The sequence below is a fragment of the Marmota marmota genome, unplaced genomic scaffold (genome assembly GCF_001458135.2).
Source record: "Marmota marmota marmota unplaced genomic scaffold, marMar, whole genome shotgun sequence".
NCBI lineage: Eukaryota > Metazoa > Chordata > Mammalia > Rodentia > Sciuridae > Marmota > Marmota marmota.
Genome location: NW_026000173.1, coordinates 1,104,129 through 1,174,495, shown reverse-complemented (window position 1 = coordinate 1,174,495; position 70,367 = coordinate 1,104,129). Strand labels below are relative to the sequence as shown.

The 70,367-nt window shown below is 39.4% G+C and overlaps 5 protein-coding genes, 1 non-coding gene and 1 pseudogene across 6 annotated transcripts; 4 read left to right on the top strand and 3 right to left on the bottom strand.

The window, feature by feature from the left end:
- Positions 1–3,084: 3,084 nt before the first annotated feature.
- Positions 3,085–3,178, bottom strand: LOC125611949 (annotated as a pseudogene).
- A 7,834-nt stretch (positions 3,179–11,012) lies between these two features.
- Positions 11,013–17,346, bottom strand: Apobec1 (apolipoprotein B mRNA editing enzyme catalytic subunit 1). Its single transcript, XM_048787826.1, has 5 exons — positions 17,299–17,346; positions 15,058–15,085; positions 12,702–13,099; positions 11,727–11,845; positions 11,013–11,238 (listed from the first exon to the last, which is right to left on the bottom strand). Exons 1-5 carry the CDS (start codon positions 17,312–17,314, stop codon positions 11,089–11,091), a joined length of 711 nt encoding a protein of 236 aa, XP_048643783.1. The 5' UTR covers positions 17,315–17,346; the 3' UTR covers positions 11,013–11,088.
- An 8,783-nt stretch (positions 17,347–26,129) lies between these two features.
- LOC107159913 (protein FAM204A-like) lies at positions 26,130–28,063 on the top strand. The gene is made up of 2 exons (XM_048787843.1): positions 26,130–26,164; positions 26,607–28,063. Exon 2 carries the CDS (start codon positions 26,612–26,614, stop codon positions 27,311–27,313), a length of 702 nt encoding a protein of 233 aa, XP_048643800.1. The 5' UTR covers positions 26,130–26,164; positions 26,607–26,611; the 3' UTR covers positions 27,314–28,063.
- Positions 28,064–32,104: 4,041 nt separating this feature from the next.
- Gdf3 (growth differentiation factor 3) lies at positions 32,105–40,425 on the bottom strand. The gene is made up of 2 exons (XM_015506572.1): positions 40,158–40,425; positions 32,105–32,934 (listed from the first exon to the last, which is right to left on the bottom strand). The coding sequence occupies exons 1-2, from the start codon at positions 40,423–40,425 to the stop codon at positions 32,105–32,107; spliced, it is 1,098 nt and encodes a 365-aa protein (XP_015362058.1).
- A 317-nt stretch (positions 40,426–40,742) lies between these two features.
- Trnaa-agc lies at positions 40,743–40,814 on the top strand. Its single transcript has one exon. It is a non-coding gene; the product is annotated as a tRNA-Ala (tRNA).
- Positions 40,815–46,880: 6,066 nt separating this feature from the next.
- On the top strand, positions 46,881–47,163 carry LOC125611939 (pancreatic progenitor cell differentiation and proliferation factor-like). Its single transcript, XM_048787824.1, has one exon. It carries the CDS (start codon positions 46,903–46,905, stop codon positions 47,119–47,121), a length of 219 nt encoding a protein of 72 aa, XP_048643781.1. The 5' UTR covers positions 46,881–46,902; the 3' UTR covers positions 47,122–47,163.
- An 11,514-nt stretch (positions 47,164–58,677) lies between these two features.
- On the top strand, positions 58,678–63,660 carry Dppa3 (developmental pluripotency associated 3). The gene is made up of 4 exons (XM_048787823.1): positions 58,678–58,923; positions 61,278–61,513; positions 61,896–61,937; positions 63,035–63,660. The coding sequence occupies exons 1-4, from the start codon at positions 58,848–58,850 to the stop codon at positions 63,128–63,130; spliced, it is 450 nt and encodes a 149-aa protein (XP_048643780.1). The 5' UTR covers positions 58,678–58,847; the 3' UTR covers positions 63,131–63,660.
- Positions 63,661–70,367: the final 6,707 nt, after the last annotated feature.

The window sequence follows — 70,367 nt, the reverse complement described above, 5'->3', positions numbered from 1 at the left end:
ACTGCCAGAATTCCTATCTTCATCCCAGTGCCAGTGAAGACAAAGATAAAACCAAACTACAGCTTCTGCGATAGCTATCACAACAAACTGTATAAACTGATGCATCAATGAATAATGTAACTCAACAAGTGATACTCAATCAAGGAGTCGATTTACTTTGGGAGGAAATGGACATATTAATGGATTCCTCTGCTTTGAACTGCTTGCAGAACTTGCCTGGACTATGTATCACTTGTATGCATTGTGAGCTATCTGTTGGTGCACCGAATTGTGGTAGTGCCGGGATATCTTTGCTGATGATGTCATCAGTGGTACAATTTTTCCAAAAGGGGCCGTCAATTGGCTTGGTGTCGTGGCATTTTGTATCCTCCCCTTTCTGCTTGTAGCAGGTTGTTTATGGTGTTTGTGTAAAAACCACTATCCACAAGTGTGGCTAAATACTGGGCCAGTAGTCAATGACGGGTAAGATCCAATTGCAGTGGTACCAACGTAAGACAGGAGGCTGACGCCTTGAGGTCAGCTCATCCAATGATGGGTAAGGACCATATGTAGTATTGGACAACCTAAGACAGGCACGGTCCCTAAGCCACATGCTTGTTGTTTAATTAGACAAAAGGGGGGAGATGTTGAGAGCCACAGCCAGGTCAAGATGGTGCCTGGCATTTTGCCAGAAGGGGCGGTTCCTGCCTCTGGTGCCCGCTATTTTTGAGTTCTCTAGGAGTTCCTAGAGAGTTCGCGTGGGTTGGTTGAGTTCCAGTTGAGCTCCTGGGGAGTTCCTGGAGGGTTGCTTGGGTGGTGTTCACGTGAGTTCGAAAATAAAGTTCCTTCCTGTTGAATCTACAAGTAGCTCGACCTTCTGGTTATTTGTGCCCAGCCAGACTGCGGCAGCCATCAACACACCCAGTGTGAGTCATCAACATCCTTGCTTAGTCTGTTGCAATAAATTCGTCAGTTTTTGTGTTGCTATTGTTGTTGTTTGTTTTGTTTTCTTTTTTCTTTTTTGGTTCTGGGAATGCCACCAGGGGTGCTTTACCACTGATCCACATCCCCAGCCCTTTTTATTTTCATTTTTTTTTTTAAATTTAAGATAGGGTTTCACCAATTTGCTGAGATTGACCTTGAACTTGGGATGCTCCTGCCTCAGCCTCTGGAGTTGCTGAGATTCTAGACGCATAGATCTTGTTGCATTTTAATGAGATTCACTCTGAGATGATCATGCTGACAATGATTGTTTTTAAGGAGACTTCATAAAAAATGAATACTGAGTCTGTTAATTATTCATTCATTCTTCCAAATATTTATTGATCAATATGAATAGCTTTGTGATCAACATCATGAAAATATTTTTAAGAAGTCAGGCAAATAGTACACACCTGCAATCCCAGCTACTCAGGAGGCTGAAATTCAAGACCAACTTGGGCAACTTAACAAGATCCTGTGTCAAAATAAAAAGGATTGGGGACATAGAGTGCACCTGGGTTCAATCCCCAGTGCCGTAAATACATACATACATACATACATAGATTAATTAAAAAGGGCTGGGTGTAGCTCAGTGATTAAACACTTGCCTAATATTCTGGAGGCCCTGGATTCAATTCCCAGAACTGTAAAATAAAAAACAATTTTTTTCTTTCTTTTTTTTTTTTTAAAGAAAGAGTGAGAGAGAGGGAGAGAGAGAGAGAATTTTAATATTTATTATTTTTTAGTATTTGGCAGACACAACATCTTTGTCTGTATGTGGTGCTGAGGATCGAACCCAGGCCGCACGCATGCCAGGCAAGCGCGCTACCGCTTGAGCCACATCCCCAGCCCTTTTCTTTTTTTTTTTAAAACCACTAAAACCTTGCTTTCCAGAAACTCTGACAGCCAGGCATAGTGGCTCATGTCTATAATCCTGGAAGGCCAAAGCAGGAGGATTGTGAGTTCAAAGCCAGTCTCAACAACTTAGTAAGACCCTGTGTCAAAATAAAATATATATTTCAAAAAAAGGGAGGGGGCTTGGGATGTGGCTCAATGGTTAAGTGCCTCTGGGTTCAATCCCCTAAAACAACAACAAAACAAAAAACCCAAAGATATAGAGCAGACTCTTATTCTAATACTTAACATTTCCTGTTTCTTAAATTTACTTAATGGATAAAATTTTTATGATATGCAATTTTTTTTTATTTTGTTTATGCATGAACTTTAAGACGGGGCAAAGGCAAGGCTTTTTTAGCTAATGAGTAGGCCTAGATGGCAGCCTAGAATCTGCATTTCAGTATGGCATTACTGGTTTTTTTTTTATTTTTTCATCTCATAGTGGATAATCCATGCTTGTATGTGGGGATTGGGAGCTGCCTTAAAGTGATATACAAGAATTCATTAAAGATTGAAAAAATTCTTACCTTGAAGTAGAATATCTATAGGTTGTTTATGATTCTGCATAGAAATGCAACATAGGGCACAACTAGGAAACTGTACAAATATTTTCATATTCATGGTTTTGGGTAATCAGCAAAGTATAAGGTAATTTTACTCATTACTTTAAAGTTTGAGATTATTTTATACCCACTATAATTTCTCATATAGTTCTCATTTTATATCATCATTCTAGAAAGCACTGTGTAAGTCTTCAACTTAATCAGATTCTAGGAGAATGTATCTGTAATTAAGACAGGCATGGTGGTACACACCTGTAATCCCAGGTACTCAGGAGGCTGAGACAGAGGAGTACAAATCTGAAGTCAGACTTGGTAACTCAGTGACCCTATCTCAAAATTTAAAGAAAAGAAGGGAGAGCTAGGAATATAGCTCAGTGCAAAGCATCCCTGAGTTCAATCCCCAGCACTAAAAAAACATGTATGTGTATACATGCACATATATATATATATATGTACATAGATATACATATATCTGTAATTAATCTGCCAGAAAATATGGTTGGTGCGCCAACCTTGCCTTCAGAAATCCCACAGCATAATTTACTTCTTTACCAAGAAAATAACATACTGCAGAAGCTATAGATTTTCCTAGAAACTTGTTCTTTGTACTATTATAAGCCAAGGAACATTTTTAGGCCTTCCATCAACATTTATTTATTTATTTAAAAATATGGAACACTTCATGAATTTGCACATCGTCCTTGTGCAAAGGCCATGCTAATCTCTATATCATTCCAATTTTAGTATATGTGCTGCACCATTTCATAAGTTCTATTATAAAATGAATGCATCAAGCACCAAGAGACAAACCAAGCTAGAAATATTGACTGGTTTGCTTCTGTGCGTCCCTCCTAGATACTGCAACTCAAATTGGGAAACTGCCTCTTAAGTAGATTTCTTTAAGGTGATAGAAGTAATAAACCTAGAAGTAATAAACCTTTTGAATTATCTTCTCCAACAACCTTTTCTATTCAGATACACCCCTTCTGGCTCTTCTAGCTCACAAACCAATATCCAGTCCCAATAAAGACGTAGGAAGTACTGGGGAACTACTAGCCTTCCTCTGACTCCTTGGCTGTCGCGGATATTTGATGCAACGGGAAGGGCATGTGAAACAAAGACAGGCTCCACACTTGACCTCCACAGTTGAAAATACGAGAGTCGTACTAAGTTCCATCCCATATGGTATCCAAGTTGAGGGGTGGGGTCTGCTTTATCCCTGGCTCTGTAAACCATAACAACTTATTAACACATGCATCTATATTCTCACCCACCAAGACAATCACTAAATATTGCCAATACTTACAAAATCCAGGAAGAGAAAGAATGTATTCCTTATTGACTTCATAAAAACAGAATCCTGGCAGGATAAGATGGCATAATTTAAGGGGGAACTTGAGTGGAGTTTAATAAAAGAATGGTTTGCAAATGCGAAGCCGGGCTTAAGGGAGCCAAAATGTAAATATCTAGTGAAGTGTCCTGGGGCTAGCAGCACACCATCTCTGGAAGGTGTGATTACCAGGACCCGGAGAGGTTAGCCATAGAGAGAGAAAATTTGTCTGAAGTCATGCCACTGGGGAGATGGGCACAAAGCCTGGCTAGCTTGATACATACATAGCAAGCTGTTCTAATCTTTGGACCATGAAATCTGCACAGCACAAATAACCACCTTTGAGTATTAATCAAACAAAATCTGTCCCCAGGGTTTTAAAGCTGTCATGGTCCATGAAGTTTGGTTTCTTTTTCCGCCCAATTTAAATCCTGTAGGGGCTTCATGTACCCTTTGTCATACATGAGATCTGAGTAAGAAATTATGCCAAGAGGGATAAAGGACATTGAAATCAGTGAACTACAGAAGTTAGCAAAGACTTAACAAAGATCTGAGTCTTAAGAACACAAAATCAATCAACAATACAAATAATAAAATTAAAAGGAGCTTGTGGTGATCATTTATTTATGATACAAACTCCCACCTTTCCTAACTAAGAAGGTTTCAGTGACTATTTATTCCTAATGAAATGTTCTCACGTTTGTCTCACACAAGGATGAGATTTCAAACGTATATACTGCAACATAGATATGACAGTAACCTACCTAACAGTGAAAACTGAAGTTCAGAATTCCATCCTGTGTCCCAGGACTGATGTCTAAATGTCCTATTATTGTAATGTATTCAAGGTACATTTTTTTTTTAGTACAATATCTGGTGCACTCATTCAGACTTCTCTGGACATTGGTAATTCTCAGTTATAAACAGTTATTCCAGGGGCTGAGTATATAGCTCAGTTGTAGATGCTTGCCTACCATGTGGGAGGCCCTGGGTTCCATCTCCAGCACCACATACACATACACACACTGTTATTACAGATGATCCAGTGTATGAAAGGTTGTATTATACCTCTGAGAATTCATGAACCTCAATTTAAGAAGCTGCTTTAGCCAGTCTCAGAAGATACTCGTTCTTAGCAAATGTAGAGATCACTGAAGCAAGGTGGTTATCATTAACACTAGACATAAGAATAGCACCCTTCTAATTATACTGTGTAAACATTATGTACTTTTTGTGGGCAGATCAAACTCTATCAACCAAGTCTTCACATGCACACACCTGTATATTCACTTGCCCTGAATTCTGGGGACAAGAAGGTAGATATTTGAGAAGTGACTCCAGTAAGTGACTCCAGTTTATTGGTTACTCTGACTCTAGCTCCTGTTGTATTTGTTTACTCTTTAGTAATTAGGTAAAGGTACAGGATTGTCCAAACTCACAGAGATCATTATGTCCCAGAAATTTCAAGTTTACTTTATATTTAAAGTATATATATATATATATATATATAGATAGATAGATAGATAGATAGATAGATATAGATATAGATATAGATATAGATAGATAGATAGATATATTTTTTTGTACAAGGGATTGAACCGAGAGGTGTTTTACCTCTGAGGAACATCCCCAGTGACCCTCGCCCTTTTTTTTTTTTTTTTAATTTTGTGACAGGGTTTTGCTAAGTTGCTAAGGCTCTCATTAAGTTTGTGAGGCTAGCCTCAGATTTGTAATCCTCCTGCCTCAGCTTCCTGAGTCACTGGGATTATAGGCATGTGCCACCACATCTGGCAGAAATATCTTTTATGTTGGAAGATAAGATGTTTAAAAACACTAGATTAGGCCCTGTATGATGGCGCATTGTAATCCCAGTAACTTGGGAGGCTGATGCAGGAAAATTGCCAGCCTCAGCAACTTAGTGAGGCCTTAAGCAACTCAGAGAGACCCTGTCTCAAAATTCTAAAAAAGGGGCTGGGGATGTGGTTCAGTGGTAAAACACCTATGGGTTCAATCCTCAGTACCAAGTGAATAAATAAATAAATAGGGGCTGGGGATGTGGCTCAAGCAGTAGCACGCTCGCCTGGCATGTGTGTGGCCCGGGTTCGATCCTCAGCACCACATATAAACAAAGATGTTGTGTCCGCCGAAAACTAAAAATAAATAAATAAATATTAAAATTTAAATAAATAAATAGGGCTGGGGGTAGGGGTGTAGTACTGCAAAACAAACAAACAAACTAGATCAGAAAATAAGCTATGATTAGAATATTGACTCCAGGTGTAATAACAGGTCATATTGTTTTACATTAACTGGCAGAACAGGAATCCACATCTTGTTCCCTCTCACAGATATTTTTGAATTGTAAATCAGGAGGAAAACTGATCTGATATATAAAGAAAGTTGCAAGAAATGCTCTTTTTGTCACAAAAAAAAATTACTTCCTCTTTAGTGAGGCAAAGAACTTAAACTGGGAGGCAGAATGATTTAAAATTTAGCAGCAGCTATGTGACCTTGGTTAAATCATTTGTGCTCAGTTATAGAGCACTTCCCTAACATGTAGCTGGGATTACAGGTATGAGCCACCATGCCCAACTCAAACACATTTCGGGAGGTCTTTTTTTGTCAATGGGCTGGAATTGTATATTCACATTTTGTCTAACTCACATTTTCTGATTCTATATTTTATGTACCCCATTGTTATATACTGTTTATGGTTTTACTTACCAGTTAGAAAAGTACATTTAATTTTTTAAAGCTTAAAAATTAAATTCTGTGAAATTAAATCAAAGCAAATAAAGCAGAGGATCTAGAAGATATCAAAGAAGCTATAAGAGGTAAATTGGGTCACTGTGGAGTTAGATTTTTATTGTCACGGTAGGTAAGAAATTGCATATTTTGACCAGGTGTGATAGTGCAAAACCTGTAATCCCAGCAGCTCAGGAGCCTGAAACAACAAGAGGACCGCAAATTGAAGGCCAACCTCAGCAATTTACAGAAGCCCTAAGCAACTTGGTGAGACCCTGTCACAAAATAAAAAATAAAACAAGGGCGGAAGATATGGCTCAGTGGTAAAGCGCCTCTGGGTTCAATCCCTGGCAAAATTTTAAAAAAAGAAAAAGAAATTACATAGTTTGGGCAGGAGGTATAGGTCAGTAGTAGAATACTTACACTTGCCTAGCATACACAAGACCTGGGTTTGATCCCTAACACTGGGGAGGAGAGAGAGAAAAAAACAATCTTACATCTCTTACTGCAGAGCAGTGGTAATCCTAGTTTCCCCATTATCTAAGGTGACTGTGTATTCTACTGTATTCAGTGGAATGTGGCTTTTTCCTCTGGGTACTGGAATGACCTCAAAGCTTCCCTGGTCCAGTTGGTGCCAAATCACAACTACAGGGTGCATGATTAGAAAGAGAATGTTGATCTATCAAAAAAACAACCTTGGAGCTGGGGTGTAGCCCAGCAGTAGAGTTCTTGCCTAGTATGCATGAAGCCCTAGGTTCAATCCCCAGCTTCACAAAAAAGGAAAAAAAGAAATAAGCAAACTATATTTCAGTCATAAAATTGTTGATCTGTTTCCCATAAATCATGGATTCCCATAAAACATGGATAATCAGTATTATTTCCTGGTTCAGCCTTGTTCAGTTTAGCCTGATTTCTGATTTTGGTTCATGAATTTGAACCAAAGTAGGAATACACAGAAATAACTCCCCTGTGCTTGCCGTGGTGGTGGCTGAAGGGTTGATTGTGAACTTAGCATGTGTGGGGTCCTGAGTTTGATTGGCAGTAATTAAAAAAAAAAAAAATCTGCAGAGAACCTCTTAAAGGGTTCCCCCCCCACCTTTTCTTTTCCTTTTTGTGTTACTGGAGACTAAACTCAGGGTCTCAAAAATGCTAAGTGAGAGCTATACTGCTGAGCTACATCCCTAGCCACCCACCATGAATCATTCAGGGAGCCAGATAACACAATTTTTTCGGGAGGGTGGGTATTAGGGATTGAACCCATGGGTGCTTTACCACTGAGCTACATCCCCAAACTTTTTAATTTTTTATTTTAAGTTTGCTAAATTGCTTAGGGCCTCACTAAGTTGCTGAAGCTGTCCTGGAACTTGTGATCCTCTCCTCCTTGCCTGATCTTCTTGAGTTTCTGGGATTATAGGAGTGTGCCACCATACCCAGGCATAGAACACAGTTTAGCCATTATGGGCCTTTAAAGTATTTTTAAATATCCATGTGAGTACTTGATGAGCATATCAAATAAATATTCACCAATATTTACCTTGTACTTACATCAGTGAATGACCAGTTGAACTAATACTGTAATTATGAAATGTCAGAGTCATCTTGGATGCCTCCTTCTCCTTTACTCCCACGTTCAGTATATCACCCTCTTAATTTTATATCCTAATAACTCTCGTGATTCCATTCATTTTTCTCTATACCCATTGCCAGGCCTGATGTCATTTGTTGCTTGTCCTACAGTGAAGGGAAGGCAAGATATGAGTAGAGGGAGAGTACTAGGCATCCAGTTTGTGATTTCAGTAACTGTGCAATGAAGTCATTTTACAAAATGAAGAATATCAACTTTTAATATTTTATTTTATTATTCTATTTATTTATTGTGGTACTAGGGATCAAGCCCAGGACCTCACTCATGCTAGGCAAGCACTCTAACACTGAGCTACATCCCAACCTCTTCTCATTTTATTCTGAGACAGTCTCACTAAGTTGCCAAGGCTGGACTCAAATTTTTGGTTCTTTTGCCTCACCCTCCTGAGTTGCTGAGATTACAGGAATGTGCCACCGAACCAGGCAAGAATATCAACATTTTTGTTTTGTTTTGTTTTTTTCTATTGGTGCTGAGGGTTTAGCCCAGGAGTGCTTTGCCACTGAGCTAGATCCCCAACCTTTTTTGTCTTTTTTAAATTTTGAGACAAGATCTTGCTAAATTGCCAAGGCTGGACTCGAACTTACAATTCTCCTGCTTCTGCCTCCCCAGTAACTGAAAAGAATACCAATTTTTTATAAATTGAGTAGTTTATGTTTGGATTCAGCTTGAAATGATTGAGCCATCTTGACAGGTAATCTCCTATCCCACTGGTTAGTGTTTAAGGGACAAAATTGTGAACGTGGGCTGGGGTTGTGGCTCAAGCGGTAGCGCACTCGCCTGGCATGCGTGCGGCCCACGTTCGATCCTCAGCACCACATACAAAACAGAGATGTTGTGTCCGCCGATAACTAAAAAATAAATATTAAAAAAAAAATTAAAGACATTTTCAAATTAAAACCTTTAAAAAAAAAACTGTGAACGTTTTTAGATTTTCTTATACACAGACAGTGCCTCTTGTATTCTTTCAGTTTTCTCTCTCTTCTCTCTCTCTCTCTCTCTCTCTCTCTCTCTCTCTCTCCCCCCCCCCCCCAGATGGTGTCTTGTTTCATTGCCTGGGTTGGCTTTGAACTCCTAGACTCAAGAGATCTTCCCACCATAGCCTCCCAAGTAGCAGGAACTATCTATTGTTGTTTGAATAGTTCTAAACAATTCTTTTTCTTTTGCAGTGTTGAAAATTGAACCCAGGGCCTCACACATATTAGGCAAGAGTTCTACCACTTATCTATGTCTCTATTCCTCTAAAAAAAAATTTTTTTTTTAACTTGATACAGGATCTCACTAAGTTGCCAAGGCTAGCCTCAAATTTGTGATCTTGCCATAGCCTCCCAAGTAGTTTGGATTACAGGTGTGTGCCACCATGTCAAGCTTAAATAATTCAATTTTTCATCATTTATTAAGTGATTGCTGTACACAGGTGGTCTTATAGTAGTTACTAATGTGCTAAGAATATAAAGGCCAAAACAGCAAGTCTACTGGACTTAGTATAAAGCTGAGCTGTGAGATGGAATACTGGGTTGGGGGGAGTAGTGGATGTGAGGCCAGGCATGGTGGCACATGTCTGTAATCCCTGCGATTTTGGAGGTTGAGGCAAGAGGGTCTCAGGTTTGACACCAGCCTCAGCATTTAGTGAGACCCTGTCTCAAAATAAAAAAAATTAAAAGTCTGGGGCTGTAGCCTTATAGAGCACCCCTGGGTTCAATCCCTAGAATAAGGGAAGGTTGGGGGCAGGGAAAATAATACAGACATCATGGTGGTGAATGCCTGTAATCCCAGCAATTTGGGAGGCTGAGATAAAATGATTATAAATTTGAGTCCAGTCTTAACAACTTAGTGAGACCTTGTCTCAAAATAAAAATAAAAAGGGCCACGGATGTGTCTCAGTGGTAAAGTGCCCCTGGGTTAAATCCCTAGTATTAAAAAAAAAATTGTAGATATGAAAAAACTTTCATTTAAAAGCACCAGAGATAAAGAATGAGTATGTTTCAGCAGGAGGAAAGTTAAAAAGATTGAAAACATTTGTACCTTCTTCAGAGATTAGTTAAGGGTCAACCCAGATTATCCTTCTAGAAATGTTATGACCACCATTATAGAATTATTTGATATATTATCTATTTCAATTTTTAGATCCTTCTAATATTGTTTCATAACTTTATTTCTCCCATAGTTCCTGTATTGCTTATCATTCACATTTTGTGTGTGTTTACACATGTGTCATGCTGGGGATTGAACCCAGGGTCTCATACTTGCTAGGCAAGCTCTCTGAGCTACATCCCCAGTCTGGCCTCCCTCAAGATGGGGGTATAGCTCAATGGTAGAATGCTTGTTCAAGGCCCTAGGTTCAGTCCTCAGCACCAGAAGCGAAAACAAACTTAGCTCTTGGCTTCCTCAAAACCAAACGAATTAGATTTTTAAAATATAATGGTTTGAGGGGCTGGCGATGTAGCTCAGTTGGTAGAATACTTGCTTTGCATGTGCAATGCCTTGGGTTTAATCCCCAACACTGTCAAAAAAAAAAAAAAAAGGTTTGAGGCTGGGGATGTAGCTCAGAAGTAGAACTTTTTATTTAGCATGCACAAGGTCCTGGATTTGATCCTCAACACTACTGAAAGATAAATAAATAAAAATTGAAAAATAATGATTTACATTGATTTTTTTTAAGAGAGAGAGAGAGAGAGAGAGAATCTTTTTTTTTTTTTTTTTTTTTTTTTTAAGAGAGAGAGAGAGAGAGAGAATTTTTTAATATTTATTTTTTAGTTTTCAGTGGACACAACATCTTTATTTTATTTTTATGTGGTGCTGAGGATCAAACCCAGCGCCCCACGCATGCCAGGCGAATTTGTTACCGCTTGAGCCACAGCGCCCCACGCATGCCAGGCGAATTTGTTACCGCTTGAGCCACATCCCCAGCCCCGCTTGTTCTTAAAATAGTACATACAGGAATAACTTATTCATCTCCAAGTCACAGAAGGCTGTATCAGCCCTGTAGATAAAAGGATATGGGGTGGAATCGTCTGGTAATGGCAATTTTGAAGAGTAAGGCTGAAAAATGTAAGCTGCTTTTGACATCTTCTGGAAATCTTTAAGCAAGGTGGAAGACTCTGGAATAAAAAGGATTATATTTTATCCTTATGATAAACATTTTAATTAATACTATTATTACCATGTATATTTTAAAAAGTCAATTGGAAGATCATTGAACTACTTTCAAGAATCCAAATGAGACACTCACATTTCTGCAATAGAATGACATACACCCTATGGGAAAGAAAACAATCTGAAACCCTGTGGAGCCAGCATGTGAGGGAATGACAACAATAACAATGATGATTAAATGGAATTAACGTGGAGCGCACATGCATCTTAGACTATTCCCTTCTCCCTCCTTATTTCTCACAAAGGGATTATCTTAGTCTCATATTTTCTAAAGATGAGTCAACTAGTTTAATAACTAAATCTCAGTATAAATGGCAAAACGGTGGTGAGAAGAGTTTGTGTCAAAATTCTCAGGAAAGAAGTTGGACAAAAGATGCTTCTTTTGGTATCAGAATCTTTGGATGATGGAAAGTAATGGGTTAAAGCAACTCACTAGAATGATGCAGTGGAGTTCCAGTGCATAGAGCATCATCAAGAGAGGCTGATATTTGGGCCAGTGAGTTTCTTCCTTAGGTGGGTAGTTGACAAAATTCCTCCAGCAGTAACAATACTCTAAGGAGATACAAATCATGGTTCATTTAACAAACACAATGGCAAATTAGTTAAAGAGCTCCAATTTAAAAAAAAGAAAAACCATATATTATAACCAGGTGTTGGTGGCACATGCCTGTAATCCTAGTGACTCAGGAGGCTGAAGCAGGAGGATCACACGTTAGAGACCAACCTCAGCAATTTAGTGAGATCCTGAGCAACTTAGTGAAACCCTGTCTCAAAATTAAAAACAAAAGGATTTGGAAATGTGACTCAGTGGCTAAGCACCCCTGGGTTCAATTCCTGGTACAAAAAGAAAAAAAGTATACTATAGCTGTGGTATATAGCTCAGTGGTAAAGCACATGCTTAGCATGTATGAGGCCCTGGGTTCAGTCCACAGCACCAAAAAAAAAAAAAAGGAAGAAGAAAAAGAAGTGGGGAAGAAAAGCACACTATCTGTTAAGGCTCTGGTCTAATTGTTGCTGGCGATGGACTCTACTAAAAAGAACAATTCATTGCAGGGTGTGATGGGGCCGATCTATAATCCCAGCAACTCAGGAGCTGAGAGGCAGGAGGATTGCAAATTCGAGGCCAGCCTTAGCAATTTAAGTGAGATCCTTAGCAATTTAGTGAGACCCTATCTCAAAATAAAAAATAAAAATGACTAGGGATGTGTAGTAGAATACCCCTGAGTTCAATCTCTATTACTACCAAAACGGTGGTAGCAAGAGTAGAAAAAGTTAGACCTGGTTCTTTCTCATATTATTTTGGACTCTCACTCCTGAGACTTGCAGCCTAGAATAATCAACTTGGCCTCCAAAGAGATCTATCACCACAGTCTTTATAAACACTTATGATTCTGTTTACTGTTGTTACCTGAGACTGTCATAATCTGGACAGTTACACCACTGTTAATGAGGTCCCTAAGTCCTTGCCGATTTTGCTGATCCATGTGCTGAAAAAGCCGTGCTGTATAAATAACCAGAGTCATATTAGGATGTTGACTCAAAAATTCTCTGATAGCCTTGGAACATTCCCAACAAGGACTCCAGGACAAGAACCAGGTGATGGAACAGCTGATGGATGGGCAAAAATGTCTTTCCGCAGTAAATTTTTCTATAAAATTCACTTCAACATGATTGGTGGTGTTTTTGCTGGAGTTTCTCCAGATCTTGTGGCTCGTGCCCCACTTGATTTCATAGAACATACAGGTCTCTTTGCGAAGTTCTCCAGGGTCAAAGAAGACTTCAAATTCCCAGGGTTCAATTCTCCTCCTGAAATATAAAAAGTGGCCCTAGATTGCTTTTTCTAGGTCCCATGAAATCCTAGAAATCATTTCATGCTTCCCTCTTCTATTAAGCAGATCTGAACCATGACATCTCTGAAAGTTTTCTATTCCAGGTTTCAGAGTTATCTGTAGAAGTTCATTTGAATTATCAGAGTTTCTCTCACAAACATAGTAAAAGGATTTCTTTTTTTCCTAGTCATAGTATTCGATGACTACTCTCTAATGCTATTGTTTCATTTTATTTTATTTTGTTTAGATATACATGCAAGTAAAGTGAATTTTGACATATTATACATACACAGAGTATAATTTATTCTAATTAGGATCCATTCTGTGATTGAACATAATGTGGAATTTCATGGGTGGTGCATTCATAATGAACATAGGAAAGTTATATCTGATTCATTCTACTGCCTTTCAATACCATTGTTTTAGTCTTGAATTTAGGCATAAGTGTGTTCTGGTTTCTCTTTTGAAGATTTTTTACTATATAGTAATCTCTATTTTTCCTTTTTTTTTTCTTTTTCTTTTTCCTTTCTTTTTTTATTCTCCTGCCTCGGCCTTTTGAGTAGTTGGGCTTATAGGTGTGCTCCACTAGGTCCAGTTTATATGCTAATCTTTCTATTTCACACTTAGAGGTGTCCTGTCTCAGTACTTATCTTCACTGTTTCTCTGTGGACTCTAACCAGATTTTGGCAAGTGTTGAAGTCTGGAAGAATCTTCTTGCCAACAAATTCTGCAGTGAAGTCTGAGAAAAGAGCAGTTTAGCCTCAAGAGTCTTCCACTTTAGAATTCTGTATGCCAATTCATTGTAAGAAAGAAACAAAAAAATGCTCTCAATGATCTTTAGATTTTAACACTCTCCATGTCTGAAAGCTGTTACTCAGGAAAAATTCAGGATTGTGCTGAGGGCTCCTCTATGCCACGATTAAGTTACAGGTTTATTACATCCTCATTGTTCCCACTCATCCCTGAAATGCCGTATTGAGTTATTTCATAGATCAGCCCTTCCCTTTCAACCATCGTGAGATGGTATATCCTTGATGATTCCCTGTAGAAGTCTGGAAAATGATCAAATAGAAAGATGAAATCAAAGTAACAAACAGTTCCCCCAACATTGCACTGAGGGCTATAAAAACATACGATTTAATGAGAAAGTTGAATAGTAAGACAACAGAGAAGCAAGCTGGAAAGTAATTTCTTTGAATGAAACCGAAGGACATAGGAACAAAGATATAAAAAGAAAAAGCAATACTCAAAGAAAATTAAGTTGGAAAAGTCACAAAGAAAGGAAGAATTGGAACATGGTAAAAGAAGAATGTTACCTATGATGTAAAGAATAAAATGATGTCATTTGCTGATAAATGAATGGAACTGGAGAACATCATATTAAGTGAAATAAGCCAAACTCAGAAAGGATCAAATGTTTTCTCTCATATGGGAGAAAGGGGCAGGGATGGATTAAAAAAAAAAAGAGGGATCTCACAAAAATAGAAGGGAGGCCAATAGAGTAGAAGAAGGGAATTGAAAGACAGGGAGGAGAGGAGGGCATGGGAAAGTACTATGGAAAGAAATCTACCAAATTTGCTATGTCTATGTATGAATGTATCACAATGAATTCTATTTGTATATATAATAATAATGCACTAATTGAAATAATAATAGTGATAATAGAAGGGAGTTCAGTAGAAAAAAACAAATAGATCAGGAGGTGGGAGTTGGGGAGGGAAAGGGAAGGTACTAGGGAATGAGACTGATCAAATTATATTATGTGCATGTACAAATATGGCATAAGGTGTCCCACTATCGTGTATAATAATAATGCACCAATAAAATTTTTAAAAGAAGAAAGGAACAATAAAAAGTCTGTAGTTCTGCAAATATTGAATTGTCATTTATTCTTGATTGAATTGAATTGCACTGTGAGTGCAATATTATTCTTACCTCAGAGTAGCATCACCAGTTGAAGGACCTGTTGATCAAGAGATGATTATATCAAATAACACCCAAATACAAATTGAGCTATTAAGAAAAAGTGCTCTATTCTTCTAAACCTGCAAATGATACCTGTAAATGAATTTAGAAGATTCTTTTGTGGATTCATTGCACTGAACTAGTTCATTACACCAAAGAAAAGCAAGATTTTTAAGGTCTCTGCTGAAATCTACTTGACAGATGCCCAATTCAAACCAGATAATCCAGCTTGGGATTGTAGCTCAGTGTAGAGCACTTACATAGCATTTGAGAGGCCTTGGGTTGGATTCCCAGCAACAAAGGAAAAGAAACAAAACAAAATATACGGAGCCCAGCTCAGTGGCATACACTTGTAATTCTAGATACTCAGGGGCTGAAGCAGGAAAATCACAAATTAAAGGCCAGTCTGGGTAATTTATGAGATCCTGTCTCAAAATAAAAAGGGGTGGGGCTATAGCACAGTGGTAGAGCACCCTAGGTTTTCAATCTCCAGTAAGACACACGCGCGCACACACACACGTACACGCACACACATATACAGGAACAAAGATATCTGGTAGGGAAATGCAAATTAAAACTACCCAGATATATTTTCCTACCAGAATATTTAAATATACATATAGGAAAGTCAAGACAAGGTATCCAGATTTTTAAAAAATTATTATTATTTTTATTACTATTTTGTATATGTCGTTCTGGAGAATGAAACCAGGAGTGCTCTACCACTGAACCATATCCTCGGATCTTTTAATTTTTAATTTTGAGATAGGGTCTCACTAAATTGCTTGGGTGGCCTCAAGCTTGTGATCTTCCTGCCTCATTTCTCATTGCTTAGATTATAGGCATGCCAAATGCCCAGAAGCAAACATTTCAGTTAAATAAGGTGTTTGGTTTCCCCCTACTTTGTCCCCTCCATATGTTACTTAAAATATAATTTTAATAGAGGCAGAAAAAAATACATTCTTACTTAGGCTGGGGTTGTACTCAGTGGTAGAGCGCTTGCCTCTCTGTGAGAGGTACTGGGTTTAATTCTCAGCACCACATATAAATAAATAAATTAAGTAAAGGTCCATCAACAACTAAAATAAATAAATAAATACATTGTTACTTAAACTCCAAACTGATGTCTCAGACTCCCTGCCCTACCACACAGTACACTATTGCATTAGTCTTCTAATTGATCTCCTTACTCCAGTCTTTTCTGCTTCCAACCTGAAATCCACCAGGTACTAAGTAAATGTTTCTAAAGCACTATTTTAGTCATATCTCTATGAAATTCAGAAATTCTCTGAAGATTTTTTAACAAAAAGATAAACCTCCATTTTTTTAAACCTGGCATTCAAATTATAATAACACTTCAATATGCTTTCTAGTCTTACTGCAGATTATTTCCATCAATTCTCTTCTAGCTTAACCAGTTTCTTCATTATATTCTAAACAAAGATCGTTGTAAAGTCTCTTAAAATCATTTTTTTTTCAATATGATTCAAACAACAAGGAACTCCTCTTTCTTGCAATCCAAATTCTACCCTCTTAATATCCAGCTCCAATCCACTTCATCTGACATCATCTTTTTATACATCTGAGGTGTCTTTCCTTATGAATTTTTCTAACTCAAGTAACTGCTCATTAACTTCAATTAATCATTGTCAATTCATTTGTCAATTAGCACATTGGCCTTGTGCTATTGCTTCTGTTCTATTAATTCGAAAGTTATAATTTTACTTATTTTTTTGTGTGTATATGGTACTGGGGATTACAAAAAGGGCCTTGCACATTCTAGACAAGCACTCTATCACTGAGCTACCCAGGCCCCTTAATTTTTTTTTTTAATGATGAAACCAGCACTTAGTAAATGTCACTTAGTGTCATTTAATCATAATCATTTGGAGTCATAAATAATTCATTATAATAGTAATATATCTTGTTTAAGGGTAATATTTACATATTAATCAATAACAGGAAAGTTGAAAAATGCCCAAAGACGCATGCACAAGCAGGTCACATACACATATAATTTTACACTGCTCAAGAAGATAGACCCAGGCTGGGAAAAGGGGTGTGTATCTACAATCCCAGCTGCTTGGGAAGCTGAGGCAGGAGAATTACTTGAACCCAGGAGTCCTGGACAGTCTGGGCAACATAGTGAGACTCTGACTCAAAAAGAAATAAAAGAATATGGTCTTTGCCAGATCCCTGAATCCATTTTACCTTTCTCAGAAGTCATGCTGCTCTGTCTCTGGACTCCTTCCTCTAGAGCTTGTCTTGTGCTCACTGCTTCTGCCAGTAATATACCTGAACTTTGTTTCTTCAGGTGTGCCCACTGCCACAGACTTAGAGAATGACTCATTTCTGAGTTTCAGGGAGTCATTGGGCATCTAGACTAGACAACCTGGCAGCAGAGGGAAGTTAGTATGGGGATTTGCACCTTTGTTGATAAGAAAGCCTATGATGCAAATAACGTTAACCCTGCAGAGTAGATCATTGGGAGCACTAAATTTTAAAGTTCCTTTCTGATGACATCTGCATTTAGAAAGTATTCTCTTTCCTTTGAATTAAAGTAAGATCGACACATCATTCTTTAATGCAGTGAAGAGAGAAAATAGAAAGGTGAGAGAATTAAACTGTTTTTTATAACCTGAAAGTTTTCAGTATTATCTGGTGAGAACATTATGTATTATTTCCTCTCATTTTGCCCTTTGCCCCAAATCCCTGTTGGAAAGGAAAGGGTACAGTAAGATGCAAAATCAAAAGGACCTTGGCCTCTGAGTCAGATAATCAGTGTATAGCTAGCTCTGTGGCACTCTGGCCCCCACCTTGAAGCTAATTCATTCCTGCTTTGTTATTCCTCTTGAACAAAAATATATATAGTATGCTTCCTTATTTCTGCTGTGTTCTGTTGCCTGCACCTGGGTCAAGTTCAAATGACTACATTTCTGGATCTCAGCATTCACTCCCAGAACTGAGGTCTCAAGAATTAAGTCTCCCTCTTACTGAGCCTCAGAACCTTGAATCTCAAGGACCCATGAATCTTAAAACTATACCTTAAACAAAAGATTTAGTGTGGAGGGTGGTGAGTTGTTCATGTCTGTAATACTAGCTAGTCAGGAAGCTGAGTCAGGAGATCCTAAATTCAAGAACTATCTGGGCAATTTAGTGAGATCCTGTCTCAAAATAAAATAAAAAGGGCTGGGGATGAAGTCAGTCCAGTGGCAGAACACTTGCTTAACATTCATGAGGCCCATGGGTTGAACCCCTAGATTTTAAAAAAAAGGTTTAATTTTGAAAGACAAGCAGGAGGGGCCTGGGGTTGTGGCTCAGTGGCAGAGCGCTCGCCTAGCATGCATGAGGCACTGTGTTCGATCCTCAGCATCACATAAATATAAAGGTATTGTGTCCATCTAAAACCTAAGAATAAATATTAAAAAAAAAAAAAAAGACAAGCAGGAGCTTTCACAAGATAAAGCAGTTATTTCCACAGTGGCAGATGAGCATTTGAAGAAAGGCCAGAAACTCCATATCATAAATAAAGGTCCTTCAGAGGCCAAATTTTACCACGTTAGGCAAATGTAGAATAATGGTAGTCTTAAGGTAAGGTAATATCCACCCCCAATAAAGATGTCTATGTCCCAATCCTTGGAATCTATAAGAATGTTATTTTCCCTTACAAAAAAAATTCTTTGCAAATGGACACTTAAGGGTCTTAGAGAGATTATTCTGATCCAGGTGGGGTGAGCAGAAACAGAGAAGGAATTATGAAGACAGTAGCAGAGATCTGAGTGATTGATTGCTGCCTTGAAGGGGCCCATGATACAAGGAATTAGGCAGCCTCTTGGAGCTGAAAAAGGCAAGGAAATGGATTCTCCCTTAGAATCTCCAGAAGGAACACTGGCCTATGACCCCTGATTTTAGCCCAGGGAGATCCATGTGAGTTTGGAGATATATGTAATTATTCCACAATCAAGATATTTAAAATTCCTATTGCCCGCCCCCCAAATTATCTGTGTCTATTGCAGTCAACCCTCCTACTCCTAGGCCCAGGGAATCGCTGATCTTTCTGTCACTGTAAATTCGTCTTGACTAATCTAGAATTTCATACAAATGGAATCATACAATGTATACACTGATCTTTTTTTTTCAGTACTGAGGAGTGTTCACGCATAGGCACTCTATCACTGAACTATATTCCCAGCCCTTTTTATCTCTTATTTTGAGACAGAGTCTCACTAAATTCCAGGCGTAAACTTGCAATCCGCCTACCTCAGCCTCCCACATGTCCAGCCATATGTTTGCTTTTGTCTTTGCTTCTTTTGCTCAGCTTGTCTATAAATTTGATCCAGGTGATTAAGTATATCAGTGGTTCATTTTCTTTTAGTGCTAAGTAGTATTCCATTTTATTGTGCATGCTATAGTTTGTTTATTCATTTCACCTACTGATAGTCTTTGGGTTATTTCCAACTTCTAGATTTTCATGAACAAAGCTGCTGTGAACATCTGTGTACAACTCTTTGTGTCAATGTATATTACTTTTTCTTTCTCTTGGGTAAATATGTAGAAGTGGAACTGCTGGATCAAATAACTATGTATACATTTAGCTTTTTTTTTTGAGAGAGAGAGAGAATTTTAATATTTATTTTCTAGTTTTCGGCAGACACAACATCTTTGTTTGTATGTGATGCTGAGGATGAAACCCGTGCTGCATGCATGCCAGGCGAGCATGCTACCACTTGAGCCACATCCCCAGCCCTACATTTAGCTTTTAAGAAAATGCCAAATTGTTATACCAGTTTATATTCCAACCAGGAGTACATGAAAATTCCTCATTGACACTTAGCGATCTAATTATGATTTTACTTTACATTTTCCTGGTGTACTCATGTTGAGCATCTTTTTATGTGTTTATTACTTATTTTTACATCTTCTTTTTTTAAAGTTGGTTAAACTGCTCTGGCCATTTTCTAATGTTTTTAAATTTTGTGGGTTGGGGTACTGAAGACTGAACCCAGGGACACTTTACCACTGAATGGCACCCCCAGTCCTTTTTATATTTCATTTTGAGACAGGGTCTCACTAAGTTGCTTTGGGCACTACTAAGTTGCTGAGGCTGACCTGTTGCTGAGGCTGACCTCAAACTTGAGATCCTCCTTCCTCTCAGCCTCCAAGTCACTGGGATTACAGGTATGCATCATCACTTGTCACTCCAGGCTCTAATTTTTTTTGTGTGTGTGTCTCCTGAATATCACAGTTCTTTAGATACTGGGGATTTCAATCTTGCTGTATCTGTGTATATATTTCCTTCAGTCTTTTATTTCCTAACTTTTTTTTTTTTTTTTTGTATTTTATTTAGAGTCAGAGTCTAACTGAGTTGCAAAGTACCTCACCGAGTTGCTGAGGCTGGCTTTGAATTTGTGATCCTCCTGACTCTGCCTCCCGAGTCGCTGGGATTACAGGCATGCCGCCACCGTGTCTGGTTTAATGTTGTTTTTTGATAAGCAGAAATTTAATGAACTTTTAGTGAAGCTCAATTTATCAATTTGACTTTTTTTTAAATATATATCACTAGTGCTTTACTTCGTTTTTTGTTTTGGTACTGGGGATCGAATCAAGGGGTGTTTTACCACTGAGCTACAACCCCAGTCCTTTTTATTTTTTAAAAATATTTTTTAGTTGTCAACCCTTTATTTTATTTATTTATATGCAGTGCTGAGATCAAACCCAGTGCTTCCCATATGCTAAGCAGGCGCTCTACCATGAGCCAGGACACCAGCCCCCTTTTTGTTTTTTTATTTTGCAACAAAGTCTCACCAAGTTGCCCCAGGCTGGCCTTGAATTTAAGATCCTCTGCCAAGCCTCCTGAGTCACTTCCTGGAATTACAGGTGTGTACCACTGCACCAGTCTATTTGGTTTTTGAGTTGGAGGTCACGCTGTGTTGCCCAGGCTGGTCCTGAACTTCTGGGTTCAAACAGTTCTCCTACCTGGCTACTTTTTCCATTTTTTAAAATTTTACTTTATTTATTTATTATTATTTGGTACTGAGGATTAAACCCAGGGGTTCTTTACCACTGAGCCACATACCCAGCCCTTTTATTTTTCCTTTTGAGACAGGTTCTCACTAAATTGCTTAAGGACTCACTAAATTGGTGAGGCTAGCCTTGAACTTGTGGTCCTTGTGCCTCAGCCTCCCAAGTCACTGGGATTATAGGCATGTGTCCCCACACCTGGAAAATTTTATTTTATTTTTGTAGTCTTGGGGATGTCAGAGACTCATGCATGTTAGACAAACATTCTACCACTCCAAGCCCCATGGTTGGTGTTTTTGTTTATGAAATAACTGTCAACTCAAAGATAATGAGGATATTTCCCTCCTTTACACAGAAACTCACACATTTGTGGTTAATTAAGTTCACTTTTTCTTTTCTTTTTTGTGGTATTGGGAATTGAACCCAGGGTCTATGCATGCTAGGCAAGTGCTCTACCACTGAGCCACATCATTTTTTTTTTTTTTGGTGGTGATGCTGGGGATTGAATCCAGGGCCTTGTGCATGTTAGGCAAACTCTCTACCAACTGAGCTGTATCCCCAACCCATGACTATGTTTTTAATTGTGGTAGAAATATATAACACAACATTTACCATCTTAACCATTTTGAGTATACTATTTAGTAGTGTTAATATTCATATTGTTGAATAACTGATCTCCAAAACTTTTTCCTACTGGCAAATTGAAACTCAACATGTGTTTAAAAAAAAAATTACCCATTTCCTCATCCCCCCATCAGCATTCTACTTTCTGCTTCTATGAATTCAACTACACTGAATACCTTAACTAAGTAGAATCATGCAAAATTTGTCTCTCTGTGACTGTTATTTCACCTAGTATGATTTCCTCAAGATTCACTTACATTATAGCATTATATTGTATTTCCTTCAGATTTTTCTTTTCTTTTTCTTTTTTCTTTTTTTTTTTTTTTTCCTTCAGAGGTTTGAACCTAGGGTCTCCTACATGTTAGGAAAATGTTCTACCACTAAGCTACACCACCAGCATAAGGATTTCTTTTCCCTTTTATGTCTGAATAATATTCCATTGTATGTACTCTATATAACAAAACAACAAATAGATAAATTGAACTTCATCAAAATTTAAAACAATTGTAAGACAAAGACAGCATCAAGTAAGTGAAAAAAGAGTTGGGCACACCTGTAATCCCAGCAATTCCAGAGGCTGAAGCAGGAGAACCTCAAGTTCAAGGCAAGCCTCATCAACTTAGCAAGACCTTGTGTCAAAATGAAAAATAAAAAGAACTGGGATGTAGCTCAGTGGTAAAACATCCCTCAGTTCAATTCTCAATACCAAAAAATAAAACAGATAAGTAAATAAAAACTAAAATAGGCAAAGTATTTGAATAGATATATCCCCAAAGACTATATATATATATATATATATATATATATATATATATATATAAATAGAGCATAAGTACACAGAAAGAGCTCAATGTTATTAACTGTTAAAAAAATAATTTTTAGGGCTGGGGATGTGGCTCAAGCGGTGGCGTGCTCGCCTGGCATGCGCGGGGTGCTGGGTTCAACTCTCAGCCCCACATAAAAATAAAATAAAGATGTTGTGTCCACTGAAAACTGAAAAAGAAATATTAAAAAAAATTTCTCTCTCTCTCTCTCTTTAAAAGAATAAAAAATACTAATTTAAAAAAATTTTTCAGTTTTCTTGGTACCTTGGTATTGAACCCATGGTGATTTACCACTGACATATATCCTCAGTATTTTTTTTTTTTTTAAGATAGGGTCTCTTTAAATTGCTGAGGGCCTTACTAAATTGTAGAGACTGGTCTTGATATTGCCATTCTCCTAAATCAACCTCCAGTGTTTCTGTGATTACAGGCATGAGGTACTGTGTCCAGTAGGACTATATTGCCTGGCATGGTGGCACATACCTGTAATCCCAGCAGCTCTAGAAGCTAAGGGAGGAGGAATGCAAGTTTGAGGCCAGCTTCTGCAATTTGGCAAGGTCCTAAGCAATTTAGCAAGACTCTGTCTCAAAATAAAAATTTAAAAGGGCTGGAGATTTGGCTCAGTGATTAAGTGCTCAAATTCAATCCCAACTACCAAAAACAGAAAAAGGGGCCTGGGGTTGTTGCTCACAGGTAAGTGCTTGCTTAGCATTTGCAAGGTCATGGGTTAAATCCCAGCACCACACAAACTGACAATAACCAGCATTGTTGTGGATATTGAAAAACTGAAACCTTAAATTATGCACTGTGGTGCATGCTAGTACTCCATCAGGAGGCTGAGTCAGGAGAATTGCAAATTCAGAATTGCAATCAGTGAAACCCCATCTCAAAATAAAATGAAAAGAGCTGAGGATGTAGCTCAAAGTTAGAATATTCCTGGGATTGATCCCTAGTACCAAAAAAAAAAAAAAAAAAAAAAATTGAAATCCTCATGTTGCTGTTAAAATTGTAAAATGGTTCAACTGCTAGGAAAAAAAGTTTGTTTTTCAAAAAGTTAAGTTAAAGGACTCATACAGCTGGACGTGGTAGCGCACACCTGAAATCCTAATGGTTCAGGCAGCTGAGGCAGGAGAATTGTGAGTTTAAAGCCAGTCTCAGCAAAAGCAAGGTGCTAAGCAACTCAGTGAGATCCTGTCTCTAAATAAAATACAAAATAGGGCTGGGGATATGCCTCAGTGGTTGGGTGCCCCTGAGTTCAATCCCCAGTAACAAAAAAAACTTGGAATGGAACCACCTTTTGACCCAGCTATCCCACTCCTTGGTCTATACCCAGAGGACTTAAAAACAGCATGCTACAGTGACACAGCCACATCAATGTTTATAGCAGCATGATTCACAATAGCTAAACTATGGAACCAACCTAGATGCCCTTCAATAGATGAATGGATAAAGCAACTGTGGTATATATAAACAATAGAATATTACTCAGAAATAAAATTATGGCATTTTCAGGTAAATGGATGGAGTTGGAGAATATCATGCCAAACAAAGTAAGCTAATCCCCCAAAAAACAAAGGTTGAATGTTTTCTCTGATAAGTGGATGCTAATCTATAATGGCAGGGTGTGGGGCATGGGATGAGTGGGGGAACTTTGGATTGGGAAAAAGGTCAGGGAGGGAGTGAGGCATGGTGATAGGAAAGAGGGTGGAATGAGATGGACATCATTACTCTAGGTACCTACCTGTATGATTGCACAAATGTGTTATCCTACTTCATGTACAACCAGAGAAGTGAAAAATTGTGCTCTATTTGTATACTATAAATCGAAAAGCATTCTGCTGTCATGTGAAACTGATTAGAACAAATGAATTTTAAAAATTTCAAAAAAAGCACCCATACAGAATGAAACTACCATTTGACCCAGCTATCCCATTCCTTGGTCTATACCCAAAGGACTTAAAAAAAGGGACACAGCCACATCAATGTTTACTGCAGCACAATTTACAATATCTGAACTGTGGAACCAACCTAGATGCCCTTCAGTAGATGAATGAATAAAGAAAATGTGGTATATATACACACAATGGAATATTACTCAGCATTAAAAGAGAATAAAATCATGGCATTTGCAGGTTAAGTGAATGGAGTTAGAGAATATAATGCTAACTGAAGTTAGCCAATCCCCAAAGAACAAATGCCAAATATTTTCTCTGATTCAAGGATGCTGTTCATAATGGGTTGTGAAGGTGGAACATGGAAGGATTAAATGAACTCTAGTTAGGGAAAAGGGGTGGAAGGAAAAGGGAGCGGGCATGGGGCTAGAAAAGACTGTGGAATGAGATGGACATCATTACCCTGAGTACATGTATGAAGACACAAATGGTGTAACTCTTCTTTTTGTACAGAGATGAAAATTGTGTTGTATATGTGTAATGTGAATTGTAATGCATTCTGCTGTCATATATAACAAATAGAATAAAAAATAAATTTTAAAAAAAGTGCCCATACAATCTGGCAATTCTAAGAAAGCTGAAAACATATTCACTGTACATGAATGTTCATAACATGACCATTGATAAGAGCCCAAATGTTAGAAAGAGCCCAAATGTCCATCATTGGATAAGTGGATAAATATATGGTAGTATGCCCATACAATGGAATATTAATCTGCTATAAAAAAACAAAGGAATGAAAGATTGGGCACAATGGCTCATGCTTATAATCTCAGTTACTTAGGAGGCTGAGGCAAGAGCTCAAGGCAAGTCTGGGCAATTTATCAGGACCTTCTCCCAAAATTAAAAAATAAGATGAGCTGGATATACTCAGTGGTAGTTTTCCATGAAGCAACTGAAAAATTCTATGCAAAATAGTGTATGCATTATTTCCTGATGAACAGTCAATATGTTTTATCAGATCCTCAGAATATCAATAGATCCTTGGATTCCTGAGATATAATGAACCACTTATGTTTTAATAGATTTGTTCTTCCCTATTTGTTTTATGTTTTGCTTTGTGGTGCTGAGACAGAACCCAAGGCTTCACACATGCTAGTTAAGTGCTCTACAACTGAGCTACACCTCCTCTGTTTTGTTTTTTGAGATGAGTTTTTCTCCCTGTGCTGCCTAAACTGTCCTGAAATTCCTGTACTCTAGCACTCCTGCCTGAGTATCTGGGCCTACAGACTGAGGCCAGCATATCCAGCTTGCTCTTCCCTGTTTTGATCAGCAGAGGGCAGAAAAGCAATACAATTAGCAGAGTCAGCCCGCACTACATAAATCTCTAAAACTCCTCAGGTCTTCAATTTCTACCATCTATTTCCTTTCTACCTTTGCCTTTTCACAAGCCTAAAATTCTTTAACTGGGAGCTCCCATCTTTCTCTATCAAAATTCCTACCACCACTGAGTATAATATTAAAACAGCACTTCTTTTAGTACAGTGGCACATGCTTGTATACCAGCTACTTGGGAAGATGAGGCAGTAGGACCACAAGTTTGAAGCCAGTCTTGAACTTAATGAGACCTTCAGCAACTTAGTGAGATCCTGTATCAAAATAAAATAAAGGGGGGGGGGGTCTTAAGATGGACGCCGGGCAGCCGCTTCCTGACCGGTGAGTAGGGCTCATCGCTGGGCTGGTTCCTGGCTGTCTCGGGCTCTGCAGCGACGGGTCCGAGAGGGCCGCGGGAGGGCAGCGGAGGAGCCAGGCTCTGCGGCCCGACGGTTCCTTGCCCGGGGCACCTGGAACAGGCCCACGGGAGCCCTGGCGGGGTCATTGCGGCGCCTTCCTCAGCCTGTTAGTGCGTTTCTCGATCCCAGACGGGCCAAAGTGAGAAGGAGTGAGGGGGCTTTCGGAGGAGGAGGCAGGCTCCTATTTACACTGCAGTGTCCCGGAAAACAGCGCCAGGTAGTGCGAACGCCGGCAGGCTGGACTTGGGCGCCGGAGCCCGCGGCGGTCAGTTCCATGCCCGGACGGGGTTCTGCCGGCTTGGGGACCTGGCCGTGACACCGCCGTCCGTGAGCCCGCGGAGCTCCGTGCTGTCTCCAACCCTAAGAAAAGATGTGGAGTGGACTGCTGCCTCCTGGCCTAAATGAAAGTGATGTTGAGTCAAATTCTGAAGATGAAGCCACACTGGAGAAGTCTGAACTCGACTTACAGGAAAATAAAGAGGATGGGACTAATAGAGACACAGAAATCTCAAGTTTCCCAGCAGATGGACCAAAAACAGAAACAGAGGCCAATATAGATGCATATGAAGAATGCCCTTCTGGAATTCCCTTAAATTTGTGGAATAAATTTCAAGAATTGCATAAAAACCATTCTGAACAGAAAATCTCAACCTCAAGATTCAGAGGGAAAAAGAGAAAACGCTCCAGAAAAGATAAATTGAAGAATGAAAAAGAATCTCATAGTGAACAGCCTTTAAATGAAACCCAATGGAAGGAGCTTACTCAGTACTTTGGAGCCAATGATAGATTTGAACCCCCTGTTAAAAAGAAAAAAGTTGAAAAGTCAGGTCTTGAAAAGAGGATAGACCAGGCTGTGGAGGAATGGGATGTTGAGAAGGCTGAAGAACTCAGGAACCAGCTTGCTACTCGAGAGCTTGGTGTAAAAATTGCCAAAGCAATTGCCTGTCACAAGTTTGTAAAAGCCAAAAAGGAGGCTGAAAACTCTCAGGCTGCTCGAAAAAAGAAGAAACTTGCGTGGGGATTTGAAGCAAAGAAGAGATGGGAAACCAAAAGCAACATGGGATATATGTAATTTGTCAGAGTTCTTCAAGACACTTGCAGAAATTTACTGAAAAGATTTTCCTACTTAGGTTAAATATATCAGGAAATTGATAGAAGTAGAAAAAATAAGCATAAAACTATGGAGTTGATTATCAACTCTTTTCAGCCTTTTCATAAGGAGTTCTTTCTATTGAAGTGGATGAAATGAAGCATTTTATTATTTATGTAAGGAATCTAAGCATACATACAAGAAAAGAAATGGGATTTTATTTATTTATTTGTATAGACCTACAGTATAAAATCAATTTTGCTTTTCATGTGTTTGGTATAGCATAGCCTGTGAGGTCCTTGTACTTGCCTATCTGTTCTTGGCATAACTACACTTTTTTCTAGAATTGTGTTTTTAAGATTGGCTTTTGTTTATAATGGATTAATTATAAGTGCAAGTAAGTCTCAATTGATGCTGTCTTTACAAATGACTTTAATTACCCTGATGTCATCAAAACAACTTTTTTATTCTTTATTGGAGGCACTAGAGTTGATATTTCAAAGTCACATATTAAAAGCAATTGATATATTTTGCATACCTTCTGATTATTTTTGCAAACCTTCAATTGGAAGGTGTGCAAATACTTTAGAATGTAGTATTTGGAGGATGGTTTAAATTCAGCACGGCCTAGAAATGTTTTCCTAAATATCTCGTGACCTTGTCATTCTTTAAATTGTGAGATGATTCTTGGAATAGAAAGTGGTAAAATTATATTAAGCAGACAATTATAACAAGATAACATAACTTTGAATTGTCTAAAAAATAAATAAATAAATAAATAAATAAATAAATAAAATAAAGGGCTCAAAATAAAAATTTTAAATAATGTCTCAGTAGTAAAATGTTCCTGGGTTCAATCCCCTGTTCGCCCCATATATAAGATGTTTTCATTTCTCATTTGCATTTGGTTTATGCCTATGGTAGTTACCATATTCTCCCTTCTACATTAGCGATTCATTTATTTAGTATTGTTGGAACCAAGTCTTTAACACATGGCTCTCAAAATACAAACTATAGCACAAGTTAAATAAATTTGTACGCTTTTCTATTGTTAATCTGTCTCTGGTTATAAGTGCCCCAGCCATGAACCTAGCAATGGGTCAGCAAAGAAATCTCTTAAAAATCTCTTCCCACAGGGCATGGTGACACACACCTGAAATCCCAGCAACTCAGAAGGCTAAGGCAGGAGGATCACAAGTTCAAAGCTAGCTCAGCAACTTAAAGAAGCCCTAAGCAACTTAATAAGACCCTATTTCAAAATAATAAAAAAGGGCTAGAGATGTGGCTCAGTGATTAAGCACCTCTGGGTTCAATCCTAGGACCAAGTGGGGGAAAAAATCTCTTTTCCCCTACAAAAGCATTCAGTAAACATCAAACTGAATAGAAATGAATTAAATTGATGGTAGTATTTCAAACTAAACTGATTTGTGTATTAGTAGAAAAGCCTGCCATTGAGATGAGCTGGGCACAGTGTCATATGCCTGTACTTGGGAGGCTGAGGCAGGAGGATTGCAAGTTCAAAGTCAGCGTCAGCAATTTAGTGAAGCCCTAAGCAACTTATCAAGATTCTGTCTCAAAATAAAAAATTAAAGATCAGGATGTGGCCCAGGGGTTAAGCACCCCTGGGTTCAATCCCCAGCATAGAAATAAACAAAAAAAATTATTTATGTTTTGGAATAAGTAGTTCTACTTGCCACAACCAAAGCACAGGATATAACTTGACCTACAGGACACATATTCTGCCTATTAGTAGACTGTCCTGACAGACATTTAAGACATTAAGTCTCCTGTAGCCTGGCTATTCAGGAGGATGAAACAGTTGAGAGTTTGAGGTCAGCCTGGGCAACTTATCTAGACCCTGTCACTAAATAAAATTTTACCAGCGGCTCAGGAAGCTGAGACAGGAGAATCGCAAATTCAAAGCCAGCTTTAGCAATAGCGAGGCGCTAAGCAGCTCAGTGAGACCCTGTCTCTAAATAAAATACAAAATAGGACTGGGGATGTGGCTCAATGGCCAAGTGCTCCTGAGTTCAATCCCCAGTACCCCCCAAAAAATTTTGTTTTAAAAGGCTAGGATGTAGCTCAATGATAGCATACCACTGGGTTCAATCCCTGTAATATACACACACACAAACACAGAAAGAGAGAGAAACAGCATAATATAGGTACCAAAGTCATGAAGCTGGTTATGTATATATTCTTCTGAATAACTGCAAGAAGGTCTCAGGAGATGACTTAATTAATTCAGAAGAACAAATCGCCAACCACAGAATTACTGCAAGAAGGGAAAAGCCACTATCCTTTTAATATTTTGTCTTGTTTCTTTTGTAGTACTGTAAATAAAACCCAGGGACTTGTACATGCTAAGTATGCACTTTACCACTGAGCTACATCCACAACCCTTTTTACTTTGAGAGAGGATATTGCTAAATTGCCCAGGCTGGCCTTGAAGTTACAATCCTCCTGCCTCAGCTTCCTGAGTAGCTGGGATTAGAGGAGTGTACCACCATGCCCAGCTAATGCAAAGATATTAAACACATCAGTCCCTAAATCAAAACCTATTTATTAGACTAAGTAAATCTCATAGTAATAATTGAGTTGAAGTAAATTTACTAATGCATCCTCAGGAATCAGCTGAGGTTTTGGCATATACTTGTAATTTCAGAAATTAGCCTGGGGCTGGGGGTACAGCTCAATGATAGAGTGCCTGCATGAGGCTCTGGGTTTAATCTTCAATACTAAAAAATAAATAAATAAATAAATAAACACACACACACACACATTTATATAAACAATTGATTCATTACTTTTTCCATTTTAGTTGTTCCAGTAGGTAAAGTGAGTGAATTCATGCTTCCTGATATGAGCCAAAGCATTTTACCATGTCTAGATTTACATTTGAAATCTATGTAAATTTTGCTTTTTCCCCCAACTATGTGCAGTTTTGTTTTATTATTTATTTATCATTTATTATTACATTAATTGTTACAAGAGTTAATTTATGCCTTTGACTTAGTGATTCCATATCTGAAAAATTTCTAAGGAGGTGGGGACAAAGGATGGGCAATGACATGAACAATTAGCACTATTCCATCATGGAAATTTCGAATGACATAATACCCAATAATAATGTTCTTAAGTAAATTGTGGATGCCTAAATAATTATATATAGCACATGCTTAAATTATGTAGATGTTGACAATTAGAAAAAATCTGATATAATTGTCAGAAAAGAAACAAAATCATTTATACAGTGTGATCTGAGTTATAGGGTCATATATAAGATCTATTAAAAAATCACTAGGGGCTGGGGTTGTGGCTTAGCAGTAGAGGACTCACCTAGCATGTGGGAGGCCCTGGATTCAATCCCCAGCACCACATAAAAATAAATAGAATAAAGGTATTGTGTTCAAATACAATTAAACTAAATATTTTTTTTAAAAAAATCATGTGGTGTTGCACGCCCGTAATCCCAGTGGCTCAGGAAGCTGAGGCAGGAGGATCCTGAGTTCAAAGCCAGCCTCAGCAATGGCAAGGCACTAAGCAACTCAGTGAGACCCTGTCTCTAAATAAAATACAAAATAGGGCTGGAGATGTGGCTCAGTGGTTGAATGCCCTGAGTTCAATCCCCAGTATCAAAAAAAAAAAAAACCATGCATAAGGCACTGTGTTCAATCCTCAGCACCATACACATATAAACTCCCCATGTCCAAAAAAAATCACTGGTCATGGTGTCACATGCCTGTAATCTCAGCAATTTGCAGGGCCAAGACAGGAGGATTACAAATTCAAGGCCAGCCTCAGCAACTTGGCAAAGCCCTAAGCAACTTAGCAAGACCTTATCTCAAAAAAAAAATTAAAAGGGCTGGGGATGTGGCTCAGTAATAAAGTGTCCCTGTGTCAATCCCCATTATCCACATACCCCCATCCCCCGCCAAAAAAAATAAGAGCAGAGAGCGTAGCTCACTTGTAGAGTAATTGCCTAGCATTTGCAAGGTTCTGATTTCAATTCCAGCACCCCCCCACACACACACACAAATTGACAATAATGAACATTGGTAAGAATATGAAAAAATTTAAACCCTCAGTCAGGTGCAGTGGTGTATGCCTATAGTCCCAGCTACTTAGGAGGCTGAGGCAAGAGAATCACAAGTTCAAGGCCAACCTCAGCAATTTAGCAAGACTCTGTTTCAAAATTAAATAAATAAAAAGAACTGGGCATGTAACTCAGTGGTAGAGCACTTGCCTGGCATGTGTAAGGCCCAGGATTCTATCCGAAGCATAGAAGGAAGGAAAAGCAGAGGAAATGTAGATATCAGAATTTTCTACATCATATTTTCTCAAAGTAATTTAAAAATTTTTATTGACTTAAAATAATGGTACATATTTATGGAATACAGTGTTTAAGGCTTATGTCCTTGAGAAAATTTGTTGTGGCTTCTCTAAAATCTAGAAAACATAAATAACAGTGCATATTTCAAGCAACAATGAAATAACATTTCTTGAGTAACACATAATAATCCCTGCCTGTATAAAAGGCCATCAGTAAATTCATTTCCTTCTATCCAGAGTATAATATACTGTCACATGCATAATAATTAGGGTAGAGCAGAAATTGACTAAGATCATTAAGACTCTATTACATGTGTGTGTAATTCTATGCATCATTAATTACAATTGATTGACATTTCAGATCCAGAAGGTCATAATCTAGATAGGGTAAATTTTCTAATAAAATTACCTAAGAATACTTCTATTCCTACTTCTGTAATCCTATCCACACCCACATTCATCAACTACCATGTCTTCATAATGTCGAAGAATGACATTGTCATTATTGTCTTGGTAGAGCATGGAAATGGGAGATAGCTTGGTGGGGATACAGACAGCCTGGGGGATCTCTGGGTCAACTGCATGCATCAGTGCTTGCATGAAAGCATAATTGGAACTATTTAAATAGGTGGTCAGAGCGAGGGGACAATCTCCATGGCAGTAATTTGCCATGAACCCTTTGGGGGCAATGATCCATTTGTGCCAACCTAGGTCCTGGAAGTTGATGAAGAGCTGGTGAGGTCGGCAGAGATTCTTGTGAGAAGCCTTAGGGACAGGAATGGCTGCCCTCCTGTTTCGCGAAGCAGAGTGGCACTGCTCAGGATTGAGGGTTACCACCAGCAGGGAAGCACGAAAGGAAGGTCTCAGTCTGGCACAGGTGGCCTCCAGCTGGAAGTTCACTGCAAAGTCTCTGTCTCCTCTGACCACAATCTCCAGGAATAAGCCCAGGTTATTCTGGGGTTTGTTATTCCAATCCTTAACCACATCCAGTAGATTGAAGTGAAGGGCACCTTGAGGCCATGGTACAGACTGCAGGGCAAACATTTTACCTGGCTTGGGGATAGATTGCCCCCACATCTGAGGCTCTTGAATGACCCACAGAGCCAACTCCAGTTCTGGTTCCAGGTTATAGTAAGAATTAGGCCCCAAGTCCAGGCCTAGCTGAGCCATTGTTAACTGCTCCTTTTCTTTGATGGCAGACAGGTTAAAGTAGAGGAGCTTCTGTAGGCAAGAGTCATCCTGGGAGAGTTTGTTTGAGTAAATAAAGAAACCTAGATGGGAAAAGCGACATGTGAAAGTCACCACAGTATTTTCTAACCTCACATCCTCTAAAATGCTATAAATGTCACACTGTCCACATATACAGTTTAGGTGCAAGGAACTGTGAGTTCTTTTCAAGCCTTACCATTTGGGAGGATTTGTCCTCACTCCCACTCCTCATTCTTATATTTTCTTGTTTGGTTTTTGCTTTTTTTGTGTGTAGGGGGGCGGTCCTAGGGATTAAACCCAGGGTACTTAACTTCTGAGCCACAACCCCAGCCTTTTTTTTTTTTTTTAAAGAGAGAGAAAGAGAGAATTTTTTAATATTTATTTTTCAATTTTCAGTGGACACAACATCTTTATTTTATTTTTATGTGGTGCTGAGGATCGAACCCAGTGCCCTGCGCATGCCAGGCGAGCGCGTTACCGCTTGAGCCACATCCCCAGCTCCAGCCTTTTTTTATATTTTATTTTGAGACAGGGTCTTGCTAAGTTGTTTAGGGCCTTGTTAAATTGCTGAGGCTGGCTTTGAAATCATGATCCTCATGCCTCAGCCTCCCAAGTGGCTGGGATTTCATTCTTATCTTTGTATCTCCCAAGGGGTCCTGGAAGGAAATTAGGAGCCCACAAATGGATTGGAAAAAATAATTTTATCTTTGTTTTCATTAAATTTTAAATGGAATTTAGCATTTTATTCCATTATGAATATAGGCAGTAAGTCCCAATAATATTACCAGGGTTGTTGGGGCTCAGAACATGACATTTTGGCATGCTGAGTACTCTAAATTGAAGGTGACTGGAAAGGCCTCAGAAGCAAGGTCTCTCTGCCTTCTGTTCTCCTGAGTTGGACACCACTTTCTCCCCCTAAGCAACTGGGTGGTGGAGCATAGAAGCTTAAATTCCTCTCCCTCAAAGTAAGCCATAAAACCTAGAAGAGCCCCTCTCTTCCTTGTCCTTTGTAAACCCTCATTCCCCAGGGGTCCTGCCCTTCACCCAAGAGAAGAGCTGCACAGAATCCAAGGATCTGAAGAGACAGGACTCGCTGGGTTTCAACGCTCACCCCAAGACCATTTATTTGGTCAAAATGTGTTGTCCAATCACATTTCTACATGGCTTTCCACTATTTACCAAAACTAAGCATAAAATGGTTTTCCATGGGTCTTTGCTTTGGTTTCGTTTGTTTCAGTGTTTGAAGGTGGAACCCAGGGCCTTGAGCATGCTAGGGTAAGTGGTCTGGTCAGTGAGCTATGCTCTCAGTAGACAGTTTTCCATGGGTCTTAGGTCTTCATTTCTGAATGCTTCAATGTCACACAAAACTAAATAAATCTGTTACACTTTTCTTGTTAACTTTTTATTGTAGAAATGTCACTGTGGCCCTAACAATGGGTAAGGAAAGTAATCGAACCTTTCTATGATCTATGATACTATCATCAATAAAAACAATAAGTGAGTGGGTGCAGTGACATACCCCTGTAATCCCAGCTACTCCAGATGCCTAGGCAGGAGGATCCCAAGGTCAAGGCCAGCCCCAGCAACTTAGCAAGATACTAAGCACCTTAGCAAGACCCTGTCTCAAAAAATAAAAAGGGANTGTATTTTAAGATATGTTAGATTCCAGAGGCTCAGGAGGCTGAGGCAAGACTATTGAAAATTCAAAGCCAGCCTCTGCAACTTAGCAAGGCCCTAAGCAACTTAAGAAGACCCTGTCTCAAAATAAAAATAAAGGACTAAGGATGTGGCTCAGATGTTAAATGCCCCTTGGTTCAATCCCTGGTAAAAAAAAAAAAAAAAAAAAGGAAGAAAAGAAAACAAGCAAACAAACAAACAAAAGACAGGTATGTATTTATGTATTTATTTATTAATTACTGGGAATTGAACTCAGGGGCACTCAATCACTGAGCCACATCCCCAGCCCTATTTTGTATTTTATTTAGAGACAGGGTCTCATTGAGTTGCTTAGTGCCTCACTGTTGCTGAGGCTGGCTTTGAACTTGCGATGATCCTGCCTCAGGCTCTCAAGCCACTGGGGTTACAGGCATGTGCCACCATGCCTGGCCAACAGTTGAATATTTTTAAATAGCTAATAGAAAGGATGTTGAATGTTCCCAATGCAGAGAAATTATGTATGTCTGAGGGTATGAATATGCCAGTTACCCTGATCTGATATTATACATTATATACATGTATTGAGATGTCACACTACTCCATAAATATGTACAATTACTATGTGTCAACTTAAAGACACACACACACACACACACACACACACACACAATTTTGCAGTGCTGGGGATCAAACCCAGGGCTTTGCACAAGCACTCTACCACTGGGCTACAGTCTCAGCCCTAAAAAAAAAAAAAAAAATTAGAAAAGAGAGAGACAGAAAACAGATATTGAATGAGAGAAAGAGAGACAAAGCAAGATAAAACTTGGGCATGGTGGCCAAGTAATCCCAGAGACTGGAGAGGCTGAAGCAGAAGGATTGGAAATTCCAAGCCAGTTTTGGTAACTAAGTGAGACCCTATCTCAAAATAAAAAATAAAAAGGGCTGCAAATGTAACTCCATAGTAGAGCACCCCAGTTTTCAATCCCCAGTAGAAGTCGGGAGGAGCAGGATAAAAGAATAAAACAAAATAAGCAACAAACATAAAAAGCATTTAAAATTACCCAGTTTTTCTAAATAAGGAGGGTGAACAGCTAAGATGTTTATGAATATTTGGTAAGGGTGGAAGAGAAATGATATCTAAATCCTCGTTCTTTTGATGGGAAGTCAATAGTGAAATGTCTAAGCCTGAAAAAAATAAAAAAGTAACAAGAAGAGCAAAAAAGAAAATTACCCAGTTTGTGGGGCATGGTGGCTCACACACCTGTAATCCTAGAGGCTGGCAGGGTTGGGGGAGCTGAAGCAGGAGGACAACAAGAATGCAAAGCTAGCCTTAGCAAATCAGTGAGGCCCTAACCAACTTAAGGAGAACCTGTCTCAAAAAAAAAAAAAAAAAAGGGCTGGGAATGTGACTCAGTAGTTAAGCATCCCTGGGTTCAATCCCTGGTCTAAATAATAAAATACATTTTAAAAATTATCCAGTTTCCCTTTTTCTTGGTACATGGGATTGAACCCAGGTGTGCTTATCCACTGAGCTATATCCTTAGCCTTTTTATTTTGAGTCAGGATCTTGCTGAGTTGCTTAGGGCCTGGCTAAATTGTTGAGGCTGGCTTTGAACTCACTATCCTCCTGCCTCAGCTCCTGAGCTGCTGGGATTACATGAGTGTACCAACACAACCAGCCACTATATTACATTTCTGAAGCATGAAAGAAAACCCAAAAGCAAAAAAGGAAAAGATGGACAGATTTTTGACAATATGAAGTGAAAATGTTCAAAAGACCATTAATGGGCCTGGGATATAGTCTGTGGTTTGCCTAACATGCACACTCCCAAGGTTCAATCCCCCGCACACACAACACACACACACACACACACTTTAAGGAGATGTCCATCTGGTGTAACATGGATGGGTAAGTTGTCACATATTAAAGAATAATGCATTCTATATTTCCATTTATATCAAGTTCAAAAGCTGTCAAAACTATCATGTAGCCAGGTACAGTGACACACACGCCTGTATTCCCAGTGCCTAGGGAGGCTGAGGCAGGAGGATTGCGAGTTCAAAGCCAGAATCAGCAAAAGCAAGGTGCTAAGCAACTCAGTGAGACCCTGTCCCTAAATAAAATACAAAATAGGACTGGGGGTGTGATTCAGTGGTTGAGTGCCCCTGAGTTCAATCTCTGGTACAAAACAAAAAAAAAGAAAACTACCATGGACTGTTAGATGGTTAGATGTTACAATACTAAGAATAATGAATCAGAAAAGAGCATGAAGGATCTTCTAGTGTGCTGGTAATGTTTTATTTCTTGATATGGGTACTGTTTGTTCCTTGAAAATTCATTGAGCTGTTCTCTATGATTTATGCATTTTTCTGAATACATATCAGACTTCAGTAAGTTTCTACTATCTTGGTTTCTTTTTCTTTCTTTCTTTCTTTTTGTGGTGCTAGGGATAGAATCCAAAGTTCATGTATGCAAGACAACCTCTACCACTGAGCTACACCCCAAACAAGAAGCTTCTGTTTTTAAAAAGACTTCTATTAAATTTTGGGAAGTAACAATTCTCATACACTTACAGGAGGGTAAGAATTTTGGAGAACACTTGCTATCAAAAACACTTGCTATCAAAAGTTTAAATGTACCTACTTCTAAGAATTTATCCTGGGGCTGGGGATGTGGCTCAAGCGGTAGCGCGCTGGCCTGGCATACATGCGGCCCGGGTTCGATCCTCAGCACCACATACAAAGATGTTGTGTCCGCCGATAACTAAAAAATAAATATTAAAAATTCTCTCTCTCTCTCTCTCTCTCTCTCCCTCCCTCTCTCACTCTCTCTCTTAAAAAAAAAAAAAGAATTTATCCTGAGTTAACAGCAGAAAAAGTGCATACAAAAAAGAAAAGAAAGAAAAGGTGCATAGGCACAAAAAAAAGTGTATGGCTATCAAAGGACATCAGTTACATATATTATTGTGTATTTATACAATGAAATATCATTTAATTTTTTTTTTTTTAGTACCAGGGATTTAATCCATAGGTGCTTGGCTACTGACCACATCCCCACCCCTTTCTATCTTTATTTTGAGACAGATTCTCCCTAAATTGTTTAGGGCCTTGTTAAATTGTTGAGGCTGGCTTTGAACTTGCGATCCTGCTGTCTCAGCCTCTGGAATGGCAGGGATTACAGGTGTGTGCTACCATGTCCAGCTCATGTAACTCTTAAAATGTAAATAAGTTATCCACTTCTTCTCACATATAATAGGTGTTCATGATACTGAAGGAATGTATAGTATAACGCCATTTAAACAAAAATAGTAGATGGGCATGGATTACACACCTGTAATCCCAGCTACTCAAGAGGCTGAGACAGGAAGATTTTGAATTTGAGGACAGCCTGGACAATTAGTGAGACTCTATCTCAAAGTAAACAATTTTTAAAAGGGCTGGAGATGTAGCTCAGTGGTTGGAGCACCCTATGGTGTGTATATACATACATACATTATATATATATATATATATATATATAAAGTTTATAATCTCTATTATATTAGCAAAGAAGAAAAATCTGAAAGAATATATAATAACTATTAATGGTGGTTCTCTCTAGCAGAAGACATAGAAAGGGACAATTATTAGAGTATGTCTTTTTCAGTACTGGGGATTAAACCCAGAACCTCCTACATGCTAGGCAAGCACTTTACCACTGAGCGTGAGAGTATGTCTTTTTCATTTATCATTTGATAGAAATAGAATCCTCCCATTATCACAGTTATTTCCATGGGCAGGAAGGGTAATATTCTCTAAACCATATTCTCACCTCTGTTCTCTACTCTCTCCATAGAAAACCTTTCAGTGGGTTCTTCACACTCCTCCTACCTCTAAATCCTCCTCCAGGAATTTTCTCTAACCCTCCACCCCTGAGGTGAAGCATCTCACATTATACTGTACCTAGCACCACACATAGAAGTCATCTCTTTGACTTATATAAATTCTTTAAAAGGGCAGACTTTATTGTTAATTGCTATATTCACAAATTCATACACAGTTCCTGGCTCACAGCAGGTATCCAGTAAATACTTTCCCAGGCAAATAAATATTCAAATATTCTCTCAGGTTGCAGTAAAACTAACCAAGTACTCAATTCTGCATTTGAACCACCAGAGAGGACATATAAGACATGCAGATTCTCAACCCTTATCTTGGACTTTGAATATGAATTAGGTAGTGAGGGACAGGAATGGACCTGAAAGAATCTAAGTTTAATACACGGCCTGGGTAACTTGGTGGGTGGTCCCATTGGGAAGCAATTGAATAGATCCTTATATAAAGGATATGATAATGGCATATATTATTGCTCTATATTCACAAATCAAGGAAAACTTCCCCCCCCATCAGTAATGGAGGCGTAAGTAGAAGGGAAGTTTATGAACAAAATGAGCTCAACATTTTTTGTCTCCTGCTTAGCATAAGAAAGACCAGGATGTGTGTATATTGTTTGGCTAAAGAATGGGAGACTGAAGCCAATGCTGTTGTGCATTCCTGTAAGTTCAACAACTTGGCTGAGGTAGGAGTTGGTGGCTGGACTCAGCAATTTAGTGAGGTACTCAGCAACTAGGTGAGGCCCTGTCTCAAAAAAAAAAAAAAAAAAAAAAAAAAAGAATAGGAGAATAGGTGACAGCTTTAATTACACCATTATATATTCTCTATACTGAAGCACAAAGCAGTTGATTCAGAAAAAAACTACCTTGAACCAGCAAAGTGGTGCATGCCTATAATTCCAGCACTTCAGTAAACTTAACTAAGGCAAGATGATCACAAATTTAAGTCCAGTCTCAGCAATGTTGGGAGACCCCCAACAATTTAGCGAGACCCTGTCTCAAAAGTAAAAAATAAAAGGGCTAAAGATGTAGTTCAGTGGTGAAATGCTGCTAGGTTCAATCCCCAGTATCAAAATTAGAAGGAAAAAAAGAAGAAAAAAAGAAAGGAAATTAAAAAAAAAAAAAAAAACTCTTTTGAGGGGCCGCGGGTGTATAAGCTCCGTGGCGGAGTGCTTGCTTAGCCCTGGGTTTTCTCTCTGGGACCACCTAAACAAACAAACAAAAATTCAAAAAAAAACCACAAAACTTTGAATCCTTTGTTCATGTGCTAGCTATCTTCTTGAATAGGTAGCTCACAGGTTACCTACTGTCTGAGCCTTAATTTCCTTAGTTAAAAAGTTGAGGGCTGGGGATCTAGCTCATTTGGCAAAGTGCTTGCCTCACAAGTACCAAGCCCTGGGTTCAATCCCCAGCACCAACACACACACAAAAAAAACATTTGGGGGTGGGGCTTTGGCTCAGGGGTAGCGCACCTGCCTGGGATATGTGAGGCACTGGATTCGATTCTTAGCACCACGTATAAATAAATAAAATAAAAGATCTATCAACAAATAAAATATATATATTAAAAAAAAAAAGTTGATAATACTTACTTGCCTTCCCCTGAGGATTGCTGCTGGGATTAAATGAGAAAATATGCAAAATAGTAGCACAGGGCCTTCCATAAGCCATCAGCAATTGTAATTTCCCCTTTTCCTTCCTCCTCTTCATACCACCCACTTCCAGATTTCCCCCTGGAAACTCTCCCATTTCTTTACCTTTGTCAGGGAGAAGACGAAGCACATTCCCACGGACACCCAGCTCCTTCATGTAGCATAAATCTTGGGAGACCCCAGTGGTTGTTGCTGTCTCTCGATCTTGGAAAATTTTCTTCAAGATAAAAGGCACGGATTGGAACTTGCGGGGTGAAGGCACCTTGTCTAAGCCCAGAAACTGGAGAAAGTCGGATTCTTGAAATTGAAATGTATGTCCCATAGCTACAATTAACAGGAAGCCAACAGGTAAAAATGGCAGCGAAGGAAGCATGGCCTCGGAGGTGGGACAAAGCAGGCTGGCTGCACGCTGGGAACAGCTGCAGCTCCAGACTGCACAGCCAGCGATTCAAGGGCTGCTAACTTACCTGATGGAAGATAATCAAGTGCGAATTGCTCTCTTCCCAGGTTCTCAAAGGCAATTGGATGTGAAGATACATTTTTTTTCCTCTTCTCTCAATCTGCTCTCCCAAAAAGAAACAAAAAATTACTGATGCGTGGACATAAACTGTACAACCTGAGATTTGTCATGGTAGACAGAGTGAAAAGCAGACATGCATTTATTCATTCAATATACTTTTATTAGGAGCTGGGAATGTGGCTCAGTGGTAGAGTGCTTGCCTAGCATGCAAGAGGCCCTGGGTTTGATCCTCAGCACTGCCAAAACAAACAAAAAAGAGTTATTAAAGCATCTATTATGTGCAAGACACTGAGATAGGTACTAGCAACATACCAGTAAACAATTTGTTCTTATAATTAATTGTCTAGTTAGACAAATGTACATGTAGATTTCTAACAGACTACATCCACAGTGATGTGGGAAACCCAATCAAGGAAAAAGAAGTATTCCCAAGGAAATTAATCTACACTCCCCATCTGTTTTCAATTTAAAAGGATTAAATTTCATTCATCTAATTTTGTCCTTCTTGATTAAAAGTTAAGAGTCTGTGTTAATTCTGATTTCATTACTTACTAGCTGTATGACATTGGGCATATCCCTTAACCTTCCTTAATTTGTTTCTTCTCAATTAAAAATAATAACTGACTTATTTAATCCCCCACCTTTCTTTTATTAGAGATCTAACCTGAGCCTCCACCAGCTAACTCTACTAGCTAGGCATGTGCTCTACCACTGAGTTCAAAATAAAAAACAAAAAGGGCTGGGGATGTGGATGTGGCTTAGTGGTTAAAGCGCCCCTGTGTTCAATTCCCAGTACCAAAAAAAGAAAAAGTAGGAAACTGGGTAATTTTTAAAATTTATTTTATTTTATTATTATTATTGTTGTTATTATGATTATTTGGTACCAAGGATTGAACCCAGAGGTGCTTAACCACCGAGTCCCATGCTCAGCCCTGTTTATTTTTTTATTTTGAGACAAGGTCTGGCTAAATTGCCCAGGCTGACCCTGCACTTGCAATCAATCCTGCCTCAGTCTCCTGAGTAGCTGGGATTACAGGCATGGACCACTGTGCCTGGCTGCACGAGAATTTGCTCAGCACAATGTCTGCAGCACAGTAAACTCCTACAAAATATTCACAAGCAAGACAGCTTTAAAGCTTTAGTAGGCTTCTCTTTAGTAAGACAATCAGATATTTGCCTGAAGGAACTACATGTGAAAAAGAATGGAAGGGCTGGGGATGTGCTCAGAGGCAGAGTGCTTGCCTTGCTTATTCAAGACTATAAGTTTGATCTCCAGTATCACCAAAAAAAAAAAAAACACTTGACATTCATAAAAATGGAAGTTATTGAGAAGTCTAAGTATGTAACACCTATGAATTTGCATGTTTTGTTTTGTTTTGGTCAAATTACTATAAAATTTTCAACTGCTATTTAAGAATTAGCTTATTTGTATCCAAAATAATTTCTAAGCTTTTTGAGAAGAAATGTTATCATTTTACATTATTTTATACCACCTATTAAAATAACTTGTTCTTCCCAAAGAAAGACAGAATATTCATCTAATATATAATAATTTCTGGTCCCAGGATAAAATCTGAACTCTTGCTGGGCACAGTGGCACATGCCTGTAATCCCAGTGACTCAAGAGACTAAGGCAAGAGGATAGAAAGTTGGAAGACAGTCACAGCAATTTAGTGATACCCTGTCTCAAAATAAAAAGTAAAAAGGTTTAGGGATGTAGCTCAGTGGCTAAGCCCTCTGGGTTAGATTGTTGATACTGAAAAAACCACCACCACCACCAAAAAAAAAAGAAAGAAAGAAAGAAAGAAAGAAAAAAAAAAAAAACCCTAGACTCTAGCTTGGTATTTGGCATTTGAGGACTTTATTGTTCTGATCTCCAGGTCCCTAGCCAGTTTCACTTCCTACTACCACCATGGTCACTGCTGATGTTCTAATGATATCCATCTATTTATTCTCCCGTGAGGTCATTTCATCTCAGAGCCTTTGCACAACCCAAGTTCGAAGGTCTCTTCTACTGCAAATACTTCCTTGACTTGCCAAAACGGATTTAGATACTTCTTCATCCCATTGAACCTTGGGTGGTCATCTTCTATGGCACTTATCACAGGTGTCACTGTTTGCTGACCTTCCTCTCAGACAACACTCACATTCATGGGGGTAGGAATGATAGACAGCAAACATTCATTGCAAATCCCACTGGCTGCATTTAACAACCATATCTCTCGCTGACACACTGACAAAGCTTCAAAAAAATCTTGTGTTTCTTTTAATTTGGGGGGGTTCCCCCAAGCCATTAGGAAGAAATATATAATTGTTTTTATTTAAATTTATTAGACTCAATTTTGTCATGTGGTTCATGTGTATTTAAACTTCATCTGACAATTCCTTTGCTCATTTTTCTCTTTCATTGTTCTATTTAATTTTATTTTTATTTTTTATTTTTTGGTACTGGGGATTGAATCCAGAGACACTTCACCACTGAGCTATATCTCTAATCCTTTTTATTTTTTGTTTTGAGACAGGATCTTGCAAAGTTGCTGAAGTTTGCTAAGTTGCTGAGGTTGGCCTGGAATGAAATCTCCTCCTGCCTCAGGAGAGGGATCACAGGTGTGTGCCACTGTGCCTGGTCATTTTTTGAAATTTAAATTGAGGGACTGGGGATGTAGTTTGGTATTAGAGAACTTGTCTAGCATGTGCCCTGGGTTTGATCCTTCACACTGAAAAAGAAAGAGGAGGAGGAGGAGGAGGAGGAGGAGAGGAAGTAGAAGAGGAAGGGGAGGAGGAGGATAAAAGGAAGTAGAAGAGGAAGGGGAAGAGGAAGAAGAAGAAATTGAATTGCTAATTATTTTTCAATTGGAGATCTTCCTGCCTCAGTCTCCCAAGTAGCTGAGATTATAGGTGTGTACCACCATATCCTGCTACTTCCTTATACTTTGTATACTTACTTGTCTTTCAGGATAGTGCCTCCTCTGGATATGCTGCCTAAGTAGCTGGCCACTCATTTTCAAGCTCCTCTCCTTTTTTCTTTCTTTTTTCCTTGTGATACTGGGGTTCAAACCTTAGGGTGCTCTGCCACTGAGTTATATCCTCAGCCCATTTTATTTTTTATTTTGAGACAGGATCTAGCTAAATTGCTGAGGGTCCAGCTAAATTGCTGAATCTGGCCTTGATCTTGCCATCTTCCTGCCTCAGCTTCCTGAGGCATGGAAATACATGTGTGTGCCACTATGCCTGGCTGTAAAAGTTTATTACGGTCCAAAATGGAGTTTCTGACCTTCACCACCAATCCTACAGCATGGCATGGCATGGCACCTCCACAGTCATTACTTCCTTCAGGTTTGTATGTGTCAGCTAATGCTAACCCTGTCCTTCCTATTGTTCAGCACAAAGCTTTGGATTCCTTCTTTTTTTTTTTTTTTTTTTTTTTTTTTNTCTGAGTTATGCCATAACTTCCAAACCAGTCTCTGATTCTAACCTTCCAATTCCCAATTCCTACCAGTCTGAGAATCAATCTCTCTCTCTCTCTCTCTCTCTCTCTCTCTCTCTCTCTCTCTCTCTCTCCTATTACTGGGAATGGAACCCAGGAACTTGCACCTGCTAGGCATGCACTCTGCAACTGAATTAACTCCCCTGCCCTGTTTTTAATTTTTTTTTAATTCCCTGCCCTTTTTAAAACTTCTACTTTGAGACAGTCAAATTCTCTAGCCAAATTCTTTACAAAGGTCAGTTAACTCTTTTGCTCATTTGCTCAAAACCCTCCAGTGAACTCTTCATTCCACTCAGAGTAAGTCAGTGTCTGAAAAAAACCTAACCCAGTTACCTCATTTACTAATTTTGTCCCTTGAACATTGTGCTCCCGCCACACTTCTTTTTCCACTACTACAATTCTTTGTATTCTTGCTCTTGCCTCTGCCAGGAAGACTCTCCAAAGATATTACCACATCTGACCACCCCCACCCCACGCACACCTCTTCCTGTGGTTTTGTGTGCTGTGGATGCCTTCTGAGTTTTTACACATTCTTTCCCCTCTCCTTAAAGTTTATCTTTGCCATTCTATTATAAGTTCCAACTTGATCCCTCCCCAACAACTTTTAATCTTCTTTACCCCATTGCATTTAGTTCTACAACATGCTTTATTTTGTAGCATTATAGTCTAGCATACTAATAATTTTATTCATGTATTCAACAAATACTTGTGCTAGAGAGTGTCATTAGACAAGGACTCAAGTAGATCCTTCCAAGAAGGCAATGGAACTTCGACTCAGCCTAGTCAGGTTCTTGACTTAAGCAGCTGAAAAGAATTGCAGGATGTGTCAAAAACAAGACACAACTGATCATAATGTGCATGCTTGTGATCCCAGATACTCATGAGGCGGAGGCAGGAGGATCACAAGTTTAAGGATAGCCTCAGCAACTCAGTGAGGCCCTAAGCAACTTAGCGAGACTCTGTTTTAAAATAAAAATAAATAAAAAGGGCTGGGGACAAAATAAATAAAAAGGGCTCAGTGGTTAAGCGCTAGGTTCAGTCCTCAGTACTGGGGTTGGGGGTTGGGGTAGAAAGAAAGAAATATGCAGATTGTCAAGCAAGCTTTTTTGAAAATCAAATTCCATATCCATCATTTGAAATTTCTGGTTCACAATGTTTCTTTTTGTTTAAGCACTCCAGTCATAAATCAGTTATGGGCACATCCTGTAAGTCTTTGAATCCTGGTGACATTTAATTGGTTATGTTTTTGCTCCAGTTGATCAGGTACAAGCATTCACTGTACCTGAGGTTTTGCTCATCTAACTAAAGAGACAAGCATGGCTGCTCATGCTTTCCATCTACTTAGAGTCTCTTTCTCTCCCTGAGAGCCCATCTATCTCTCTATTATTTTAAACATTTGGGACATATCATGAACTAGATATGAGTCCCTGACCTGAGACCATCATGTTGTAATGGTGTAGGACAGTTAGTACACAATAAATATATCAATTAAATATTATTGTAACTGAGAAAAATTCCAATTCTGCTGCCACCCAACAAAGTCAATTATTCAAGAGACAGAGTGATGGGAAAACAAAGAGCTTTATTACTAAAAAACTAGCTTGGAAGATGGTGGGTCAAACATCTTTACTGAGCATTTCAGGGACTCATGTATGCCAAAGGCTTTATAGAGAGGCGAGGTCAGGTGGCACATAGGACAAGAAATAACCAATGACTGGAGACCTAGGTGCTGTTCTAGTGGCCCAAATGGGGATGCCCTCCCAGTCACTCCCACCTTGGTGTCTTCAATTTTGAAAAGAGAGAGATTAGGCAAATCTAAGTCAAATCAACCCTGTATTATGGTTCCAGACAAAACATTTCTCAAATGATCAACATGTCTACATGCACAGATGAACAGAAATTTCACTCAAGTGTTAAGTCAGCAAAGGTAACAGACACAACATAAAGGCAGAGATGCCAAGTTTTTTATCCTGTTTCATCACCCACTTGATATCTTCCAGCCCAAATGAAGAGTTGGTGCTCTCAGCAAAAGCAAATCTTAAGCTTTTTTTTTTTTTCTCGAGGTAACCATTAATATCACAATCTACAGATCAGAGGTGTAATCTGTAGCAAAGCTAGTGGGAAACTAATAATGCATTGCCCAGCTATATGACCTCCAAAATTGGTGCCCCCTCCCCCACTGGGGTTGAAACTAGGGACACTACTTTATCACTGAGCTACATACCCAGCCCTTTATTTTCTTTTATTTGTTTGTTTTTGCCATACTGGGAATTGAACCCAGGGACACTCTGCCACTGAGCTACATCCCCAGCCCTTCCATTTTATTTTTTATTTTGAGACAGGGTCTTACTAAGTTGCTGAGGCTGGTCTCAAACTTGAGATCCTCCTACCTCAACTTCCTGAGTAGCTGGGATTACAGGTGTGCACCACTGTGCCCAAGTCAAATTTAGCAATTTCTCTCTCTTTCTCTCTCTCTCTCTCTCTCTCTCTCTCATCAGGGATTTAACCCAGGAGTGCTTACCCACTGAGCCACATCCCCAGTCCTTTTTATTTTTTTATTTTGAGACAGGGTCTTGCTAAGTTGCTTGCAGCCTCGCTATTCTCTTGTCTCAGCCTTCCAAGTCACTGGTATCACAGGGAAGCAGGAAGTTGAAACTCCAAATCTTGGTTCTTATGTTTCAATGAAAGAAAATTTAGGGGTCTCCATGGAGGAGCATCCTCCCACAGTCTCTGCTGAAGATGGGCTACACATTCTAGTTCCCAGGCCCTGCCACCTGTGACTGCACACGCAGGGGTCATGACAGAGGTCACTACTGAGGTCTTCACCAGCCCACAGGTAAAGCATGGCAGCCATCCCTTCCAGCAGTTCACTGGTAGCCACTCACAACTACTGCTGGTGCTGCCTGGGCTCCACATCCAGCAACAGCTCCTGTGGAAGTGCAAAGTACCCTGGGGAGGCCATCCGCCACCACACTGGTCTCCCCAAGGCTACCCCAGGTCACTGGTGGCCCAGCTTCTTCTTCAAGAAGTCCACTCTTCCAATCATGGCCACTGTGTTGTAGTCCCAGAGCACTCAGAATCCACCCAGGTCTCCACCAGCAATGGTCACCAGTGACCTAGCTGTAGAAACCATGAGGAAGAAGCCTGTCAGTCAGCAGAGCCAGACCAGCACTGGGCCTCAGTCCACCTGGTGGCCCACTGATAGGAGCTTCCAAGGTGCTAGGTTGAATTCTACCCATGCTAAGGGGTAGGCTAGGCAGGCTGCAGCAAGCAAAGACCACCTTGGTTCTTCCACAGGAGATGACAGGCACCAGGCAAGAGACCCCCTCTCCAAGCCACAGTGGGCTTTCTTGACTCCCATAACTGTGCCTTGCTCCAAGCAAAAATAAACTCCAAACAGCGAGGGAAAAAAAAACACGAAATTTAAAGTCCGACACAAAAAGCCATGCAAGAGAACTTTATTATAAATGAAAGTGAAGTGAGGTGAAAGTATAGTAAAAGCAAAGTGAAGCTTAAGCAGAGAGCACTCTCCAGAAAGTGTGCCGTCTCTGGGTGAGCAGAGAGTAACACAGGAGACAACGCTGACTCAAAATTTATTACTGTTTGATGTTTACCAGGAGAACTGGGGACCACCTTCAACTCCTCCTTCATGTGTGGGTGGTAGAATTTTTTACTTTAGTTGGTCCTCCTCCAGAACTGTCATGGTGGCCATCCTGTTTGGAGGGACTCCATTTACAAGTCAATCCCATGTTAATATGGGCACTGAGGTCTGTTGGGAAAAGTATAAACGGCAGCCATACCCCAGAGAAAAACCCCAACATGGCGCCTAAGGACTTCTTCCTATCTTCTTTTCTGCAGTGGCGCGAAAAGTTCCCGCCTGTGTGAACTCTCCCGCCGGCGCCAATTTCAAATCTCGCTGGCGGGGAACCTTAGCCCCAATGAGAACTAATTCCTGGGCTCCGGAGCTGATATCTGAAAGAACTTGCCAATAAACGGGTTGCCTGCCATTTATCTAAGCCCTACCATCTCCCCCTTAGTTCTATATAAGCACACAGCTTTTTGCAACAAAATTGGAATTCTCCCGACGAAGTGTCTTTGCGTGGGGAATTCTTTCAAGGTCAATATCTGGTCAGAAGTCACCTTAATGGGCCTGCAGTATTAAAGGAATCTTCCTTCCCAGACAAATAGAGACCCTTCTAGCCATCATTCCTAGCTTTGCATCAACCTCGGTGAACCCTGTCACATTTAGTTCCATTAATCCTTTTCTTTTGATGTATTTTCCCACTAACTCATTTGTTTTTATGTTTTTTCTACAAATTAACTACCAACTTTTGCTTTCTCATCTACTTCGAAAGTAGTTTAAAGAAGACTCTAAAGTAATTTAAAGGGGCTGGGGATGTGGCTCAAGCGGTAGCGCGCTCACCTGGCATGGGTGCGGCCCAGGTTTGATCCTCAGCACCACATACAAACAAAGATGTTGTGTCTGCCGATAACTAAAATGTAAATAAAATATTTAAAAAAATAAATAAAGTAATTTAAAGAACATTTGTGATCTTGCCATGCATTTCATTGCTTGTTGCTAGATACTACCTAAGACTGGGATTACAGGAGTACACTACCATGCCTGGAAAAATTAGTGATTTCTACAGTCAACTAAAAGTAAGTAAAGCTAGAGGGTTTATTTAGGTTTCCCCCTCAGTTACATCATTTACTCGACAAATAAATGGATTAATTAATATTTGGATACTTGTTCAAGAACTTCTGAAGAATATTTTTTTCTTTTTGGCACTGAGAATTGAACCCAGGGAGCTTTACCACTGAGCTACATCCATAGCTTTTTGTTTTTTGAGACAGGGTTCTGCTAAGTGGCTCAGGGCTTCTATAAATTGCTGAGGCTTGCCTCAAACTTTAAATTCTCTTACCTCAGATTCTCAAGTAGCTGGGATTACAGGCATGTGCCACCACACCCAGCCCAATAATCACTAATATAGAATATTGGCATTATCAGGTTTTACTTTTTATAATGGAGTTTTAAATTTGGGACTAGTTAATATTATCAAGGAAATCACTATCTTTACTTTATAAATTCACATATTCAGAAGACTTTCATAATCAAGATAGCCTATCTCAAAGTATTAGGCATTTGTGAAAACTAATCCAGGAATAAAAACAAATATAATCATACAGCAATTGTTAATATTCCATTTAAAAAATATTTGGGCTAGGGATATAGCTTAACTCAGTGTCAGAGCTCTTGCCTAGCAGTGCAAAGCCCTCGATTCAATTCCTAGTACCACATAAAAACGAAAACAAAAACTACCCCCCCCCCAAAAAAAAAGAAAGCAAAAAGAAAAAAATTAACACATTGTTAAGTAACTTTGTAAATTAAAATTAGGTAACCTATTTTTATAGATAGGGCTAGGAATGTAGCTCAGTGGTAGGGTACTTGCCTAGCATATGTAAGGTCTGAGGTTTAATCCCCAGTACACCTAAAAACATAAAACACATCAGGTAAAAGATGAAATAGTATTACAATATAAATTTTTTGGGGGTGGTGGGTACCAGGGATTGAACTCAGGGGCACTGGACCACTGAGCCACATCCTCAGCACTAGTTTGTATTTTATTTAGAGACAAGGTCTCACTGAGTTGCTTAGTGCCTTGCCTTTGCTGAGTCTGGCTTTTAACTTGGGATCCTCCTGCCTCAGCCTCTGGAGCCACTGTGCCTGGCTACATTATAAAATTTTACATGTAATGTTTTCTAAGTTTCGATTTAGCAGTAGTTTCTTGAATGTCAACTTAAAATTAATAAATGTCTCTGAATAACTTTTCTTCTGGATGTTAGATTTGTGACTCCGATTTCTTCAAAGTTGAAGATAATAAAATATTAGAGCTTAAGTGTCTTAGCTATCCATTTTATCTAAAATACTACGCTTAATGTCTTAGGAGCAAGGAAAACAAAAAGTTGTTCTTTTTTCCTTAAATACACAGTTGATAAGGATTGGCAGGTCATTTCTATTGCCTTGGATAAGAATGTTTTATAAGTCTTGCACTCTTGGATAAGCAATTCTGAAAGTTATTCTCATTTAAGAGGGTCCAAAGAGAATAAAAAAGATGTTGCTCATTACATTTACTCTTAGTGTTACTGTTTGTCCTCTTTTTTGTGACTGAGGAACTCCAAGTTTATCTTTGCTATTTCAAAACTAGTGACTGACAGCTGGGTGCCCACTTTTAGTCCCAGCTACTCCCAGAGACTAATGTGGGAGAATCACTTTAGCCCAGAAGTTTGAGACCAGCCTAAGCAACATAGCAAGACCCTCTCTCAAAAAGGAAGAAAAAAGAAAGAAAGCAAAAGAAAACTAGTGACAGAATTTACAAGTGTTAAGGGAAAGGAAGAAACTAGCAAAAAAAAAAAAATCTTGAAAAAAAAAAATACCTATTCCTTCTGAATATTGTAACTCGGTTAGAGAGAACATGAAATATTCAAGTCCAAGGGATTTTATTAACTAATTAACTTATCAGGTATTTAGGATACCTCATCTTTGCTCTAGGCAAGCCTTTAAACTCGTGTTTTTCAAACTTTGTTGCAATTCATTAATGAAGAATAAAATAAACTTTGTGGATCCCAATCAGCATTAAGAAGAAACTAGAGGCTGGGGATATAGCTCAGTTGGTAGAGTGCTTGCCTTACATGCAAAAGGCTCTTAGTTCTAATCCTCAGAAACACACACACACACACCAAACAAACAAACAAAAAACCCCACTACAATAGTATAGGAAATCCCTGAAACTTTTCTTTTTGTTTTTGAGAGACCAGGGATGCCTTCTAACACTAAGGTACATCCCCAGCCCTCCCTCAAATGTCTTAGCTAATAATTATCTCTACCTGTTACTGGATATATATTTTGTAGTATATGGCAAAACTATGAATGCCACTGTACTTACTAGTGGCATTTTTTTCTAAACTACTTCTTTTTCTTTCTTCCTTCTTCCTTCCTTCCTTTCTCTCTCTCTCTCTCTCTCTCTCTCTCTTTTTTTCTTCTGGGGATTGAACTCAGGGTTAATCTACCATTGAGTTACATCCCCAGCCCTTTTTATTTTTTATTTTGAGACAGTCTCATTAAGTTACATAGGCTGGCTTTGAACTTGCAATCCACCTGCCTTAGTCTTTTGAATAGCTAGGATTATAGGTGTGTGCCACCAAGCCTTCCTCTCCCTCTGATTTTGTTGTCATGTGGTCTTTTCTCTATCTGATCCCTCTTGCCTTCCTTTAGAATCTTGTTCTTATCTAGGTACCTAGATTCATTTAGGTAATCCAGAATAATCTCCCAAAATTCTTTTTTTTCCTTTTTTTCCCAGTACTGCAGATTGAACCCAGAGGCATTTTACCACTGAGCCACATCCCAAACCTTTTATTTTATGTTGAGGCAGGGTCTCACTAAATTGCTTTAGGCCTTGCTAAATTACTGAGGCTGGCCTTAAGCTTGTGATCTTCCTGCCTCAGCCTCCTGAGTTGCTGAGATTACAGCTGTGTGCCACTGTGCCTGGCTCTATTTTACTTTTGAGACAGTGTAACAGTGGCCTACTTGTGCTTTGAATATAACCCTTGCCGCTCTACCACTGCAGCTTATTTTTTTTTTTTAAACTGGTGACCGTGGATTCCTGCGGCTGCTTTTTTTTTTTTTTAAAGAGAGAGAGAGAATTTTAATATTTATTTATTTTTTTAGTTTTCGGCAGACACAACATCTTTGTTTGTATGTGGTGCTGAGGATCCAACCCGGGCCGCATGTATGCCAGGGGAGCGCGCTACTGCTTGAGCCACATCCCCAGCCCACTGCAGTTTATTTTTAAATTGGGCACGTTTCCTTCTCTCCTCCTGCTTCTTCCTAATCTCTCCCCTCCCTAATCTCGGGAAACAGTATTGCCTTTCTTCTCCATCCTAGGCAGTTATCACTCCCTGCATACATACCCACAATAGGAATGAAGTAATCCAAACTTTGGGGATGAAACCAGAAGATCTCAGAAATGACTATCTCCCAAATTAACAACTGATTTACAATTCCAACAGAGAACATGTGGAATGAAGCCTTTGAGTCACCTCTTTAAAAGTCCCCTGTTCCTAATGATGGGGAAAATCAAAGCCTTTGGGACAGGAGTCCCCTGTGTTTCTCCTTTGCTAACAAAGCAATAAAATTTCTTTATCCTTTTTCTCAAAATGGTGTCCTCATTATTGGATTGGCATCAGGGACAAGGACCAAGATTTCATGTCGACAACAGGATCTTGCTAAATTGCCTTGGCTGGCCTTGAACTTGCCATTCTCCTGCCTCACCTTCTTGAGTGGCTAGACAGGATTCTTAATCATATCAGCAAGTTACCTTTTTTCTCATGTAAAATAACATGTTTACAGGTTCCAGGGATGAAGATGTGGTTATCTTTGCAGAATCATTGTTCAGTTTATCACATATGACTTCTGAAAAATCTCATGCTCTGCAAAATTACATGTGTACGTGCATACAGATAGACTGACTTATACAAGACAGTTGAGGCTAAGAAGCAACAAATGAGCCAGATTAAGCAGGTCATTTCTATAATCCCAGCTAGTTGAGAAGCTGTTATATGGACAATATTTCTAATAAAGATGAAGGGAGCTTGATGCAACAGGATGTAATGGACTGGGACTGCTGACATTAAAAAGAGGACAAAATTCAGAGATCAAGGCTGGGGATGTAGTTCAGCCCTGCTTAACATGCCTGAGCCCCTGTGTTTGTTCCCCTCAAGAAGAAAAAAAGAAAGGAAGGAAGGAAGGAAAGAAGAAAGATAGAAAGAAGAAAGCAAGCAAGCAAAGGTCAAACTATCAAAAACTGGGATTTGGAGAGATTGGGCATTAAAAACTGTTATCAGGCTTGGGATGTGGCTCAAGTGGTATCGCCCTTGCCTGGCATGCGCGGGGGGGTGGGGGGGTGCTGGGTTCAATCTTCAGCATCACATAAAAATAAAGATGTTGTGTCCACCAAAAACAACAAAAAAAATATTAAAAAATTCTCTCTCTCTCTTTAAAAAAAAAAAAAACCTGTTATCATAACTGGGCATGTGCCTCCTAGCAACTCAGGAGGCTAAGGCAGGAGGATCATAAATTCTATGTCAGCCTCACCTGAACAACTTAATGAGACCCTGTCTCAAAATAAAAAAATAAAAAGGGCCCTGGAGATGTAGCTCAGTGCTAAATATGGTGATAGGAAGGAACTGCAACTTGTTTTACATTTTACATCCTCATTTATTATGTGTATATGGTTTATTTTTTCCTCCAGTACTGGGGATTGAACCCACTGCTACTGTACATTGAGCTGCATCCCCAGCACTTTTAATTTTTATTTTGAGACAGGATCTCACTAAGTTACCCAGGTGGGCCTTGAACATAATGAGATGGGAGTGTTTGTGATGGTTCTCTGTCTTTTGAATCTGAAGAATGAGATTCATGAACAGGAAGGGTGAGAGCAAAGTAACAGGATTTAATCAAGTATTAGAAAGGAAGCCAAGCTTCCATAGGAGGAGGGAGTCCCAAGGAGAGTTGCTGCAGGGTGGCTATTGTCTAGGAGTTTATTTGTTTTTTGGCATCAGGGATTGAACCCAGGGCGCTTAACCACTGAGCCATAACCCCAGCCCTTTTTATGTTTTGAGACAGGGTCTCAACTGAGTCGCTTATGACTTTGCTAAATTGCTGAGGCTGGCTTTTAACTCAGGGTCCTCCTGACTCAGTCGTCTGAGTTGCTGAGATTACAGGCATGTGCTACCATGCTTGTCTAGGAGTTTATATAATAATGTTAGAGGGGAGTTAGGTAGCCTTGAAGACCAGGGGCTAGAGATTTTTAAAAAGTGGTTTTTTGAGTCCAGTCACATCAGGGCTCCTGGTATTTATGTGCCCCTGACCAATAAGGATATTGATCACACCCTTTCACTCAGGAATTGGCTCAAGTTTCTGTTGCATACTTTCAGTCTCCAGTGGGGTCACTGGTCCTGATCTGTCTACTCCATTTGTTAACTGCTGGGGGTGTGGGGTACACCCTTGATCCTGTTTGCCTAACATTTCTATCTCCTCTCAATGCCACCCACCTGCCTCAAGTTCCCAAATTGCTAGGATTATAGGCAATTGAACTCAGGCACTTAACAACTGAACCATATCCTCAGCCCTTTTTATTTTTAATTTTGAGACAAGTTCTTGCTAAATGGCTTAGTGGCTCCCTAAATCGTTGAGGCTGGGTTTGAACCTGTGCTTTCCTGCTTCAGCCTCTTGAACTGCAGGGATTATAGGCATGCACCACCATGCCAGGTTTATACTTCTGTCTTCTGATCAGAACCCCTACTCCGTCCAGCACACGCCTCTTTAGTGGGCTGTGATATAGTATAGGGTCCCTAAATGTTTGGTACTAAGCTATTATATTATAAGAGGTTTGGGGATAAAGCTCAGAGATATAATGCTTGCTTAGAATGCAGGAGGCCCTGGGTTTGATTTCCAAGTTGGGGTTGGGTTGGGGGATTGGAGGTGATAATAACAAGAGGCAGGATTTTACCCCCTAGGATTAATATTTTTCATGTGGAATTTCAAAAATTAAGACATTATCAACTGGTGCAGTTGCACAGGCCTGTAATCCCAGTGACTCAGGAGGCTGAGTATGGGAAGTTGGAGGCCAATCTCAGCCTACTCAAATCCACTTGGTTCAAACAGCACTATGCAGGAGTGGATTGTGGAGGAGGGGCATTGAGAATGAGTGCTAAGGCAGTCCGTGGGTGTGTGTGTTACCAAAAGCTCAGTCCTGTCACCCATGCCAATCCAACAACGAGGACACAGTTTTGAGAGAAAGAAAAAAAATGTATTGCTTTGCTAGCAAAGGAAAAGTACAGGGGACTCCTGAGCTTTCTGCCCAGCAAGAGGAACAGGGGGACTTTTAAGGAGGTGATTCAAAGGCTACATCCCACCTCTTCTCTCTGGAGTTTAATTTATTATTAATTTGGGAGACAGTCACTTCTGAGGTCTTCAGGGGCCATCCCCAAAGTCTGGTTTACTTTGTTCCTGTGGTGGTGCCTGGGATGGGGAAGAAAGGCAATCCTATTTTCTCTGAGATTAGTCAGGGGAGAGATCAGGGAGGAGGAGGGAGAGAGGAAGAGAAACGTGCCTGTTTTAAAAATAAGTCACAGTGGCAGAGCAGCATGGACTATACTCAAAGCATAAAGTGGACACTATTACATGGGGGCTGTGTTCACACAAAGGGGGAAGGAGGAGAGAGACAAGAGACCCAGGCCACCAGGTTCACCATCCCAATAACCTTCCTTGGAAAGCAATGGGGGGCATGTTAGTAATTCATTAGCTGTGTGTCTCGGTAAAATTTTCAAAATATTTGCCCCCCTCTCCCACCTACCAGGGTTTATCTCTCTGCAATACTCATCACTACTTGCCCCTATGTTCTGGATGAAAGATTTGTTGTGCGTAGACAACAAATGCATGTTCCATCAGGACAAAACTTGTTCTTTTTTTTTTTGGCATGTTGGGGAAGGAATCCAGAGACTCACACACAGTAAGTGTTCTACCATTGAACTACATTCCCAGCGGGGAGAATAAGAGTCAACTTCAGCCATTTTTGCTGTCTTGCCTCATAATTCTAAACCTCCTGCAATTGGATTTTTGCTCTTACTTCTCCCCTGGAATTCTCAGACCCTGACATAGGGAGGGTCTCAGAACAAGAGGGAGGAAAGATGAGAGTAGAATAACAGGTACAAAATTCACAATACTGTAAAGCAGTGCAGCTTAAACCTTAGCAGGATCAGCTAGGAGGCTAGTTAAAATGCTGAAGGCTGAACCACAGTCTTTCATTCAGTGCATCTGGGTTAGAGTTTAAGAATTTGCATATCAGCAGGGCTGATGGCACACACCGGTGATCCCAATGACTGGGGAGGCTGAGGCAGGAGGATGGAAAATTCAAAACCAGCTCAGCTATTTCCTTTTTTTAATGTTTATTTTATAGTTGAGCACAATATCTTTATTATTTATTTTTATGTGGTGCTGAGGATCGAACCCAGGGCCTCAAACGTACTAGGCAAGCGCTCTATCACTGAGCCATAACCCCAGCACCACCCTTTTTTTTTTTTAATATTTGATTTATTCGGGCCTGGGGATGTGGCTCAAGCGGTAACATGCTCACCTGGCATGCGTGCGGCCGGGTTCGATCCTCAACACCACATACAAAAAGATGTTGTGTCTGCCGAAAACTGAAAAATAAATATTAAAAAAACTCACTCTCTCTCAAAAAAAATTATTAAAAAACATAGTTGATTTATTCATACATTCAAAAACGTGAAGATTTTATTATGGACTGGACATAATACCAAATATATTACTGTTTTCAAACAAACTACATTGAATGAAAACTAAACATTTTATTTGACATGTAAGCATATATAATATTTTATAGAAAAAACTAGTAATAATTATTGTGTCAAATATAAAACATTAGATTTCAATGATTTCCCTGAATGTCTTAGTTGCTTTTAAAAAGTATTTTCCTATATTTGGGGTAAGATTTTATTTCTTTTTTTTTCCTTGCTTTTTTTATTGGCATATTATAGTTGTACATAATTGATGGAGTTTGGTGTTACATACTCATACATACACACAATATAACCATAGGATTTGGCCAATCATTCCTCAGCAATTCCCCTCTTCCTCCTCACTTCCCACTCCTAGTTCCCTTTCCTCTACTGAGATCCATCCCCAACTTTATTTTCCTTTTTCTTCTCTAGCTTCTACACATGAGAGAAAATATACACCTTGATCAACTGAGTTTGACTTAATTCACCAAACATGGTGATCTCTAGTTCCATCCATTTTCCTGCAAATGCCATAATTTATTTTTTCTTTATCATCCTCAGCAATTTAGTGAACCCCTAAGCAACTGAGTGAGTTCCTGTGGGGGGGAGAAGGGGGGAGTAAAACAAAAACGCAGCATTGGGGATGAACCCAGTGGTTAAGTGCCCCTGGGTTCAATCCCTTCCAATCAAAAGAAAGAAAGAAAAGAATTTGCATATCAAACAAGTTAACCAGGTGCTGTTGATACTGTCTCAAGACCACACAGTTGAGAACCACTTCAATAAAGTGTTGTGGCCCAGCGCAATAGTGCCCACCTAAAATCCCAGCAGTGCACAAGACTGACTGAGACAGGAGTCTGACTAGCCTCTTCAATGTGAGACACTGTCTCAAAAGAAAAAAAAAAAAAAAAAAAGGGCTGTGGATATAGCTCAGTGGTAAAGTACCCCTAAATTCATTCTCCAGTCCAACAAATAAAGTAACTGAGGTAGGAGAAAGGGTTAAAATGGACAGGCAGGAAAGTTGGGCTCCTCAGGCCAGATTTCTATTCAGCAGGGCTAAGAAACTCTAGATAAATGCCTGGCCTCATCAAGGGTCAGGCTGACTCCCATTAAAGCAGAAAAAATTGATAGTGAAACATCTGCTGTCTTGTACTTGGACCCCCAAGCAAAAAAGGGGGCACAGTAACTTGAATGGACCAAAGAATGCATAAAACATTCCTGAATACTGAGTGCCTTACCCAGGACTGGGTGAGAGTCTAGCTCCCTTAATTCTGTAGATTGATAAGAACCTACGCATTAGCCACTCTCTGGTATCCCTTTCTTGGGACCCCTCCCTTTTAGGAGCTCTGCTTTCTTGCTTTCTATTACTCTAATAAATCTGTTACTTTACTCTTACCCTTATGTCAGTGGATTTCATTCTTCAAATCCAGAAGACAAAGTATCCAACTCCACGCTCCGTCTGTAGCTACTCACCCATCCAGAAATGTTCTTGATCATATAACTTCAACTTTTGCTTTTTACCAAAAACAAGGTTTTTCATATTTTTTCCCCATCATTTCCAGCTAAACAGGAAATGGAGAAGGGTGCACATTGAACGAAAGAAAATGAGAAGAAAACTGGGGGCTTGGTCTCCCACCACCTGTAATCAGTGATCAATTTTGATACTTTGCCAGAACTCAATCCAAGTATTTTTTGTGTGTGTGTGGGCAGAGAGTAGAATCTTATAAAATTAATTTTAGTTGCTCATAAATGTTAACTGCAATTTACAGTCTACAAAACAAAGATTATAGATTAAAAATACGTGCCTAAAAACGTACATGTCAATAAAATATCAAGGTAGTAAAGTGTTTATAACAGATACTTGTTTATTTTTCTTCTTAGTAGAAGTTAGGGTGAAATTTCTAAGATTTAAAATGAATAAGGCAAGAAAAACTTTAAGAAAACTTTTTTTTTTTTTTTAAAGAAAACAGTTGGAGAGAAACCTGCCAGTTTCTCTTCTAGAACTTTTAAATCCAGTTCACAAATCAGTACTGATCCCCTGGAGTAGAGTTTGGAAACAAAACCAAACAAAAAAGTTATATTTGAGGCAATTTCGGGATGATTTAGTCAAGCATACATACAGTTTCCAACAGATTTACCCTAGGGTGTGATTATTTTAATGCAGAGGGAATGAAGAATTATCCTATCAGTTCAAACTACGCCCACTTTAACTCACGTGAATCCTTTAACCATTGGATCATTAACATTAAAATAGCCTGGAAGATTGATCTGTAATTTAAAAGGAAACCAGACCTGAATTTTCAGATTGGCTCCACTGTCCTCACCAGCTGATGAAGTTTGAGGTTTTGGTCTCAGGGCTACAGTTTTTTTTTTTTTTTTTCCTCCCAAGCAACAGAGGGAGCAACTTTTTTGAGGGTTTGCTCACCTCCCAATGGATCCATTGCAAAAATTTAACCCAACCTCGACCCAGGAGTCTTTTCCGATGTCTGAAAATGAAGAAAATTCGGGTAAGTCAATGACCTTCTTGAGAGCAAGGGTTTTGGGCAGTCAAAAGCCTTTCTTCATTTCTTATATTAAGTCTTTCCAAAAGGTATTCCAAGTTAAGTAAATCTCAAAGGAGAGGAAGGCTGGGTGCATACTTTCCTTTGCTGAGAAAAAATGGAGTTCAAAAAGGAACAAAAAGGGAAGTGGAAGGAGAATTGAGTATTTATGTTCACTATATTTAAGAAATCTTTAGACTTCTCCTCCTCCCTACTCCCTCCCTACCCCCGGTACTGGGGAGATTGAACATAAGGGTGCTCTACATGTTCTTCAATTGAGCGCCATCCCAGCCCTCTTTATTATTTATTTAGTACTGGGGGGGGGGCGGTTTGAACCCAGGGGCGCTTTACCATTAAGCTAGATCCCGAGCCTTTTAAATTTTTATTTTATTTTTTATTTTTGATACACGGTCTCGCTAAATTGATTAGGGCCTCATTAAATTATGGATGTTGGTCTCCAACTTGCAATCCTCCTGCCGAAACCTCCGTCGTCGTTGGGATTACAGGCGTGCAACCCAGCACTGGCAGTCTTTATATTTAAATTTTGAGACAAGGTATTACCAAAATGCTCCGGAACTTGCCATCCTCCCGTCTCAACCTTCAGCCTTTTGAGCCACTGAAATTCGAAAAACCAGACTTTTAAGTCCAGTTTCTGGAATAAAGAATGTTTCCAGGACGTAGTTTATCTTAAAACGTTTTTTTATTACTTTTGATACCAGGGATTGAACCCAGGGGCGCTTTACCACTGAGCCACATCCTCAGCTTTTTTTTTTTTTTTTAAGACAGTCTCACTAAATTGCTGAGGCACGGTTTGAAATCGTGATCCTCCTGCCTCAGCCTCCCGAGCGTAGCCTACCACTCCGGGCCTAGGACGCAGTTTATGGGGGAGGTGTAGGATCAATATTTTCTTCCTCAGCAATTCATGTCAGGAACGGTAGAAAATAACAAACATAGGAAACTCACATTTCACTTTAACCTGATCTTTTTCTCACCAACTTTTTCAGGAATGTTAATAACAGAATATAATAAAAACAGTTAATTGTACACTGGGTGGGGGGGAAGAATGTTAATAACAATCAAATGGCTCTTCTAGGGAAAATAAAAGGAAAGGGGCGGATTTACAAAACCTGGTGAATGTTCTGTGTGATGTAAATTGGTGGTAGGAGGAGACCCCGGGTTGCTTTCTCAAATTGCTTCAGGAATACTGATAAGGAGGTCCGGGAGCTCTTCCGGTGGAGGGATTCCACTTTTGTCCGCACCTGGTCTTGGCTCCAGGGCACCTACAACGCCCTCTACCCGCCCTACCCCACAGGCCAAGCTGCCCTAGGCCAATACCCCAAACTACCCACAGGGCAATTAGCTTGAGTCCGGGAGCGGCCGGCACTGACAGCCTTCCTCTCTGCCTTGCGGAGCCTGTCTGCCTCTTTGACTTCCTAGGAGTCCCGGTAGTCAGAACCGAGTGGAAAACAAAAATAGAGAAAGAGAATAATCTGTATAATATCCTCGGTCTCTCCCTCTTCATGAATCTGCCTCAGTGCCTGACATACACAAGGTGGGCTTCTTTTGACTCCTATTTTTCTGAGTTTTGTTTTGTGGCAGAAGGTTCCCAAGTTTAAGGACGGTCTAGGCAACTTAGGAAGACTCTTGTCTCAAAATGTTAAAAAACAAACAAACAAACAAAAAAAAAAAAACCCAAAAAACAAGGAGGGCTGGGGGTGTAGTTAAGTGCTAGAGTACCTATAGGTTCAATCCTAGTACCCCACCCCCCACAAATCAGAAACCAGGGGTTTATTACCATCTGTCCCTGTGCAAAGAAATTTAGTTCTGCCTTGCCTCTTTTGGGGTAGGGGTTCTGGGTATTGAACTCAGGGTCCCTCTACCACTCAGCTACACTTTTTTTTGAGTCAGGATCTTAAGTTGCCAAGACTGGCCTTGATCTTAGTGAGTTATCTTCCTGTCACAGCCTCTGGGATTACACCCTGAGAAGACTGGGACTTTGCATTGTTTCCTGTTATCTTCCATCCTGAGCAACTTCCTATACTAGTGCATTACTCCCATCTGCTTTAAAAGCAGACCTAGCAGGAGACCCCGGCAGGAAGATTTCAATATTGAGACCAGCCTGGACAATTGACCCTGTCTTAAAATAAAAAATAAAGGGCTGGGGATGTGGCTCAGTGTTAGAGTGTTCTTGGGTTCAGTTCCCTGTAATGTACAAGCGTGTGTGCACCCATACACACAATCCAGACCTAGTTTGATTGTGGAGTAGTGACTTATCAATGATGCAAGTCAAACTAATGAATCTTACCTTCTTTCTCTTTCAGTGGACTCTCATCCGGTCAGTTCAGAAATGCTAGTAAAGAAACTTAATGACTTGACTCTGAATCCTTGTGCTAAATGGCCGTCCCCTCTGCCAGAAGGTCCACGCCAACCACTGGACAGGAGTGAGAGGGTCTTACTACGGGAGGTCAGAAAGGGCTTTCCCAACAGGCGGCGAGGAGTCCGGACATTGTTATCTGCACGGAAAGAGCTTGTGGAAAAATGGAGATATCTCCTAAGTGTAAGATTTTCCCAGATGAGTTTGTGATATGGGTAGGGCTATTGGATCTTCTGGGCAGATGGCACTGCCATCCCAGGATGATGTATACATTAAGATGTCAGCAGTGCTGAGTGGCAGTACTCAGGCTGGATAACTTACATCTTTAAGGCTCCCCCATTTCTCTTTTAGTGGGTATGTAACTTGTTTTGTAAACCCAGGAGCGCTTAACCACCGAACCATGTATCCTTAGCCTTTTTTATTTTTATTTTTTGGGGTAGAGCCTTGCTAAGCTGCTTAGGGCCTCAACCTTCTGAGTCCCTGGGATTATAGGTGTGTGCCACCATGCCTGGTTGTAACTTTTTCTTAGTTTTAAATAAAAATATATTTTTTTCTTTCCATGAAGCTTCAAAAACAAGAAAGAGAGAACAATCTTAAGGAAGTTCAGGTAATTTTTTTTTTTTTCTTTGCTATAAGTGTGGGTAGGGTATATGGTTTGGTTTGGATTTTTGTTTGGAGAAGGGGGAATTGGCTTGAAGGTTTTTTGTTTGTTTGTTTGTTTGTTTTGTACCAGGGATTGAACCCAGGGGCACTTGACCACTGAGCCACATCCCCAGCCTTGAGACAGGGTCTCACTAAGTTGCTTAGGGCCTTGCTTAATTGCTGAGGCTGGCTTTGAATTTGGAGATCCTCCTGCCTCAGCCTCCCAAGCCACTGGGATTACAGGCCTGTGCCACCATGCCTGGCTGGCTTGAAAGTTCTGAATCCCCAGGAATTCTGGAGAAATCGTTCCATGTTTATAGTTGTTTATTTGATGCTGGGAATTGAACCTGAGTTTTTATTTTTTAGAATGGTTTTAAGTTCACTGCAAAATTGAGCAGCAAGTAGAGTTTCAGTATACCCCTTTCAGAATAAGGTGTGGATAAAGAGCATAGATATTTGCATGAATTCACTTCCTGAAAGAGATGTATACCACCTCACACATAGCCTCCCCAACCATCAACAACAGAATTGACACATCACCCAGTGCATATTTGACATTAGGGTTCACTCTGTTATGTTTGTACTTACAAGTGCTTCATAAACATGATCTTCGTAATGGTACCATGTTGTAAGACAAACTCCTAAACCTAGTGTCCAGAGTGAGTTACATACAAGGAATTCAGAGAATTAAGACTGAAATAGTTTTTTACTAACAAGTCTGCATCTGTTGTCATTATAAAATGACCCACAAGCTGGCATGGTACCCATATGTTTCATTCCTCTTTTTTATACCCCTAAGTTGTTTTTTGTTTTTTTTTTCCCCCCCAGTGCCCAGTACTAGGGATTGAACCCACACACACTCTACCACTGTTTTTATTTTCAGATGGGATCTCCCTAAGTTGCTAGGCTGGTCTAGTAAATATGGTCTTCCTGACAGTCTCCCTAGTTGCTGAAATTAGATTGCACTTGGTCAAAGGCTAACTTTATAAACAATAGATTTGAGAGTTTTTTATACTTCTTTGAGGTATAATACGATTAATCTAATTTCATTATTTCTTTCAGAGTGAATCACGAAGTGTACCATTCAAATGTACCTGCAGTTTTTGCGTATATCATGGATGGGATCCTTCTGAGAATGCTAGAATAGGGTATGATTAGGACACAGAGTCAATATAGGCGTAAATTGTACTTGTTCTTCATGATGGTAATTTTAGGCACACTTTTCTATGCTTAGACTGCATACCAATGATTTTGAATAGCTTATGTATGAGTTCTGTGATGTCTTTATTCTTTTGCATCCTTTTTTTTTTTTTGGTGTTAGGGATCCCTTCATGCCTTAATGCCAGTAATTTATAAGGAATCTGAGCAGTTAAAATGTGCATAAATGATTTCAATATACTTTAGTTTTACTTTTCTGTTTGACTCAAAGAAGTACCAATAGGTCTCAAGTCTTCCTGGAGATTTTAAAAGCCTGAAATCTGAAATAAAACTCAGGAACTGGAAGAGATGTAAAGAGAATATTGGATAGTTTGATTAGAGTGTAATAATTAGAGTAGATAATTAGATTTTCTGGTTTTCAAAAATTTGAGTTGCAATAAAAAGAAATTTTGATGTGCTGTTTTAATTTTCAGTAGCAAATAAATGTATATATAGAGGAACTTATTGATCAATTTGAGTATTTTATACAAATTCTTTTTTTTTTAATATTTATTTATTTATTTATTTATTTTTAGTTATCAGCGGGCACAACATCTTTGTTTGTATGTGGTGCTGAGGATCGAACCCGGGCCACACGCATGCCAGGCGAGCGCGCTACCGCTTGAGCCACATCCCCAGCCCCTACAAATTCTTATTCCTGGTTTTATACTTTAGAAAAGTTTTTTTTTTTTTAAGAGAGAATTTTTAATATTTTTTTATTTTTCGGTCGACACAAACCCAGTGCCTCACTCACACATGCTAGGTGAGCACTCTACCACTGAGCTCCAACCCTAGCTCAGTGTTTTGCTATATAGTGAATGAACAATTTAATCTCACATTTCTAGAGTGTAAATATCTGGTAATATTTTGTGATATTATTCACTGGAAGGAACTTTGAGTAAGGTGTGGATAAAGAGTATAGGTATTTGCATGAATTCACTTCCTGAAAGAAATCTCAAAATGAAAGGAGCTAAAAGGGAAGTGGGAGTTTTGGAAATTGCTGATAGGTGCAGAGAGGTTTCCCTCTCATGTCAGATAATTCTGTAGCTGCTGTCAGCTGGGAGTCCTAATATAGTTAATTTTTGAAAATGCCTACATGGAGATTGCCTCAGATTCTACAAATTGAGGGCTTAGTCCCATAAAACTCCACTTCAGATGCCAATCAAGCCTGGGTTATAGCCTATGCTTCTGCCTGGCCAGCTGTAAATAAATGTTCCTGCATCTCTCTCCTGGGGTTCAATGAATTTGCTAGAGCAGCTCACAGAACTTGGGGAAGCACTTGAGGATCCGCTGGAGGAGGTGCATAGGGCAAGGTATGAAGGGACACAACACTCTCCAGAAAACTGTTTTATTCTGCTATTGGAAATCCTCAGAATTTAGTCCTTTTGGATTTTTATGGGAGTTCGTTACATAGGTATGATTACTTCATTGACCATTGGCTTATCAGCCTTTCTCCTCACCAAAGGTTACCAGAAGGGTGGGACTAAAAGTTTCAGTAATCTATCACTTGATTCCTCTAGGTAACCAGTCTTTCATTCTGAAGCTAGGAGTCCCCAGTCTCCAGTTAAACTATAATACCAAAGGTATTACTTGGACTTCAGGTTGTCGCTTATGTGCTGTGGCTTTAGTTATCCACATCAATGTCAGTCTGAAAATTTTAAACGGAAAAATTATAGAAATAAACATTAAGAAATAATATTATGGAAAATTGTTATATTTGATTAGCTACTACTAATCTCACTTTGCCTAATATATAAATTATACTTTTATCCCTATACATATATACCTATCATAAAGTTTATGTAAAGTTCAGTACCACCCCAGCGTTTCTGTGGGGGTTTTGGAATGTATCCCCTGTGAGTAAGGGGGGGCTACTTTGTCAGGAATTGCAGGGCACAGGGGTAAAAACCAAATACATTTTGCATATCAAAGGAGCAAATTGAGAATCTGTGATAATGAAATATCCCAAGAGGCAATGTCATCCAATGGTATTTAACTTTTTTTTTAAATGACACGTGCATAGATCTGACATTCTTTTGGGGATAAAAATAGTTTGCCCTTTTTCCTCCAGCTGACATGTGTTCAGAGTGATAGAAAATCTAAGTTGGGGGGGCTTGGGTTGTGGTTCAGGGGCAGAGAACTTGCCTAGCATGTGTGAGGCTCTGGGATGGATTCTCAGCACCTCATATAAATAAATGAACAAAATAAAGGTCCATCAACATCTTTAAAAAAAAAAATTTAAAAGTTTAAGTTGGGTACCGAGGCCCAGGCCTACAATCCCAGTCACCTGGGAGACCAGAGGATTACACACTGGAGGCCAATCTGGCCATTTATTGAAACCCTGTCTCAAATTCAAGAAAGGACTGGGATGTTGCTCAGTGGAAGAGTACAATAAATGTTTAATCCCCAATGTGGGATAGGGGTATTGGGAAAGGAGGCTCCCTGCTTTCCTTTTTTTGTATGCAGAAGAGCCCTTTAGTAGTCTCGGGCATATGGAAAATGCTCAAAAAAGCATTCATTTGCTATTTATGATACTGGGATCTAAGCCAGGACCTCATGTGTGTTGGGCAGGTAAATAAGTACTGTATCACTGAGTACTTGGCACTGATTTTATGGATGAATGTGTGAAGTGATTGTTTTTTGTTTTTCAAATTGGAATCAATAACAGCTTACTGAAAATTTTTAAGGGCTCTCCTTTTTCAAAGTTATACATTCACAAAGCATTAATTAGCTATTTGTAATGGTGGTTGCCAATCTCAGAACATTTCCATGGAAAATGTCCCATTCATAAGTAGATCTTCATCATCTTGCAAATTGCCTTCTGAGGTAAATCACAGTGAATACCATTCCAACCCCATTTTTCCGTTTTGGAATGAAAATTTACTATAACACAAGACTTCCTTGTTAGGATCATTAGGTTCCCCTGCATGCCAGAATCTAAAAGGGAGAAAAAGGATGAGGACATTCTTTAAATAGCGTTTTTGTTTTTTTTTTTTTAAAGTTTAAATATTGAGGAGGGTAGAATTGAAAAGTGTCGAAGTTAAAGTCAACATGAACCCAAAATATTCTTTCCCCACATTTCTGTATTGTAGTGGCACCCCCCTCTTCCACAGGAAATCTTAATTAAGCTTCTCCAGAATTCTTCACCAAAACTGATCTTAGAACTATCAGTACAAGAATTTCTACAAAGAGTTCAATGTAGTTCAACTACTTATTTCCTGTTACTCTACTTCACTTGGCCTTGAAGAGATTAGCACTCAAGGTGCTGAAGGCCCCTTTACTAGTTTTTCACAAACATTTATGGACTTAATATAAATAACATAATAATTTGTAGAAGTGTGCTTGCAAATGCAGAGTGTGCTAAGAAAAACATTCTTTTAATTAGGCCCCTGGCTTTGAACTGGAGCTTCAGAGTAGAGGTTACTAATTGGGCTCCATGGTAACTGTTGGCAGTGGGAGGGAAAAAGGGGGGAGAAGAAGCCTTCCCCTTCTCAGGCTCTGTCCTTGCCCAGAACAGGGAAAGAAAAAGCTGTTTTTGTGTCAGCTTCTGCAGACTGGATTTCTGAGCACCTCTCCCTACATACTGGGTACAAAGTTCTGAAACTGCTTGAACTGGGGGTTCAGGGAGATTAATTGATTACAGTGAAAGCTGTACCCTCTGAACTTGGCTGCAGCCAAATAAAACTGTTTACTGCCATCTTCGGTGTCTTGCCTTATCTGTCTCCTACAGTATTTTTTAAATAAAACTGTTTACTGCCATCTTCGGTGTCTTGCCTTATCTATGTCTCCTACAGTATTTTTTAAATCTTCATGTAGTCCTTTTTACAAAAGCAGGTAGCTGAGCTGGTAGGGTTTCCCCCAAGGGACTTAATTTTCTATCACCTGCTTTAAACCCACAAACATGATTTTACAGATGAATTCATCATAGGTATTCATTGGTCATATATAAACCCACATACTTAGCAAAAAATAATCCTGAAGGCTGGGGATATAGCTCAGTTGGTAGAATGCTTGCCTCTCATGCACAAGGGCCCTGGGTTCAATCCCCAACACCATACACACAGACATACACATACATGCAAAAAAAAAATTGAAAATTTTCTATTTGTCTTTATTATAGATAAAAATATTCTTCAGAGTTTACCACCCATCACAAAGAATGAGGCTAGAATAAGATGAACTTGAGTTGCAACCTAATTTTCTGCTCTTTAATTATGGGAAACTTATAAAATCACTCTGAGTCTTAAATATTTCTCTTTTCACATTTCTTACTCAATTTTGAGAGGTTGAAGTAACATACCTAATACATGCAAAATATTTAGGGGCAGTTAGTGTTGGAAAACTCTCTAGGTTGGGGTATAGCTCAGTGTTAGAAGCCTACAAGTTCAGGTCCTGGGTTCAATCCCTAGCACTGAACAAAAACAAACAAACAAAAAAACCACAAAGAAACAGTTTTTGCTCCTTAGAAACACCAGCCTGTGCAACTGGTCAATACTAAAGAGATCAAACACATTTTCTTTAACAAATTATGAAGTTTAATTTAAGCTATGTGAAAATATTGTTTTGATACATTTCATGCCAAAACATGTTTATTTATTGGTATGTATTATACTAAAAAAGCCAGTCTAGGGCTGGGATTGTGGCTCAGAGGTAGAGTGCTAGCCTAGCATGTGTGGGGTGCTGGGTTTGATCCTCAGCACCACATAAAAATATATTCACCTATAATTAAAAAATAAATAAATATATATATATATATATATATTTTTTAAAAGCCAGTCTAGAAGAATATCAGACTTTCATCACAGCTCCACTTTTCTTTGGGTACTGGAGATTGAACTTCCCCACAGAGGGGTGCTTCCCCACAGATCTATATCCTTGTGGGTGTTTCTCCACAGAGCTATATCCCCAGTCCATATTTTTTATTTTGAGATAAGTCCTTGTTAAATTGCTCAGGTTGGCCTAGAACTTGGATCTTCCTGCCTTAGCCTCCAGAGTTGCTGGGATTACAGCTGTACACATCTGTGTCCAGCTCACAGCACTATTCTGACAAGTCTGCTTGTGCTTGCTCCTTTATGTACTCTCTAACACTGTACACACTAAACTTATCAGAATACATTTCCCAGGGATCCTACATTGAAAAGTTTTAATCTCCAAAAGTAGATTTGGTTGGCTGTGAAACCATTAAAATATGTATGAAGATATTTGAAGACCAAATAACATGTAGAGACTAAGTTGTTGCATGTAATTACAGCCAGTGTCTGCAGGTATGCTGCTCTTAAAAGGTGGAAGTCTTAAAGGGAGATTTTCATAAAAGTAAACTGTGGCATTTGGAATTTTCAAGTTTTTAGTTTCGGTCATGAAAGGCCAAGGTTCGTTGTCGGAGATTAAAATGCACACACACAGATAGCAGTGACAAAGATGAAGCACTTGGGCTGGGGATGTGGCTCAAGCGGTAGCCCGCTTGCCTGGCATGTGTGCGGCCCGGGTTCGATCCTCAGCACCACATACAAACAAAGATGTTGTGTCCGCTGAAAACTAAAAAATAAATATTAAAAATTCTCTAAAAAAAAAAAAAAAAGACAATAACACATTGTTTTTTGAATTGGTCACCCATTCTTTCGCTCTTCCTCAGGGGCAAGCAATTTCACTTACCTCCAAGCTTCAGAAGTTCCCCGTACGGGCCACCAAATGCCGCAGTCTGGCTGGGCACACAATCACAAGCCACCACACAGCTTGTAGATTCAAACAGCAACTCTTTATTCCCGAACTCACACCAGCCGTCTACAATCACGTTCTGGGGAAATCCACGTTCTCTGCCCAAATCCACCTCTACTGGGCTTCTGTCTCCCAAAATATACTCTGAATCCCGAGAACTCAAGGGGAACTCAGGCAGCAGGATACGCCCTATTCCCAGCAGGAATAATCTTAAACCTTAAACCTGGAACCTAAACTGGGAACGCCCTAAACACGATTATCTTAAACCGGGAACACCCTAATCCGCCTTGGTCCTTGAGCAAGGTCACCTACATTCAATGTCACTGCAACATGGGGTACGCTGGCAAGGAAATTGTCATACCTACTTGGCTAATGGCTCCCAGCACCTTGTCTGGAAAAAAAAAAAAATTAAAAAGGCTGGGGATGTGGCTTAGTGGTTAAGCATCCCTAGGTGCAATCTACAGTTTTAAACTAAACAAAACAGAAGGAAAAGAAACAATTTCAGTAGGTTGAAATTACAGCTGGACAGTCTTAGAAGTAGAGTAGCACAGAATGGAAAGGAATACTGTTATTAAAATAAAACTAGTTTCTTAAGGCCTGAAAAATTCAAAACTTGAGGAAAGACAATGTTCATAGTAAGACAACATAGTGGGAGGAGACATATTCTTCACCAGGGAAGATCAGAGTCTTTAGCATAGTAACTCTAGATAAGTGTCTGCTGAGAATACCTGAATGGACCCAAATGTCCCTCAAAAGCAGATCAAAGGCAGCAATAGCTCTCATTGGGCACAGAGCTGAAATTTTCTTGTGAAATGGTTAAAATAATTAATTTTTATGTTAGTTATTATGATATAAGATGTTACTACAACAATTTTTTTTCTTTTTTAAAAGATGTGAGATGTAGATAATGGGAATCTCATGTAAACCTCAGTGTAAGCCATTATCAACGTTGCTAATTTCTCAGCTTCATAAGAAAGTAGGACTGTTTGCTTTTAAAAATCTTTATGCCGGCTGGGGATGTGGCTCAAACAGTAGCGCGCTCACCTGGCATGCATGCGGCCTGGGTTCGATCCTCAGCACCACATACAAACAAAGATGTTGTGTCTGCCGAAAACTAAAAAATAAATATTAAAAAAATTCTCTCTTTCTCTCTAAAAAAAAAAAGTCTTTATGGTAGCTGGGGATTGAACCCAGGGCACTTTACCACTAAGCTACATCCCTAGTGTGTATTATTTTATATTTTGAGATAGGGTCTCACTAAATTGCTGAAGCTGGCGTGGAACTTCCTATCCTCCTGCCTCAGCCTCTCAAGTAGCTGGGGATTAAAGGTGTACAGCCAGCAATGTACAAGTGTACCCTTTTCCCCACATCCTCGCCAGCACTTGTTGTTGTTTGACTTCATAATGGCTGCCAATCTAACTGGAGTGAGATGGTATCTTAGGGTGGTTTTGATTTGCATTTCTCTGACTGCTAGAGATGGTGA

Excerpts from the sequence above, each read along its gene's own strand:
- Apobec1 (XM_048787826.1), bottom strand. Across the intron at positions 13,100-15,057 it reads ACTGGTGATGCTACTCTGAG|GAGGAGAATTGAACCCTGGG; the intron begins GTAAGAATAATA and ends TTTATATTTCAG. Across the intron at positions 11,239-11,726 it reads AACTCCACTGCATCATTCTA|AGTCTTCCACCTTGCTTAAA; the intron begins GTGAGTTGCTTT and ends TTTTTATTCCAG.
- Dppa3 (XM_048787823.1), top strand. The coding sequence starts at position 58,848 with ATGGATCCATTGCAAAAATTTAACCCAACCTCGACCCAGGAGTCTTTT. Across the intron at positions 58,924-61,277 it reads TGAAAATGAAGAAAATTCGG|TGGACTCTCATCCGGTCAGT; the intron begins GTAAGTCAATGA and ends TTTCTCTTTCAG. Across the intron at positions 61,938-63,034 it reads ACAATCTTAAGGAAGTTCAG|AGTGAATCACGAAGTGTACC; the intron begins GTAATTTTTTTT and ends TATTTCTTTCAG.
- LOC125611939 (XM_048787824.1), top strand. The coding sequence starts at position 46,903 with ATGGCAGCCATCCCTTCCAGCAGTTCACTGGTAGCCACTCACAACTAC.
- LOC107159913 (XM_048787843.1), top strand. The coding sequence starts at position 26,612 with ATGTGGAGTGGACTGCTGCCTCCTGGCCTAAATGAAAGTGATGTTGAG.
- Gdf3 (XM_015506572.1), bottom strand. The coding sequence starts at position 40,425 with ATGCTTCCTTCGCTGCCATTTTTACCTGTTGGCTTCCTGTTAATTGTA. Across the intron at positions 32,935-40,157 it reads TCGTCTTCTCCCTGACAAAG|GTTTCTTTATTTACTCAAAC; the intron begins GTAAAGAAATGG and ends TTTCCCATCTAG.